The sequence below is a fragment of the Haliotis rufescens genome, unplaced genomic scaffold (genome assembly GCF_023055435.1).
Source record: "Haliotis rufescens isolate VD_foot unplaced genomic scaffold, xgHalRufe1.0.p SCAF_19, whole genome shotgun sequence".
NCBI lineage: Eukaryota > Metazoa > Mollusca > Gastropoda > Lepetellida > Haliotidae > Haliotis > Haliotis rufescens.
Window position 1 is genome coordinate 20,504,841 of NW_025963879.1, and position 60,948 is coordinate 20,565,788.

Consider the following 60,948-nt stretch of genomic DNA (forward strand, 5'->3'; position numbering starts at 1 on the left):
GTAATGTATTGTTAAACAATGATTGTAACTGTATTAAATTGTTTCTGATCAGAGTCAGTAGAAGCTCATTGCATTGCATTTGGGGCCCGTGAAGAACCGAGGTAGAAAAGGTCTTCAGCAACCCATGCTTGCCGTAAAAGGCGACTATGCTTGTCGGAAGAGGCGACTAACGGGATCGGGTGGTCAGGCCATCGATCCCAATTTCGTGGATCAATGCTCATGTTGTCAATCACTGGATTCTCTGGCCCAGACTCTATTATTTACAGACCGCGTTCATATAGCTGGAATATTGCTGAGTGCGGCGTTAAACAACAAACCAACCAACCAAACCAATTATTATATGTAAGCAATGGTGAAGACGTTTCTATAGTTGCTAGTGTGATGTGTAAACTGCCGGAACCACGTGGGCTGATATGGATTGTAAGAGAATATTCTGGAAGGTTTTCGGTCTATATAAGTGGAGCGGGCGTGTCCCTATGTTGTCTCACATTTCATCTCACATTACATCAACATCAACTTTTGTGTGAAGATCACTTCCCTGCCTAAGCTTATCTCGGAAGCTTGACCCCTGTTGTGGTGAGGATATTATTATTCTTATCATTGTCACTTCGAATGCTCTCACATTTTATACTGCCATTGAATATTGTACTGCAATTGTAATTCCTGTGCAATAATTTTTATTGATTTTAGACCGTGGCACTAATACGCTTCCATAGATTTGTAAATCTAGTTAAATTTGTAATACAATTGTTGATTGTACACCATTTGTTGTTTGTTTGGATTTATAAAAAAAGACAAGATCAGGTTTGTTGGCCTGGATAGGAATGTGGCTGCATACGGGCCTATTCCAAAGAAGTTTTTATTAGTATTATTATTATCTTCTACATCCTCAATTTATGTTTTCACACGTACATAATATTCTTACCTGCCATCGAGATGTCAGAATAGGCAGTTACTTTAATGCAGATTGGAAGTCCAGCTCGTGATACCATGCACTCTGCAGATGCATCACAAGTGGTACCGGAACAGGCGCCAAGGATAGACTAAACACAAAATAGAAAGATTCAGAGCATACACACATTGCCTTCTTCTGGATTTAAGTCAACTAACTTAACTGAAGAGTACATCATCAAATACATATAAACATCCTTTTATTATGCATCTAATGCTGATTACTGATCGATTGATAGTTTACATAAACATTCTATGACTTGAATCAAACCTGCAACGTCACATATCATGCTTAGTATTTTAACCCACTGTTTTTCCACTGAGCCTCCAGGGCAGATGATAAAAGAGTATTCAATCACACCAATGACCAGCCTAAATGACAGGACCAAACCATCCTACTACGTGCACAATTCTAAAAGGGCACAGTTAAATTTGTGTCAAATATAAATTTAAACATTTGAACAGTATTTAATAAAAAATATATTCAAATATTATTGAAATAAATATAAAAAGAACTATGCAATACTATTTTAAATATACGTTTGAACTAGCTGTACAGAACCATCAACAAAATCAACACTGACATTGTGATTATGTGCCACATCCTTGGTTCGTTTAAGAAAACTGTGGAATACCTTGTTTTCATCAATCGCAAGTCTTGACATGCTTCACAAGAGGATCATCAAACAAATAAATGTGTGCAAAAGTGCACAATACAATTTTATCATGAACAGCCTCCACGTTAATCAAACCACGCCCTCCAATTATGGTTGGTAAATATATGCGATTGAGGGAAGTGTGGGGGTGCTGGGATCTATTTATTCTTTGATATGATTCTGTTTGTTTTTTGTTTCGTCCAATCAACAACACCAAAAGAATGTGAAAGGACGGGTACCGCATAAGTATTTGTGGCTTTTACTTTATTGCGAGCGTTCATCTCTGAACTCCAGATTTTCTTGAGTCTACATTTGTACATTTGTGCCTGAAGTTTATTCTTGATATGGGCATTCTAGGGGTTTGTCCCTAACCTGCATCCCTAAGTACGTATAGGCCTGACCTTCCAAGAGATGGTCAAAAATTTCTCCTACAAGTATACTGACCAAAAGACAAGCCGATGTCGTAAGAAAATGACTTGACAAGAATAATCTCTGGGTTTTTTTGTGTGGATCCTCCAAATTGCAATAAGTTCAGGTCATCCATGTAAAGGAGGTTAGTAAGGGGTGTTAGGGATATGTGCTGAGGAGGTCCCGGATGATACCCTTCCTCTTTGCTGAGCAAAAAGCTTTAAGGATTTAGTTACAAACAGAAAAGCAAAGGGATAAAACAATCGCCCTGAAATATTCCTCTTCTAATAGAAATGCGTTCCGAAGTCACCACCTGCCCCTGCCGATAAATCTCAAGTTGAGTTGACAAGCAATTCATTAAAGAAAAGACTTGAGTAAAACAGGTAGTCGTTCAGGGACAATACATTCCAGTGACCTGAAAATCCATTCGTGAGGTACAGGAGACTTGACGTGTGTCGAGAGCATGGTTATCGAATTGAGGCACAACATCGCCGTCCTGGTACCTCTGTCCATTCAGTGTTCCGGGAACTGTGATGAGGTCAAGTTTACAATCGTAGGAACAACACCCCCACACCATGACGGATCCACCCCCAAATGGAACATCAGCTTGAATGCTGTGCCCCTCTGCCTCCATACTCGTGCCCTCCCGTCTGTATGATGCAGCAAAAATCTGCTTTCATCGGACCAGTGGATCCTTCTCCATGTCATCAGGTTCCAGCGAGCACATGATTGGCATCAGGCTAAACGGGCATGGCGGTGCTAATTTGTGAGGAGTGGACGTCTGATAGGTGCCTGCGGAGTTGAGGCGTCGTCTGATGGTGCTGATGGGCACTATGTTGTATGGATGCCATCCATGTCGCAGCTGTGTACAAGTAGACTTTGGGCTTCGTCTGGCTTGGCGTACGAGAGCACGATTTTCTGTCATTGATTTTTCTTGGACGTCCAGACCTCGGTGCATCCTTCACTTCACCGGAAGCAGTATACTTACGAATTAGCTGATGACAGTGTGATAAATGTTCAGTTGTGCTCCAATAGCGCGACATGACATACCAGTCTGGTGCATACCAATAATTTGCCATCTTGTGCCTAAAACCAAATTTTAGCTTTGTCTGCTAACATAACATACGCCAAAAGAGGCTATGTGCATACTGCATTCTTACGAACCGACCCCCGGTACAAGCATGCTCAACGCAAGCATGCACGTGCAGCTCGGAACAGGGTGTGTTTGTGATATTATGTTCACAGATTGTGTAGTATATGAATTACGTACTTGTAGTTTAAAAAACCGAAAATTTTACTGAACCAAATTAAAAACTTTACAATCCTAAAATTTTAACATTTTGACCAGTTATCATTGTGGGCCCTTATTGTGTATTTAAACAGTAATGGCCACGTCTTGTCTTCAGATAACACCCGTTTTTGTGCAGGTGAATCGATCAATATCATGTGCACAGCACTATAGTGGCAAAAGTGTTTTTTCACGTGCAACTGGTCACGTGGCCATAATACCGCACGTGTTTTCATTCATACTTGTTAGCAGTCATTAACAAAAAAAGAAAAACACAAGAAAACAAAAGTCTTTACGGCCATTTGTCATGCCATGCCTTTCAAATGTGCAACGTGAACGTGCCATCGGCATGTTGCAGACGGGAACGTCCGTAGCTGAAGTCGCAAGGACGATGGGTTCACAGCAAAAAAAATGCAGTTTCCGGTATCCGGATACCTGCCGGATACCACCGGACACTTACCCAAAACGCGTCCGGGTATCCGGTGGCAGATACCTTGCCGGATACCAGATCTGTGGTATCCGGCATGGACACCTCACCGGAAAGTATGTCACCTGGAATCCGGTTATCCGGCACCGAATACCTCACCGGATACCTCAATCTGGGTTTATGATTTACAGACGCGTCTACAGCAAACGGGTACCACCGCTGATCGCCCTTGGCCAGGTCGACCACGTGTGACGTCACATGCAGAGGATCGTCAGATTGTCTTACGCCACCTCCGTAACAGATTTTTGACGGCTACATCAACCAGAAATGAACTGTTTAGGGGTAGACTGAGTGCGCAAACTGTTCGAAACCGTCTGAGAACTGCTCACCTTCAAGCATGACGGCCATACTGCGGGCCGATTCTGACTCAATTACACAGACGTCAACGTCAATTGTGGGCACAGCGACACTTACGATGGACTCAGAGGAATTGGAATCAAGTCGTCTTCAGTGATGAATCCCGATTTAATCTTCGATTTGCTGATTGTAGGGCGAGGGTGTGGAGGCGCCGTTATGAACGTTACGCCCAGTGTTGTGTACAGGAAGTTGACAGATTTCGAGGCGGAAGTGTCATGGTGTGGGGTGCTTTCTCTGGCAATGCACGTTCCAGGCTTCTTGTCATCCGTGGCAACCTCAACGCTGCTGCTTACCGCGACCAGGTACTGGCACCAGAACTTCTGCCTTTTATGGCAGCACATGGACCCGGTTTGTTCTTCCAACACGACAATGCCAGACCCCACACAGCAATTTTGACAAGGAATTTCCTTCAGAATGCGGGAGTCAACGTCATGGACTGGCCGTCAAGGTCTCCCGACCTCAATCCAATCGAACACGTCTGGGATGCTCTTGGTAGAAGTCTGCGCACTCTCCAGAACCAACCACAGAATTTGCAAGATCTTGGCACCATTTTGCAGCAACAATGGCGTCGTCTTACTCATCATTTGTTCACAAGCATCACAAGGTCCATGCGTAGGCGTTGTGTGGCAGTTGTCAACGCACATGGTGGCCATACACGTTACTGAACTTGTGTGCCATCAGATTCTCGTGCTTGGGACTTATGATTTAAACTGTTGATGTTATTACCGAATACCGTAGGTGCTTGGAACAAATTATGGTTACCGCCGTTAATTAAAATCCTTCTTTGGACATTAATGATTAAAAATTACCTTCTCTGATAAATTTGTCCGTTGTATATCATATATGGGATTATGTGAAGTTTTTAATTTGACTCAGTATATATTTTCTACTTTTACTTTAAAATGTGTGGTGCGATATTTATGACGAGGTGTATATATCATTGATATTTAGAATGACCAAGACCAATTTCATTTTTTCAAATACCATTTTTCCGTGCAACACTTACTATGCACAGGGCATGACATTACCAGCCGTCTGGGCAAAGTTAGGGTCAAAGTGGTGTGTTGGACAAAGGAACACTATTGTCGGCTCTGGTTCCCTAAACCACCAGACTCCCTTCCACTGCCGACACATAGACGCAACCCCTGGCAAACAGATTGGCCAATTGTGTGGCCTTTCACGACTAGCAATGGGGTGCTCGGGACACATTCTACCCTGGGTCGCCACTGGGTTATAGTTTGAAAAAGCCAGTACATTCACATTTTGAGCAGACTGTGCAAATATTCTTTGTAATCGATAGACGTGTTCACTTAATCCGTTTTGGATGTAGTGTGGGCTCCTTCAACAATATCTGCCTCACCTGTTATTAGTGAGTAAGTTTGGTTTTACTCTGCTTTTAGCAATATTCCAGCAATATCACGGCGGGGTACACCAGAAATTGGCTTAAGAGGTAATACGTCGAGATGTGTGCATCTGTTCAAAGAGCCTAAGACAAATATTGTGTGAAGAAAATAATCCGTTGTCATGACAAACAACATGACACCAATGACCACACATCAATATAAAGGTATCTGACCAACACTGAAACGTAAAAAAAACACGAAAAATTCATTGTAAAAAACAACAACTCCTAACTATATGATCAACGTGATGCCATGGCAGCCTTGCGCCATGGTCGCTTGCTCCCAATACTTCTCTTCCATAAGAGGATTGTCGAGTTCCCGTAGAGTAGCGCCGTGAGAAGGTCATCTGCTGCATGTTCCATATGTGTTCCAGTGGGGTGAGGTCTGTTTACAGCCTGAGGGCTGGTCACTACTTGAGAACAATGGTCTCCTGCCTCAAAGTAGGCATAAACGGCACTGGGACGATGAGGTCGTGAGTTATCGTCCATGACAATAAAGTCAGGTCCAGTTGCACAAGCATACAGTCTCACATACACATCCGGAATGTCATCCCTGTTGCGCACACAAATCCTGTCATTGTGCCCAGCTGTAGGGCATGGAGATCGGTTCTTCTATCTCCATTGATCCCACCCCAAATCATGATTAAGCCCCCTCCATAGCGGTCATGTTCGACGACGGAATCATAATCTGTGAAGTCTAGACAGTAACTTGATTCATACTAAATCCTGGTCTATCCAATTGACGAGATCTTCAGCCCAATCAAAACGTGTCTGCCTGTGATGTCGGGTCAGTGGGATACAAATGCATGCCCTCAATGACCTAGGCCAGCCTCATTGAGACGATTATGCGCGGTCTCAGCAGAAACGTTAACGCCACTGGCGTTCTGCAGGTCATTTCTGGGTGCGGCATCAGTCACGACGTGATGACGACTTGCTGCAATCAGGAGAAACCTGTTATCCGCTGTGTGATGGAATGCTGGCAACCACCTGCATGTCGCTTGGTAGACAAACGACGTCTTTGACGCTGAGGGGACATTAGTGCATTTAGTTGGTGCAAGCCTCAGTTGCAAATGTCATTGTGCTCTCTGATAATAATGTGCAACGATTCTGTCATGATACATCCAAACACAGGTTTTCAAGCAGCTCTTGCACATTGTGCCAATGACTGCCTCTGTCCCTGCCCGTTCACCATGAAATTAAGGTCCTTTGGGGCTAATCCAATCATTGTGTACCGGGATATTTCAATCTATATTTGTTAGATTTTTATATATCATCAAACCTTAATCCTTAGCTATACTTTGAGTAGAATGATGCCACCATCATTTTCAGTACTTCTTAACAGATTGTGCAATCAACTATTGATCTGTTGGATCAAATCGATCTGTTTAATGTTTGTTTATGTATGATAACAAATAAAAAAATAATTAATACAGTACTAATTAAAACGTAAAAGAAGAGGCAGAGCTTTTATGGTTTAGAAACAAATATTAAACAATCGGGTATAAATGTGACACATCCATGTATATGTATTTAAGCCCAATAGGTTTGGGAAGGACGTGAGAAATAGAGAAACACATTCGAAAAAATATATAAAATTGCGAAGCCTGAAATGAACTGATAGTGATATTAAATTTACAATACTGGTAAAATTTATATTGACTTAAAGTGGTACCCATAGAAGGACGCTTTGCATGTGCACACAGTCATTTTAAAAGCCTCGTCTGATCGGATGTTGCGCGTTAAGCCAATGTTTGTCAACATTGCTTATGAGTTACTTTCGTTAACTCAAAACGATTGATAACAAATATTTTGAGATTTTTATGACATGACGAATGCACTTTATTAGCTTTCCAAACATAAGTTTACTATATTATATGTTATCCCTGTTATTTTCTGTCACCCTGAAATGAAGACATTCATGATCAGAAAAGGTTTGATGGGCAGACAATATGCGGTATGTGTGTGTAAGGAGGGGGAGGGGGTTGTGTCTCTCCCTCCACCCTCTCCCCTCCCCCATTAAATGATCAGTCCCTAATTTGTCTCAGTGGTGTCAGCGTACAAGTTGTTGAATAAAGGGACAATAGATCTGGAAACATGTACAGTCCCATCAACCATCAAAAGTCTTTTCCTCCAATGACACAGTTGTGCATCCAACAACCACATTTTATACTATGTCGCGTTGTACGCTGAGCATGGTACTGAGATACCAGTTCTATAATGTATTTGTTGAAATAACGGTGACGGTTAGAGGTGGCACCGAGGAAACAGTGCACATACATACATGAGATCTATCTTTTGTGGCTCTCCACACACCGTACAGTTAAACCAAACACTCATTCCATGTGTACTCACCTCTGGCCACATGTTAACATCACTATGTACCCAGCCGGGCACGGCGACGAGGCTATCAGGGGCGAGGCTACTGTTTTGCGTGTGACGATGACACTCCAGGGTTTCTGGTTCGAACCCAACTGACAGACATCGAGAGTGAGCGAAGCATCTTGCAACACAGTCCATTAGGGAGGAGCTGACGCTGCTGTCGTACACATCGTGGGTGAGATATGTGTCGTCGATGTGTCGGGTCTCAGAACACTGAGTGAGGTCTTCAGTGGCATATGTCAAAATTATGACAGATGGAACAATTAACATACAAAAAATATTAAGACAAACCATCATGATGTAGGACTTCACGTCCACTGGCTGTGATCTTCCACTGCCAGAGCTAAGTGCTGCCACACGATATTGTTTATAAATGTATTCAAAATATTTTATTTATAAGGGACCGACCATTTGATATTCCAGGAAGGCGTGTGTGTTTCTATGTAGTCAAGGTAACGTCAATAACGGTTCACGTGTGTTACTCATTAAATATTTTTATTTGTAGAATAAAGGAAATATAGGGAATCATGCAATATTAATGTTATGATAGGTCGACAGACCAGATGTGAGAAAATGACTCCCAGAGAAGGTTACCTTCATCTTGTCCATGGATGTGTCATTTGGCAGTGCTACCGAGACAACATGTCAACGCGCCAAATGTAACATACTACACCCAGCAGCAAAATATCCCCAGAATGTAACGGCCAGCTATTGGTCCTGACCTTTCCCCCGTGGAGCACGTCTGGGACATGATCAGGAGAAGTGTGTGCCGACGTCAAAAGCCACTCGCTAGGCTATCCGACTAGGCCAGGTGTTGCCAGAGGAGTGGACAAGACTCTTTCATATTGTCACTGGGGCTCGATACAGGTATAAATTTCAAGTTCGACAACATAAAGTAGATACATTATGCAAATCTCTAGGTAAGCTTGAACATTTTGGAAAGAGAGTCGAAATATTAACTCAAAGACACATACCATTTGCAAAATTAATCCCACCGAAAGGTTGACTCCTTTCAAAGATGTCTTCCATACTGCTGATATGTTTGAGAACTTAACAGTTCTGATACAGACACAGATATATGATATCATGAGCATTTTACTGGTATTGATCGATGTATTCTTGGTGCCAATATCACTGTTGAGGAAATTATGGATGCAATGTATTCTCTGAAGAATGGAAAGTCCCCTGGACTAGATTATATAGAGATGTGAGTTTTCAGAGTCTATAATTGCGGCGTTTATCAGAAAAAGGCTAGTGTATCATTCTGCCTGTGCCGAGATAAATGTTGCAATCAAAGATTCATGAATTGAAATAAATATGAGTTCTCCTGATTGAACTCTCCAATAGACGTTTGGTATTTTTAAGATAAGACTAATACAGATAATATTAATACACATAAACCACAGGCAACCAGAGTTTCTATCTATATATCTGCATATATACTACTCACCAATTGATAGTGGTACTGCAATTTCTTAACCAAAATATTATTGAACTTTTGTACTTTTGTCATTTAAATTGAAATGAAGCCAACTATTATTTAGTTCCACTGCAATATCAGATACTGTTTGTATGTCAACACTGCCCCAAAATCGGCCTCGTTCAGCCCACAACTGGACACTTATAATATCCTTCACAAACGTTGAGTGGTATATATTAGCATATGGAAATGTATAACATCAAACAAACCTACAAAAGTCTTTAGCCATACAATGTTTGACTGAAGGAAACCCTTTGCAGACACATAATACGCCACTGGATGATCATATAACATATATTAGTCTACAGGTTAACCCAGAGATGATTGGTCACGTGTCAAGTTAGCAGGTTTTGATTAGTTCAATAGACAATATTTCAGTGGTATTTGATTGGTAAAATACTTTGACAGCATCATTTTATACAGTATATCATCAAATTATCACTTCAAGCCTTCAGCAATCAGTCTTAGCTAAATATACCCTGAGAAATAGCCAGGAAAGCGTTGGGATTAATTTTAAAAAGTAAGTATTTGCAACAAGTTCATGCATCTCAACCATGTCAAATGGTAAAAATATGGATTAAATACAATTGGTCTCCCGACTTATTTGAATATATTTATGATTACTTTTTCAAAAATTATTCAACGGTTTTGGAGTTCTGCTTCGGAAACGAGCATTAAGTCGAAATTTTCATGAAAACGTAAAAAAAAAAAATACAACAAATAATCCCAAATCATCCAAAGGCACCAGTTCACCACTAGACTGATCTGTATAGCAAGTTTCATCAAGAAATATTCAATGGTTTTGTTGTTCTGCCCCCAAACGGAAATAGGTGTCATGTTTATGTCGACATATTAAGGGGGCGTCTCAAAAGTTAAAAAAACGCTTACTTTACACACTTTAGTCATCTTCAGACAACCTGTCCGCAATATCAGTATTTTCAGTGTCATCATTCGAAGCGAGGCTGATTACAACTGGGTTGACGCGTGTTCTCTGCAGACCATCTTCAGCCCATTACTCCTTTTCTACTTTAACAACATTATAAAAAACAAAACAAAAACAAAAAATTATCTACGCAACTCTGCCACAGTTCGGTGTAATTGTTGATCTTCTATTTACACCTATCAGTTTGAATGAAACAAATTACCATGACCATGGCTCTTCAAAATTGTATCTATTAAGTACACTGTGGGTTGTTTGTTTGCGGCCTTTTCTGGGTACACTAAACCTTGACAGCCAAGAGATCTTGTATCATTTTCTTAATCTGACGTTGATGGGTTTTTTTATATGAGTCTGTATCAGTGTTATATGGTGCATTGTTCACCACAACTGACTTCTTGTCTGGGAGAGCAGGAAGAAGCTGTTCTATTACATATTCTGTAAATACTGAGAAGTTCATTTCAGTGTGGTCGTCGGGTCCGTCACAAGATGGTAGGAAATCCACGAGAGACCCTACTTATTCAATAAAAGTCTCTCTCCTCCCCTGGTGGTATCTTACGACTTTGACTTGTGCCAGAATGCTGCCACTCATATGATGGCGTATGATTTGTATTTGTCCACGTTTCATCGAGATAAATAATTTTGTAGCCCTCTTCTCGTTTCTATGAAATGGTGCGTAAATAGTTTGCTCTCATATCTACCCAGACAGTTCTTTCACACAGTGATAGTTTTGTGCCGGACACACGTTTAAACCGAAGCTAAACTTCACTAATAACCTACATATTGTATATCTTGAAAGGGAAATATTGTGTTCCTTACGTAGGATCATCTTAACGAATGCTCGTTTTTGTCTGGTGAAATCTTCAAGTAACGTCTCTCACTACTCTACAAATGAAACGGTCTAACTTTGCTACACATCTTAATTTTGAGACGGACCCCATGTCAAAGATATTTGAAGACTTGTCAATGGCCTGATCAGGGGAGATAATCCGGTATAGATCCGGTAGAACGTTGTATTTACAATGCTCTTAAAGTTCGATCTGAAACCTGGAAAGCGATACGATTGTAATACCTCTCTAGGCTTCCTATTTGAAGAACAAGTACACACTTCTGAATCCTGTGATAGGATGACTTTCTTGATCAATGTATGTTAACCGTCATATCGTTTCCGTTCTCCAATCATGCATATTCATTATTACATTTGTAAGGATGACCTCAGGTCATGCACGAGAATCACTTGCTTACATGAACTGTTAAAGATTCCATCAGGTGCTACCACACCCTGAATATTGTCATCAAAACAAAAGCGATTTTTTTTTTATGATACATATATGGGTTACCGTTTTCACAATTGTTGAAGAAAGTTATAAAGGCAAACATTTCGATGTGTATAAATATGATTATATGAATTTGAATTAATTTGAAGATAATTGATTAAAACGGTGTCAAAAAGTTAGCTTGACGGACTATATACCCATATACTAATTATAAGACTCTGGAGATCACATCGCTGTACATGTTTGGTTGTTTGTTTTTTTAAACTAACATCATTTCATGTAAATGTGTAACTGAAAGTACAGGATATTTCGTTCAACTATGTCCGTATATTTCACTTTAGGCTGACTTAAATCTAAATTATTTCACTTCAGTAAGAAAAAGTTGTATGACAATATTCCCGAGGTCCTACTTTGGATGCAAGTGTAAATTAGTTCGCGAACGACAGTAACAACCTATCGCAGTCCACTATGTGTACCTGCAGACAAACAGGTTCTGGTGACAACCACCTCATAATGTCAATGATTTCCCCCACAATAACAACCAAACCTATGGCCCACTTCTTCTAACCTGGACGATTCATTAGAATTAGAATTAACATGTTATTAATAATGTCATTTTACTCACTAATCACTATATCCAAACTAGTTGTATAACAGTAGGACCAGATCCTATTGTGGCTGCCCGTGAAAGACACTGTGTGACCCCGAGAAATTGTTGTAAATACAAGTGTTTATTACAATGTGTTTCGTTCCTCGACAGCTTACGAGAAATGTTTTTAAATGATTGCTTGGATTTGTCAAAAAGTGATTACTATGCTAAGATTTGTTTATTCCTGTTGAGTATGATGGAGTATTTGGACTGTCATGATGTTCACTTTACTTTTGTTGCTTTTGGAATCTGAACATTATTATTTACACATACGTCTGACAAAACCTATGAAAATATTTGAATTTAACTTTGCTGCAGTCCCAACTCTTGTACACATGTTATATAACCCACATGACGGGACGAATGAACTTGAACAGATGTTAAGAATTTTTAAGCAAAAGCCATTTGCAATCTACTGTTCACGGGACGTTCATTTCACTAGGGAGCTTCATAGAATGAAAACCGATGAATAAGGAAACATGATCAATTCCATCTTATCAGATTTACAATATGGGAAAGGTTTTTGGAAATTTCATACCTCCCTTTTGAGGAGCACGAACGATGTGGAACTGATTAAAAGTGTGACTTCTAATACCAAAGGTGTTGGTGATAAAGTATTAATGGCAACGCTGATTTTACAAAACACAGTGAAACATGACACAGAAACCGAATACTACAGATAAAATGAGAGAATTAAAAGATTGTAATAAAATCAAAACACAGGGTCTCATTACACGACCCAAAGCAACATTGATAGAAAAAGTGGAAAAATCAATTCTTTCTTGAATTAAATCAAGAAACATAAATAGAAAAATATCTTACCAGAATAACCGATATCAATGGTACAATATTTGATTCACAGTAAAGTATACAAACAGAAGTTTTCAAATAAAAAAACTGTATGCAAAACGTGAAATAACAGACACTAACATAATTATCAGGTTCCAAAACTGAGCGATGATATATGGAGTCGATGGGGAAATGAATTAGAATATGAAGTTTTTGTTGCACTAAAATGCTTGAAAAATGACAAGTGTCTCAGCCCTAATTGTATCACTACTGAATTACGCACATTGCTTTCGATAGATATTGGAACATATTTAATTAAATCTCTTAACCTTCGACTTTTCAATAGTCATCTTTCCCTTCATGTCGAGCAATATTCCGGCAGCTCCAGCCTTTGGTGTTTACTTCTCACAACTTTTGAGATACAGTCGAGCATTTCCTACCAAGATTTCAAAAAGCATCATACGACTCTTGCTCAGAAGTTGTTTGATCAAGGTTACATCATTCAAGGCCTAAGTAAAGCTTTCAAAAACAGTTTGATGGTAGACACGTGGAGGATATTTCCAAATTTGACGCATCAGTGGCAAAAATTATGTACGATGCCATTCCCTATTTTGACTTGTACTATATGTTCCCTGTTTTTTTTCAGGTGAACATTTGACTTGCCTTTGTATGTGTTTGTGACGAGCGCCACCAAGGAGGAAGGATGTTAGTGATACATAAAAACATGCTCAAGATAAAGTCGGAATAATACAATCGAAACTTCTTTCGACAGAGATTTCTATTGAATATGAATATATGGTTCGAAAGGATAGTACAAACGAGATTTAGCAGCATCTTTGATTAACAGATGTATGGTACTAGGGCGTAGTTACAACAGGGTTTGGCAGCATCTATTATCGACAGATGTATGGTATGAGGGGTAGTAACAACAGGGTTTGGCAGCATCTATAATCGACAGATGCGTGGTATGAGGGGTAGTTACAACAGGATTTGGCTGCATCTGTAATTGACAGATGCGTGGTACGAGGGGTAGTTACAACAGGATTTGGCTGTATCTTTGATTGACAGATATATGGTACGAAGGGGTAGTTACAACAGGGTTTGGCTGCATCTTTGATTGACAGATGCGTGGTATGAGGGGGTAGTAACAACAGGGTTTGGCAGCATCTGTAATTGACAGATGCGTGGTACGAGGGGTAGTTACAACGGGGTTCGGCTGCATCTTTGATTGACAGATGTATAGTATGAGGGGGTAGTAACAACAGGGTTTGGCAGCATCTGTAATTGACAGATGCGTGGTACGAGGGGTATTTACAACAGGGTTTGGCTGTATCTTTGATTGACAGATGCGTGGTACGAGGTGTAGTAACAACAGGGTTTGGTTGCATCTTTGATTGACAGATGTATGGTACGAAGGGGTAGTTACAACAGGGTTTGGCTGCATCTTTGATTGACAGATGCGTGGTACGAGGGGGTAGTTACAACATGGTTTGGTTGCTTCTTCGATTGACAGATGCGTGGTACGAGGGGGTAGTTACAACAGGGTTTGGTTGCTTCTTCGATTGACAGATGTATGGTACGAGGGGGTAGTTACAACAGGGTTTGGTTGCTTCTTCGATTGACAGATGTATGGTACGAGGGGGTAGTTACAACAGGGTTTCAAAGCGCTCTTGTCGTCTTGGTGGAATGAAGTTTAACCTGTTCTGTTTTGAAATGTGGTAGTCCAACTGTAGATTAGATACTTTTTCTTTATACACAAAGCGCTCGGTTCGAGGTTAAAGTGAGTGAGTGTTATGGTTTTACGCCGCTTTTAGCAATATTCCAGCAATATCACGGCGGGGGACACCAGAAATGGGCTTCACACATTGTACCCATGTCGGGAATCGAACCCGGGTCTTCGGCGTGACGAGCGAACGCTTTAACCACTGGGCTACCAGACCGCCCCTCGAGGTTAAAAAGCACAGTAGGTTTATCTTCTAAATAACCACTGTGCTGAGAACACGATACAACATAAAATTCTACAAGGCAAAACACACGCTGAAAGTAAAAATACAAGGAGTTGGCTGCTTGCTCAGTGGTAAGAGTCCCGTCCAACTGTTGTTTATTTTTTTTACTGAGTGTGGTGATACCATGTTTTATGAAAAGGTGAGATTATGTTGCCCACCTGGTGGCACCATCACAAACACATGCAATGGCAAGTCAACTGTACACTTTACCATGTTCTTAGAAATCACTAGATCTTCGTTTGTGGTATACTTTCTCACTGAACAGTGAAAGCTACACACATCTGTCCAGTAATTTATTGTGCGAAGAATATTTATATTTACATTTTCCCCTGTTCAAATAATGAACAGTATTAATTGATGGAAGATCAGGGGTCATGACATGTATCTTTACAGCTACATTCCTATAGCATCAGGGATGTGACATGGATCATTGCGACCCCGGTGAACCCGGATAACACCTTGAGGTCATCTTGGCATGATCCGGATGAGGGCCGTGGCGGTAGTCCTTTGGATCCGGAGCCACTCCCCTTGAAAAGCCTACCTCCTCCGTGGTCTAGATGTAGAACGACCTGGAGAGCGGAAGGTCAGGGGTTCGAAATCCCGGCCGCGTCATGCCAAAAGACGTTGAAAGATGGTACTTGTTATTACCCTGCCTGGCGCTCAGCAGTAAGGGGCTAAAACAATGACCAGTCGGTTTGCAGTCTGTGCTATAATGTGTCCGAGTGGGGTATTCATGTTAAACTGCGGCATGGTATCTAAGTGGTCCAGCACTATAAAATCGGCGTTAGTCGGGACTAGTACAATCAATCACACACACACACACACACACACACACACACACACACACACACACACACACACACACACACACACACACACACACACACACACACACACGCGTATATAAGTGCAATGATCTTAAGCCCAATTCACCTCACCTCACCTCACCTCTTGAAGAGTCAATGAAGCTTATATATATTAATATATATGCAAGTCCATTTTAAAGATCCCCACCAATGTTGCTGTTTGACGCCCCACTCATCAATATTGCAGCTATAGGAGTATTGACCAGACAATCCAGTAACTGACATCAAAAGCATAAATTTGGGATACGATAACATGCACGAAGCAAGTCAGCCAGCCTTACCACCCGATCCCGTTAGTCACAACATGGGTTGCTGAAGACCAATTCTAAACCCGGAACGCGGGTGTTGAAAAAATAATTTTATTTAATAAGTGTGGCAGTAAGTGTAAAGTATGTGGCATGTGATACGGACAGTAAAATTATGTTACCCTGCTCTGATCATATGATATACTGCAGCCACGATGCAGTAAGTGTAAAGTATGTGGCATGTGATACGGACAGTATATTTATGTTACCCTGCTATGATCATATGATATACTGCAGCCACGATGCAGTAAGTGTAAAGTATGTGGCATGTGATACGGACAGTATATTTATGTTACCCTGCTATGATCATATGATATACTGCAGCCACGATGCAGTAAGTGTAAAGTATGTGGCATGTGATACGGACAGTATAATTATGTTACCCTGCTCTGATCATATCATATATTGCAGCCAGGATGCAGTAAGTGTAAAGTATGTGGCATGTGATACGGACAGTATAATTATGTTACCCTGCAATGATCATATAACATATTGCAGCCAGGATGCAGTAAGTGTAAAGTATGTGGCATGTGATACGGACAGTATAATTATGTTACCCTGCAATGATCATATAACATATTGCAGCCAGGATGCAGTAAGTGTAAAGTATGTGGCATGTGATACGGACAGTACATGTTACCCTGCAATGATCATATCATATATTGCAGCCAGGATGCAGTAAGGGTAAAGTATGTGGCATGTGATACGGACAGTACATGTTACCCTGCAATGATCATATAACATATTGCAGCCAGGATGCAGTAAGGGTAAAGTATGTGGCATGTGATACGGACAGTACATGTTACCCTGCAATGATCATATCATATATTGCAGCCAGGATGCAGTAAGTATAAAGTATGTGACATGTGATACGGACAGTACACGTAACCCTGCAATGATCATATCATATATTGCAGCCAGGATGCAGTAAGTGGCCACCATTCGTACGAAAGCTTATGACCTGCTGAATGTCCTGAAAAATCGTGTGCTGTGAGTCCAATAAAATGCTTTAGCTCCTCCGTATCAGATAAAGCATTCTGTCTGAAAAAAATGAAGTATTCCCATTCTTCTTCCGCAGATTTAGATTTAAATTTCCAAAAAAATTGTAAAAACTTTACAAGATTCATGGCTACAAACATGTTTTTCACCACAATAACATATAACAAGAACATAAAGAACATAAAGAACTTACAGCATTTTGGTTCCATAACAGTTGATCTTTTGGAAGCAAGTATCAAGCATGTACTAAATAAAATGCTTTATAAATTAATGTACATCCGCTTACGAAATCTAATGGGTTGAAAAGACTCGTTAACGTCGATGCCGTGAAATTGGTGTCCCCCGCCGTGATATTGCTGGAATATTGCTGAAAACGGCGTAAAACCATACTCACTCACTCACTCCTGGACTACGCACGAGTAGGAATTCCTCGATGAACATTCATGAACCATTCTATATATTTTGCAACAAGACATCAATATTGTTTCAGTTATATACCCAGTCACATAACAATTTGCATGGAGACATTTTCTTCTTCTATATAAAGTAAAGTAGTCGGTTGGTTGGTTTGTTATTTAACGCCGCACTCAGCTATATTACAGCTATATGACGGCGGTCTGTAAATAATCGAGTCTGGACCAGACAAATCAGTGATTGATATCATGAGCATCGATCCACGCAATTGGGATCAATGAAATGCATCAACCAAGTCAGCGAGTCTGACCACCCGATCCTGTTAGTCGCCGCTTACGACAGGCATAGTCGCCTTTTACGGCAAGCATGGGTTGCCGAAGACCCATTCTACCCCGGATCTTCACGGGTCAAGTGAAGTAGTGAAGCAGATTACCAGAATGACAATACCATAAGGAATCTTCAGTTTATTGAGACACTGTCCATGCTCGCGCCTAAACGTCTCCCCTATTTGGTAAACAAGGTATAGTGAGTGTGTGAGTTGGGTTTACCGCCGCTTTTAACACTATTCCAGTTATATCACGGCGTGTCAGCTTAATGTGGGAGGAAAGCCCGAAGTGATGCAGGTCTCAGACGTTTACCACTTCGGTAAAACCCACGAGCACGGGTATGGTGCTGACAAACCTAGAAACATAATCAGGGCGAACCGGAAATGGAACCCACAATCTTAGGTTTCTGACGTGCCCAAGGGACGCAACTCTACACAGCGAATCGCGGCGCCTAAGACGACTGGGCCACCCGTGCCCCCAAACAAGATATACATAGACAGTGGAGTCATTGTTTGCTAAGTATGCAAGAATGAAACTGCTTAAGAGTTGACTTCAATGCGTTTTTGCGTTTATGGACGTATAGGTGAAAAACGGGATGCATGCAGCATACATACACGTAGCGGATTTACGAAAAGTGAATGAGTGAGTGAGTGAGTGAGTTGGGTTTAAACACAGCTTTTAACAGTATTCCAGTTATATCACGGCATGTCAGCTTAATATTGGAGTAAAGCCAGAAGTGATGCAGGTCTCAGATGTTTACCACTTCGGCGAAACCCACGTGCATGGGTATGGTGCTGACAAACCTAGACACATAATCGGGGCGAACCGGGATTCGAACCCGCAATCATAGGTTTCTGGCGTGCCCAATGGACGCAAGTCTACACAGCAAATCGCGACGCCTTAGACGACTGGGCCACCCGTGCCCCCGACGGAAATATGTGGACATTAAGTACAGTAAAAGGTACCCCAACGTAGTGTGATTCTACGTTTATTACTCAGTAAACGTCTATTCTATATAAAAATATATGTCAACAAAATAGCTTTACAGATTGCTTATTTCATCATTAACACAAAAAGTACACAACAATACGAACTCATCGACATCGTTAAGCGCAATCATGCACCACAACACCCTCAACCAATCAAGAAATAGTCGCCGTTAGTGAGCGCGGAGAATGATCTCTGTGTCAGGTAAAAAAAGAACCAACACCCATTACCAATACATGCAGTATGACAGTGGAAATAAATAATGTTTTGAAAGTTTAAACATGTATTTCTTTTAATAACTGCTTTTGGGTTGATCATATACATGGGCAAACTTGGACCATGCGAATCTGACAATTGCAATTTATGTACTTTGCAGTAGTAAATTATGTTGAATGGTGAGTTGAGTTTAACGCCGCTTTTAATAGTATTCCATTTATATCACGGCGTGTCAGATTAATGTGGGAGGAAAGCCCGATCGAAGTGATGCAGGTTTCAGACGTTTACCACTTCGGTGAAACCCACGAGCACAAGTATCGTGCTGACAAACCTATAAATATAATCGGGGCGAACCGGGATTCGAACCCACAATCATAGGTTTCTGGCGTGCCCAATGGATGCAACTCTGCACTGCAATCGCAGCGCCTTAGACGACTGGGCCACCCGTGCCCCCTAAAATATGTTGACATTAGGTACAGTAAAAGATACCCCAAGCTGAAAACACGTCTCCACATATGCGTCTTAAGTATTGATTTCATCTTAACCGTCTCAAATAAAGGCATTAAAAACTGATATATTATATATATGTCCCTAGAATATGCATAAAGGTGATAAACGGAACTTGAGATGACACAGTGGTTCACAAACATGAAAGGTAACAGGACACAAAATGAATATTAAAGTGTCAGAATTCTACACCAGTTGATTGGCTTCAGAGGTGACAAAGACAATAAGTTTAGACCCTTGCTTCTGAAGAAAACTCCACTGGAACACTAGCACATCCGCAATATCCGCGTTCTTGAGAAGTTTCTCCGACATAAAACTGGAATATTGCTGAGTGTGCCGGAAAAACAACAATACGCACTCATGAGAGGTTACATAAGGCAGGCTACATCATACAACAATAATATGAACAGACTCTAATGTCTACTACAGCACTTCAAACAACAAGAAACCCCATCTCAATAAATCTCATTACCAATCAACATCGTGAGATTACTGATGCGAAATGCCTACAACTTTAGGGACAATTAAACAATGTATGATCTGCAGCAACAAATACTACACAACCTACTTAAATACAAAAGCTCTTATACTTTCCAATTTTGATTGACAAAGTGCATGAGCAATGAATAATTAATTGAGCAAATTAGATGCTCAGTATAATCCATGACTCATTGTAGTAATGTGACACATCAGCGATGTTTGCTACACTGAAATATCGGCGAAATGTCTTCTGAAATGTATAGCGTCAGATGTCAGCTTGTGAAAGATGTTGGACACAATAAGTGGACTCCACTACAACGCTCTGAGATGTAACATGAAGAGAGTATAAAGTATACTTGTACCGAATAAAAACACAATAATACCTTTCCATGCTATATTTTGTTGTAGGTGGCACCCACGTATAGTGGGGTAGGCCTCAAATGACATGATTTACCATCACCATAACAAAAAAGCTGACTCCTTAAAACACACTAACCTAATAGTGTAATTAAACTTACTTTGTTCTATTTATTACTATTTAAGTTTGTTAACTACAAACAAGTCTGGTGAAAAAAGGACCAAAAATAGAAACAATCGAAGGAAAACAGCAACATATTTAATGTTGCTTGGGTATCAAAGGAGCAAGTACTCATGTAAATTGTTATTTAGAAGACCAAAACCCACTACAGAGTCACCATTTTCACGAATAACGTACAATATGCACCAAGCAACACAAATTAAGAAAAAAATATGTAGGTCTCCACGCAAAATTTTGAGTATTTGCATGCCCAAAGAAAGCTATTGGTGTCAAACCTGATATCTGAAAAGGGAGATAACTCATTATCTACATATAATCAAGCACATGTTATGCTTGTCATTGAGTATTGTTGAGATATAACATGTTTGATGTTCTACAATGCTTTTCTGTTTATCCCTTAATAGCAATTAATTAATCACAAATGACTATGCTTCTCGTACAAAAAACCCCAGAAAGAACTAATATTTTGGAAATTCAGGGAGGAGAATAAAATGTGCCGAGTTAATACAGTAGGGTGTAGGAACCCTACGTACTGTTTTCCCACTGAATCTGAAAGTGCAGAGATGCATTGGAAAAGTTATTTTTTATTACTTATCGGCTCATGTTTGGGGAAGATAGCAAAGGTACACGTTGCAGGTTTCCACAATCATAAACGGACATCTCGTTGCTTCTACCACCAATTATGTAGAAGACAGGGTGCGTCAAGGGAGGTAATTCGTCACAGTAAACTCGCGTCAACTGAGGTGCGCACGAACTGTTGTATCCAACGTCTTTAACTGACGATAAAATCTGACAAATGAGGCTCGTCAACTGTACATCTCAATATCGGCGTAGTGTGTTTTCTAAATTGTAACATTAATTTCACTATTCAGAGTTGACCTTCCGTTCAAATTTGAATACTTTCACATATCTGCCAGAGGTGACATATAGCAAGCCATCTTCATCCAGACAGACACCACACACATTCTCAATACCATCCTGTTCTGTGACAACGTCTCTCAGAAACTGTCCTGACTCTGTGAGCTGAATCACTTTGTGTTCTTCTGCAAGTAGAATATCTCCTGTGCTGGTCGCTGTGATACCCATAGGACTCCTGAAAGCTCTCTCACCTGCTTGAGTGCACTCGAAAACAACTTCTCCGTTCCTGGTTACTGAAACAACGGTATGAACGTTTTCTCCAGTGACTATGAAGTTCTCCATATTAGTTACATGGATATGCTTTGGGTTGCATATCGAACCCGTGTTGATATACTCCAGTGTGTACCCTGTCCGGTCCAGTATTTCAATAGAATGTGACTCTCCATGTGTACCTGCCACCAGAAAGGAAGGACTCAGCGATGCTAGTGTTGAGTATGGTTTGTTTGTTTTGACAGTTGACATTTTACAAAGGCATGGATAAACCTTCACAATAACTATTTCATGGTCCCATGGAATATTTACAGCAATCTGTCCCTGGCTTAACTTTGCTATACCTTGAGGTAAAGAAGTAAACTGTAAATATTCATGGTAGAGTTTTGCTTCTGAAACGTACCATGTTTTGAGTCTGTTGTGTACAACATCTGTTACCACGATTACTTTCAAACTATCAACAGACAACACAGTGATGTCAATGAGAGACGGGTTATCCTCATCATCATCTTCCTTAAAGTTAATAGTCTGGTGTACAACAGGGGAACACTGTGGGTCACTCACATCGTCAACAACAATGACTTCCCCTAAAAAAGTTCCAATATTTCTCATATCTATCTTGTCCATGTTGTGTGTGAATATCACTCTTCCAGGCAGTGGTCTCTTTGTCTTGGGCACATCTGTGCATATTTTGTCTGTCGATACAACGTCCATAGACTCATAGATGGCTTACATATCGACGTTACAGTTGGACGACACAGCACTGGCCGCGAAAGCATGCTCCTGCATATGAACCTGCAGCTGAATCTCCTGAGATTTTAGATCTGCTTGTAAATATTGTATTTGTTCATTAGATGATTTATCAACCTGTTCGGTGAGCTGTTTTACTCCCTTCGTAATCGTCTCAATAGCTCCTTTCCCTGCCTTTGCTATTTTATCTTTCACGTCATCTGCATTTGTTCTTATGTCATGAAGTTGTGATTTGCTCCTGGTGATTTCATTGTTTGTTGCTGTTATGTGTTTTCTCAGCTCAGTGTTTCGGCGTGTAAGTTTCTCTTTAACAAGAGGTGTCATATTGTCTAAGTTAACAATATTATCACACTGCCTGTGTTCAATACTGGAGCACATCTGACAAATGGCCGCTTTACAATCTTTGCAAAACATCTCTATCTGTTTGTCCTTGTGCCTCTTACACATGAGGCGGCGTTTGCCTTTTATTTTGATCGGATTGGACAATTCAACTAATTCATGATCACTTAGCTTTGGCATCATGTTGTGAATCGCGATGCAATTATCACAAAAGACAGCATCACAGATGGAACACCACTGTGTGGCAATTGTTTCCTGTTCTTGTTTGTTGCAAAGGTAGCAGACCTTTACCATGGTACCTGCAAGTCACATTAATGTTTCAATGCATTTCATGTAATAAGCTGGATAATAACACACATTAGCTTAATGTCATTTAAAGTGTTGTTCACTATAACGTGATAGGGCAAATCAAACAACTGGTACCAATATGAAATGAGATTACATTTAAATAATTATAAGTTTGTGACTGGACATGGTGTTCCCATACATACTATTGAATGTTCAACTAAAACCTATTATCTATGTTTATATTCGTCAAAAATGGATTTCATTGTTTTCTGTCATGGCATTTTGCAATTATGAAACTGTTTATACTCAATAAAGTCAAAATGAAGTTACCATGTGTCCCCGGTCCGAAGTCGTCCATCAGTCCTTGTATGACATGGCTTGGCTTCAGCTGACAGATCCACTCCTCTACTGGACTGTCAGGGGTGGCCAGCTTCGTAACTTGTCTGCAGCAGGGACATGTGATGGACTTGGCTTGAATTGCTTCAGTCTGTGTTTTGTTGTATGTTAGCAGACAGGACTTACAGAATGTGTGGTTACACCGAAGTGTGGCAGGGTCCGTGAACACTTCTGTACAGATGGCACAGGTCAGGTGGTGATCTGTCAGCTTCTTAGGAGTTAGCCTCTGAAACAAATGAAACAAAAATTAGTTTCAAGAGGTACACCCGCCCTGTTAAAACTTTTGTCCAGAACATATGGGAAAGGTGATTGCCGGTCTGCTTCTAAAGTGTTAAGATATATTCTATTAGTTATAAGGTTAATTCTGATAAAATATTATTACAAGTACAGTTTATCAGATGAACCAACCATGTAAAACTGGGGTAGGTTAGCATAACAATAACATATCAAAAGAAACTGAACAGTAAAAAATTGATGTGCCTTTGAAGGAATCTTTTTTCTTTAAAACATATATCCTATAAAACAACAAATGGCATATCGATAGAAAAGGTATTGTTTTTGAATGATTTGTCCTTGAAAAATCACTTAGAAGTGTAGAATAAATCGCTGTAGTTCCTCCATGAAGACCCGGATTAGAATTAGTCTCCACTCTTCACCAACCCATACTTTTATACCAATTGATCGATGGTCATGATGTCAATTACAGAATTATCTGGTCCAGACTCAATTATATACAGACCACCGTCATATAGCTGGAATATTGCTGTGTGTGGCGTTAAACAACAAACAAAGCACACAAAGATGTGTAGCTCTGGTTATTATATGCTAGGTATTGATTGCAACTTCCGTCTCTCTACATCCAATATCGACAAGCAAAAGAATCTATGCAAGTAGGACGGGACAGCAAATAGCAAACACACCACCCGGTGATACAAAGTAACATAATGGCTTAAGGAAAGTAACGTTAGACAGTAGTTTATTTATATCACAGCATGATAGGGTTAAATGTTGGAGAAAAGGTCTACAGTGACAATTATCTTTGGACAAGAAAAAGCATTTAACTTATCATGGAACTAAAATGAAACACCTCTGCATGGTAAGTTGTTGCACTTTAATTCGCTTGACTATCTGTGCCTCTAAAAGGAGAGACATCGTGTATACTGGAAACAAGGATCATTGGACAATCAAGAAATAATATGGGGTGGTTAACCTGCGTTGAAAGCATGTTTGGGGACATTTGCAAAAACAATCCTTTCAATAACATTAATTTCCTTAAGTTTCTCATCGTTATCTACCAAAATTTGTATTTTGAAATTTACCGTTTCCAAGTGGCTTTCTATTTCCTCTGCACCTAGAAATAGAAAAAAATATATTTTATCCGTCGGTGTAGGCTTTGCACACCAAACTAATTATGAAACGTCAACGCAAAAGAATAGTTAGTTATCTGCCGAAACAGATTCAACTGGGCGTAAAAGGCAAAATGGCGGTGAAAATTATATGAAAATCAGTGAGGATACCAGATGTTCGTAAAAAGGGTAATACAATGCTTAACATCTGCTGAGAGTATTTTTGGGTTGTTTGTTTTAACTGGTGACGACATGAAACGATCTTCAACAGGTGTCACCTTCGTTTTGAGGTTAACAATACATTTTCCATTTTGTTTATGTTAAAGAACAGACACTATTTTGAAAATACCAAACAGAATATTAAATAAAAAAAGGTGCTACTGACCTATATGTTGTTTCACAGGAGGCAAAGACAGAACTGCGGTTTGTAATTCCTGAAAAAAACCATACGATAGCTCTGATGAAAACAGATCAATGATTTCCTTTACTCCGAAATACATATGTGTGTGTTTGAACATGTGACAAATGTCAGATAGCATTTTACATTTACTGATTGGTTGTTCAGGGGTCACAGAAATGTAGTTTCATTTTGTATTCGTAACTTTCAAGTGATGTAAACCACCAATCTCAAATACCTCTGGTGAATATAAATGATGAACATGTAGCCTGAGCGTCCTAATCTAGTTTGTAAAGGAAACGTTTTGCTGTTGCTTTTTGTATGCAGTAATTTGATTCCTTATGGTAGAAAGGTGGGCGTTTATTATCTGACGACAAACCACAGGAGTCCATACGTTGAAGGACCTGTTGAGTGCTCCAACCTGTCAATATGCCAAGGATGCAGAAATAAAAAATTGATGTAACTACAAAAAAAGGATCTTGCTGATACACTTCGTAGAGCTCACCTGAAGATGAGTCTATCAGCATGGTTGAGTATTTGGCTAGCTTGGGCAAGGACATTTTCCACGTACACAAACTGAGGCCCTACTCAAGCCCTACTTTACCACAAATACCTTAGTCGCCTTGCACAGGTTGGTTGGGACATATTCTAACCTAGAATCCACGCAGGAGTATTTGCAAAAGAGAACGTCAAGAAGTAGATAGTCTAATTACCAACGCAGAACCAGGATTATGTGTAACGACCAGATGAAGGAGGAAAGTTAGTGCTAGGGAATAATAACAATTTGAATTCAATTGAAGTGAGTTGTGATGTTGAAGGAAAATCTTAAATTCAACATTTTGAAATTGCATTTTGACATAGTCGAACGACTACCCCATCTACCGTACTATGCAATGATTACGCATGACTTGTATGATTGCGCGACTGCATGAACGAAGCATAACCTGTGTAATTCTCGATACCGTCTTGTCGTGCATTTTCCTTGGACGCACAAGAAGGCAAGCAACGTAACCGTCAATCAGAGGTCTTAGATAATGGCAATATATCTCCATCGAAATCAGATTTCATGATGGTCGCTGTGTCGGGAATAATGCGAATCATGGTCATACTAGAGATGAGTGAGTGAATGAGTTGGGTTTAACGCTGCTTTTAACAGTATTTCAATTATATCGCGTCGTGTCAGCTTAATGTGGGAGGAAAGCCCGAAGTGATGCAGGTTTTCAGACGTTTCGGTAAAACCCATGAGCACGGGTATGGTGCTGACAAACCTAGAAACATAATCCGGGCGAACTGGGAGTCGAACTCACAATCATAGGTTTCTGAAGGGACGCAACTCTGCACAGCGAATCCAGCCATCCGTACCCACTATACTAGAGATGAAGCACAGGTAAAGGGGCAACTCACATCAAAATTGATGTCTACATCACAATCATAAAATCATATAGTATGCACGGTGACACTTAGTCTCAAAGAGCCGACATAATAATGATGAATACCCAACATACATTTGATCGCTATTCAGAGCTAAGAAGTCAATAAAGGATGAGTATCATGAAAGGTCATACAAAAGAAACGATACCTTTCATAAAAAATAATTCAGATGCTAGAAAGGTCGTGCACTACATGCATATCCTTTTTCGTAGCAGGACCTCGGAGCAGGACATTTCAATGAGCGTCATTAATCTAACGACCTTGACCACTGAAGTTATGACATTTGAGAGAAACAGAGTATTCGTTTCATCCAAACAATGATACCACTACTATCTTGGTTTTGTGGTTTTTGAAGGGAATTGAAAATATTCTAAATAATTTTAAAACTAAATTATTCATTTTATAACACTCGTTATGGAAATGTAGCAGGACGTGGAGTCATCCCACCGATGACATCCTTACCTTGTCAGCTTGCTGACGGGGTTAACCTCTTTGGTCATGTGGACAAGGCGTGCGTCCTCTGATCAGAAGGTCCGTGGTTCGAATCCCATCACGGGACTCGGAAATTTTATGGCCGCTACATTGGCGCCCAACGTGGGGCTGAGCACGTTCATATTAAATTTGAGCAAAATAAGCCTCAGTACCCTACTATGCGGCCCGGGACGTGCCTTCTGTTGACGGGGAAGTATGTAGCAGGACTAGGAGTCATCCGACCAATGACATCCTTACCTTGTCAGCTTGCTGACGGGGTTAACCTCTTTGGTCATGTGGACAAGGCGTGCGTCCTCTGATCAGAAGGTCCGTGGTTCGAATCCCATCACGGGACTCGGAAATTTTATGGCCGCTACAGAAACATGGAGTTATGTCGAGTTTTAGCAAATCTAAGAAAAAGAAGGTGAGGGGAAACGGGGCTTAACGTCGCGTCCAAGTTTATTGCATGCACGTTGGTGTGTGTGTGGCTGCTTGTTCTAGTCTGGACTAATGTCGAGTTTATAGTGCTGGCCCACTGAGATAACATGCCGCAGTTTAACATGAATACCCCACTCAGACACAGTATACTGACTCCGAGCCGACCAGTCCTTATTTTATCCCCTTAATGCCGAGCGCCAGGCTGGGTAATAACAAGTACCATCTTTTAACGTCTTTTGGTATGACGCGGTCGGGGATCGAGCCCTGGACCTTCTGCTTTCCGGACGGACGCTTTACCACTAGACCACGGAGGTGGTCAAGAAAAAGAAGAACGAAGTTGGATGTTTTTCATGAAGCATAGAACAAACCGTGTTCACGCAATATTTCAGATTTTTGTTCAAGTTTACTCTTTAATATTTTTAAAAATACAAACAAATACCAAAATCACAATGGTTTGAACAAAATAAGATGTGATGATAAGAAATCTTAGCTTCATTAAAGCTTCGGAGGTTTCAGATGAGAAGATATTCACACAGCCAGAAATTTATTTTGAGATCATTTGAAAAGTATGGTCAAAGTACACAGGTTTATATTGTAAATATCACTGAAAAACCCAAAGTCAGTCATCTGAACTAAAAGCTGTTCAAACTATATCAGAATGGAGATAGAAGTGCCATGTATTCAATAAAAACATATTTTACCATCAGTTTTGATTGACCTTTCATCTGAAATAGACCTACATTTAAAACCCAGTACATTTATCATATATGATTTATACGTTACGAGTTTTAAATGCATTTCGGTTACCTCCGTTCTTGCTGCCCCAAACATTACACACAATGTATCTGTGATGGACTTGTATTTCCCGAAAGTCATGCGAAGGGATTGAGCAAAGGATTCTTCCCTGGCCATGTATTCAAATTCTTTTGTCTTCGTCATAAACAGCTCTTCATTCTTCCAAGCATCTTCGTCTATCACACCATGTATTACACTGACAGACAGTCCGGCGTTTTCTTCAATGTGATACATGATTCTTCTGGCCAGCTGTGCACTGTATTGTAAAGAACGCCCGTGTTTGTCTTCTCCCACCGTGAATGTCAGAACTCGCATTGGCTGGGAGTCCGTGACAATACATGCATCACACAGGCGTGTTGCCGTTTGCATCTGCCACCCCTCTGCATCTAGAAACGGCATTAATGAAGGCGCCATGTACACCCACCCATTGAGTCCATCCACAAATGCAATTATTCGTTTCTTCAGTGCCTCCTCCATAACATTTTTTGTGATGATGTAAACGTCTGAAATATCAAGGTTTGGTTGGTTGGTTGGTTGGTTTGTTGTTTAACGTCGCACTCAGCAATATTACAGCTATATGACGACGGTCTGTAAATATTCGAGTCCGGACCAGTGACCCAGTGATTAATATCATGAGCATCGATCCACGCAATTGGGATCGATGACATGCATCAACCAAGTCAGGAAGCCTGACCACCTGATCCCGTTTGTCGCCTCTTACGACAAGCATAGTCGCCTTTCACGGCAAGCTTGGGTTACTAAAGACCTATTCTACCCCGGATCTTCACGGGTCGAAATATCGGGGGAAAACTATGAGATCGGGATTATGTATTCTTGTGCCTCATATTTCGTAACTGAAAGACACTGTTATTAGTCCTATATGCTACATAAAAGAACTTAAGAACATCCAATTCTGTCATATTACTATAGTTAATCTGTCCTGTTTAACAATGTTGAAGCATTCCATATTCATTTAAAATTTAAAGAAATGAAGTTATTACAAAATTTTAAAAAAGCTTGATAACTGTGGAATAATCTTCAACCAGAAGTTGTTATCCATAAAGTTTTCTTTCAACAACCCATGCTTGCCGTAAAAGGCGACTATGTTTTTCGTAAGAGGCGACTAACGGGATCGTGTTGTCAGACTCGCTGACTTTGTTGCATGTCACCGAATCCCAATTGCGTGGATCGATGCTCATGATGTCAATCACTGGTTTGTCCAGACTCGATTATTTACAGACCGGACTATTGCAAACAAACATTACATGAAACTTTCTCCATTGTCATGGACGTTATGATCATTTGGTTTGTTAAAAATATATGAATGAATTAAAAGTGCCGTCAGCCATCAAAATTACCTGATATATGTTTTAGTCGATCAGCCAAAAGTCAGTTCTAACATATCTCTGTTTCCATTGAGATAATTATTGGTTCATATATAGGTACTATGAAATGATCCCTATGCCATGAGTCTTTTTTGTGCCTGCTTATTCCAATTAATCATCACAAAATCAAACATATCAAGTGCATTAGAACAAATAGAAAATAACAAGCATCAGATGTCCAAATAGTGTATCTAACTGTGAGTATGTAGTATGTAATATCATTAAACGTGTCAGAATGTGTACGTCTTTAGGGTGGATATTCTCTTGCACTGACAGTCTATATTTACCTGGTGAAATGTTACTCCTGTCTGCAGGTTTGCTCTTTGTCAAAATCTTGATCTGCTCATCTTGGGTTAGTTGCAAGGATTTGACTTCCCATCTGCAACCTGAAATAAGTATTTTCTCATGTGTTTGTCTTTTTCCATCCATGTCACATCTCCACATCAATCATTTTCGTTAAACACAGTACACGTAGAAGAAAAACCTTTTCTGTTTTGAATTTTGATGTGGGTTCGTTGATTAAACACCGCTAATAACATTTTGGCTATCAAAATTTAGAAACAAAACAGGTGTATCTCCATTCTACCATGACTAAAATGCGGTTTTGTTTAAACGGAATTGTACGTGTTCACTGCAGTCGTGCGGTTAGAAGTGGTTATCACTCATTAACCACTTCAAATTTAGTAATATAAAATATATATTATCTTCCTTTATGAGTGAGTGAGTGAGTTGGGTTTAACGCCGCTTTTAACAGTATTCCAGTTATATCACGGCGTTTTAGATTAATGTGGGAGGAAAGCCCGAAGTGATGCAGGTCTCAGACGTTTACCATTTTGGTGAAACCCACGAGCACAGATGTGGTGCTGACAAACCTAGAAACATCATCGGGGCGAACCGCGATTCGAATCTACAATCATAGGTTTCTGGCGGGTCCAAGGGACGCAACTCTGCACAGCGAATCACGGCGCCTTAGACGACTGGGCCACCCACGGCCCCTGTTCCTTTATGATGTTTCAAATGTAGATACTTGTTTGCAAATATTATATTATCATTGTCAGAAGGGTTTTGATACAGTACCTGAAGAGACAATATCTAAATCGTCGGAACTGTAAAATGCATCAGGTTTGGCACAAGAATTGATGATCATGGCTTCATCTGATACATAAGGACTTGAGCCTAGTGAACTTGCAATGCTATCATCAAGCTCAGTCTCATTATCAAGGCTTGATGGAACGGAATCCGTGTCACTCATTGCGAACAAATTCTTAATGTGTAGGTACCAATAGTTTATAGTGATTAGTCCTGACATACACTCATCACCATGGCCAATTCCTAGTTTCCGTTTTCTGGTTTATTTCTTAACCATCTGGTCTGCTCATGGCATCGTTCTGCTATGGCACATAATCGTGTTAGCCATTCCTGTCCACTCATTCTCTTGATTATGTTGTCTTTAATTGTGTAGGTTCTGGGTCCTTGCTTATCATGGAACACAATGCCTTCAAAGTAACGAACAGCTACTTCTAACACATATCTGTTGTCATCTTTTGGAACCTTATGGAATTGGATACATATAAGATCTGAAGGTGCCTTGCTGAAAGTACAGTCTTGGTTGAGTACACACATATCATTCTGAACTTTGAAGCGAAGCTTGTTGGTTAAAACTTCACGGTTAACTGGGTAAAAGCCTTTGCTTTGTGGCACTTTAGATTCATATTCTTCATGTTTCCCCTTGTTAAACAAATGCTTTTTTTCTTCTATTCCTAAATAATAAGATCCTCCTTCAGCAAGTTTTGACATAGACGTTATGATATCTTTGAGCTTCAAATGATTCCAAACACGGTCCACGATAGTGTTAACGTCACTCTCAGAAAGCAGTGGCATATGTGACTTTAATTCAATGGATCTATTTTCATTTAAGGTTCGTTCCTGTAGTGAACGTGTTGTGGAAGCAACTGGTTCCACTTTATGTGATAGAATAGACAGTAATTGTAGAGAAGTTGGGTTTATGTTTTCATGGTCTTTGCGGATCTTTGTATTAAAATCCACAGTGGCCACACCACATACAGAGTTTACATGTACTACGATGAACCCTGTGTAACATTGAAAGTGGTCAATTTCACACAACAGCTTTCGCTTATATGTATCGGTGTACACTTCCCCCGGTTCAAGCAAGTGCGTAAATGTATCATTTACAAGTTCATCAAAATATTCAAGGCATCTATCTTCTGTATCAGTCCCATCAACATGGAGTATCAAAACCCCTCCTCCGCCATTTCGTAAAGCTGACACTCGTTTGGAGATATCTCGGCAAAGCAGTGTCTTGTCTGATTTTTGCTTGTGTTTCTTTATCTTATCTTGTACTTGTTTGAAAAGAAGGCGATGTCCATGGATCAAGAACAACCTCTTGACAGGCTTGATTTTTTTATATTCAATATCAACTTCCTCGCACACTCGGCATAAATCTGAAACAAAACAAAGTGATTAGGGATCGAACATTCTTTTTTGTGGTGTGATGGGGGATGGGTATTTGCAGAAGATATTGCAGAAAATTTAGTTAAAATAACCAGGAACTATTTTTTTATTTTAGGCATTCACACTGGTGGTGTATAGAAAATAATTGATTTAACCAACCGTTTCATGGTATACACATTTAATTGAACTAGGGATGACAAAAAGAAGCTTAAACCTGTTGGATTTTGTTTATAACCAACTAAAGGAGTAGACAGGCGGTGGTCTCGTAGACATTCATCATTGCATTCATAAGTCCTGTGTGAATGCATTAATGAGACTACATGAAGTTTGAAATAAAGTTGCTGCAGCCAAAATATTTCTATAGCTGAAAACAAACTTTCGAGTTGTTATCATGTCTCTATGTTTATTTACATATGTACCACATTTTTTTGCCCACGCTTGATTGCTATAAGTGGTAAGACTGTTGTGCGGAAGCCAAAAATGGAACCAATTAGTAACCTGAATATACAATTACATGAGTTTATAAAGAATGTCCTATACATTTCCTTATTTTGACATTCCCTATGTTCCCGTGTTTTTAGGTGAAGAATTGACTTGTCTTTGCATGTGTATATGACGGGTTGCACCCTCACCTTTTCGCAAACACCTGGTACCGTCACTACTTGATATTGATTCATAAACACATTTCTGGTAGTCGGAATCGTACAAAGGCCTTTAGCAGAGGTTTTTTTATGATTGTGGAAAAGATTCTGTGGCGTTCCTTGTAAGTTATTCCTCTTTCTTATCACGACACCGATACAATGCTTTTAGTAAAACATTCTTTATGATTAGTGAAACGGTTTTTGTAGCTACATATGTAATGGTGATATCTTCTGTGATTCTAAACCCTCGAGTCAACGGGGTAATCATATAGCATGTCTAATGAAGCGCACGTACAATATCCATGAATGATATATCTGTGCCAAAATATAATGGAGTGCTTATACTTGCCCAGTTGGAATGAAGACATTAATACAAATCCTTACTTCTCTGCAGACCTGAGTTTCATGAATAAGATCATAATAGCTAATGACTACCCACTTTCACAGTGGAAAAGGACACCATGACATTGATTCTATAGGCTCTCTTTAGGTTTTTACCAAATATAAATATGCACAGCTGCGTATGTCTTTACAGAAGACGACTGAAAAGTGAGACATAAGGAACAAATAGGTTTTGAATCATGTTGCCATGGAATTTATATTACAATGCATGCCATGGTTTTTACAAACCTTTGGTGATAACTGGGGGCGCTCATTCTGCTTAACTGCAGTATTAGATTTATTAAAAAAATTATAAAACAATACCACCACATAACTCATGGCTACATGACCTAATACTGGGGGTCATGGTGATAAATGCCAGTAAAGATACTCTAGAATAGGGCCTTCACAACTAATTTTGGCTTGACTAAAACTGAATCTGTGGAGAACGTTTCTTTGCAAGACATGCAAATCACATGCATGTGATCCCAGTTGATGTTATTAATTTGTCGATATTGTAACACCTGTTAGTGAAATGCTCAACACAAATTGCTGAGTAGTTCTCATACATATTTATTTCAATGCGGCTGCTGGATTCGCACATCTTAACACAATTACGTGTCAATTCAGCTTAGTCTGGTGGTTTCTGAGAAGATGTTAAGAGACGCCCAGAACTCTATCTATACAGCTCACTTGGCTTTCGTTCTGGTGAGATAGAAATAGTAACTCACCGGATTCGGATTCAGCCTCTCCGGAAGTGGTCGATTCAGCCTCTCCAGGTGTAGTCGGTTCAGCCTCTCCGTGTGTAGTCGATTCAGTGTCTCTGAGTGTAGTCGGTTCACCCTCTCCGGGTGTAGTCAATTCAGCCTCTTCGGGTGTAGTCGATTCAGCCTCTTTGGGTGTAGTCGATTCAGCCTGTCTGGGTGTAGTTGGTTCAGTCTCTCCAGCTGTAGTTGATTCAGCCTCTCCAGGTACGGCCAATTCAGCCTCTCCAGATATTGTCGATTCAGCTTCTCCAGATGTGTTTGCAGCACCTTGAAGTGGTAAATTGTTAATGTTCCAGACTAGTTTATATGTTTTCTGTTACAGTCTTTAACTATGGTTATCATAGAGTTGATTGTAAGTGATCAGGATCGATTGTAACACATATTGTTTTGTGCTTTCGTTCAAGGTTAATTGAAGCAGAAACATCAGAATTTTTAATAAAAGGGAAATAAGATCATACCTACCTTGGCTGTTTGTACTCATGGCGATATATCATATTGATCTTGATCATCGACAGTAATTAGAGATTATGCTGAAAAAGAATATGACAATAAAAATTCTGTTCTTATTATAACCAAAAATAGCTTCTTTAATTAAGTGGATCTCGCCATCTTGAATCTGTTGTGATGGTCTGACATTATTCATTAATGTCCTTACAATTACCAGGGTGTTATATACTGTACTGAATATGTTTACCTTCCATCTGTTTAAATATTCCCATCACACACATATAATGGTATATATTTTGTTGTCACATAAAAACCAGATGCATTGAGTCTGATCCAAGATTGTGTGTATGACATAAAATCATGTGCAAATCAAAGCAAATGTATTTAGATCTTTTTGTCAAATAGATACAATGACCATTGTACAATTCCAACTATATCATGAGCATGTGATCATAAATCTATTAAATACCTATGATACCAGATGTTTGCGAGGATTATCCTGTACCAACATTGGCATCCATCACATTCACATGCAAAAGCAAGTCAATTGTTCATATGTGTTCTGTTACACGGGAACATTCGGTTCAAGTCAATATGACATATGAAAAAACATGGGGTAAATCACAGACTAATTTGGAAAAACCTCAACACCTTCCTATTTTTTTTATTTGACTGGGGTCTAATTAAATCCACACTAGATGTATGATAATATATATCCTACCTCCTAAGTTATATTTACATGTCATTTTAAATAATAATGGTGGGTATTTATTTAAAATACATTTCTTTTGAAGGTGTTCGTAAAAAGGGTGAACATGTCCTGACATGTCCCAGAGTGATTAAATACATTTTGGAACATTACTGTTGTTTTGTTCCCCATGGGGACCCGGGGTAGAATGTGTCCTTAGTACCCCATTGCTTGTCATAAAAGGCGACAAATTAGGCAACCCGTTTGCCGTGGGTTTGCGCCCCTGTGTCGATGGAGGAAGGTAATATGGTTGAGGGCCTTTGTTCCAGGAATTGTGATTAGGAACTTTGACCCTAACATCACCTGGACTGGTGGAAAGACGGGTTCTGTCAATCAGCTGGTCATGTCAAGCCCTGTGTTGGAAACTTGTTACTTTAATTTTCTACATGATATTGTATTTGGGCTTTGAATGTTAAGCTTTATAATAATACGTTTGCCTAGAGACCTATGCCAGAAGGCGGTGGCTCACGGGCCAACCTGTTAATGTTAATTTGGTAGACAAACATAGCTGTTCATGCCGTATTTACTGGAGTATATCGCCCCTGTATTTCTTGTGTTTGCATGTTGGGTATCAGCAGCTGTGAAACAATGTCTTTGCTGACACACCGTGGTGGGTGGGGGCAGGGGTGGCGGGGGTGCTGAAACCTACCACCTACACCTCTTGTTCTGTTATTAGAAATGACAAAAAGAAACATATAGCTGATGAAACTATTCCTCAGTCTTCTGTGAGCCCACACATCCATAAACTATGGTTTTAATGATGACTGTATACAAGCTAGGAAGTGTAGGAAGAAAGCAGAGAAATACTTTTGACATCATCCTTCTGTTCATAATTCAAATAATATAAAAATCAATAAAGCCAAGGCTCGGCGAACTTTAAAACACTATAAAGGTCAGAGTTGGAAAAACTATGTTTCCAAAATAAACTCACGCACGCCTATGTCAATGGATCAATAAAATCAAAGGCAAAGGTTCCAAATCTAGTATTCATCATCTCATAGAAGACAATTATTTATTGACTGCAAAATCTGATATTGCAAATAAATCTGGTGAAACTTTAACAAAACACTCTTCTTCATCTAATTATATTCCAAAATTTCAGAAATACCTAAAACAACAGGAGAGGTAAAAAGTGAAGTTTAATTCTGACAATGGCAAAGATTATAATGAAGCATTTTCACTACATGAGCTACACACTGCCTCAGCTCAAGCTCATGATACTGCAACAGGAGCTGATGATATCCATTATCAGCTCTTAAAACACTTGCCTGAATCTTGTATTGAAATGCTACTGATTATTTTTGATGATGAAAGGGGACATTTCCTCCTTCATTGAGAAATGCCATCATTGTTCCTATACCAAGGTCGTTAACTAGATTGGTTCGTAAAACCATAGAGTTCATGGTTACTAATCGTTTGGAAACCAACAATCTAATCAGTGATATCCAATTCAGTTTCCGAAAAAATCAAAGTAAAATTGACCATTTCTTTCGTTTAGAATCATTCATTAAAAATTCTATGGTCCACAAACAATATGATGTAGCTATATCTGGAAAAATCTCATGATACTACTTGGAAGCATGGAATTTTAAAAGATTTGCATGATTTTTTGTCGCTGTTTTTAACACTCGGGCAATTTCAGGTTTGTGTTGGATCAACCCTGTCTGATCTTATAATCAGGATCAGGGGGTTCCACAGGGCAGTATTTTGTCTGTCACATTGTTCAGTTTAAAATAAAAAGTCTATCAAAAGTATTAAATGACTCAATTGATGGTCCATTGTTTATGGTTGATTATAATATTTCATGCTGTTGTTAATATATGCTTATGAGAGAATAAATTGTCTCTCAAGAATGGCTTTAAGTTTTCACAGACCAAGACCAATTGTATACATTTCTGTGGAAAATATAATCCCCATAAAGATCCTGAGGTATTTTTTAGATGGCACTCCAATTAAGACTGTAAAAGAAGCCAAGTTTCTGGGATTAATTTTCGACCACCATTTGACGTTTTTACGCCATATTTAATATCTAAAGACAAAATGCCTAACGGCGCTAGATTTGTTGAGAGTTGGGGCAGGGATTGGACAACTCTCCTTCACTCGATAATTACTAGATAATAGATAATTAATCCACTCTAAATTGGACTATGACACCATTGTGTATGCTGGATCTTACACAAGATTCAATACACTTAGATTCAATCAACCATCAAGGATTAAGACTATGTCTTGGTGCTTTTCGAATTTCTCCTGTTGACAGCCTCTATGTCGAAGCTGATGAATCTTCTTTGAAACAACGCCGTACTAAATTGTCTCTTCAATACATCGCTAAATTGCATTCTAATCCTTCCAATCCTGCTTATGACTCCGTTTTTCATCCTCTGAAGAACTGTTTCAGAGGAAACAAAAGTTGGTTCCACCACTTAGAATTAACATCAAATACCATATTATTTGTGCTTATCTAGATCTAGATATTATCTATCCATATCGGCTTTTGTCTACTCCTACCTGGCAGTTAGTGAGGCCAGAAATAGACATTTCCCATGTCACGAAACTGCAGTTTTATGGGGTTGTAAATACGCAGTACACTGCATACATACTGTCACGTGAGCTTTCTATGTGAGACTATGGGTCGTATCATGTACATTGTAAGAGTCTATCTCGTAGCCCTTGCCAAAGTGCATATTCTATAATTGGCCACATCTACAGGCCAGTATGTCATGGTTCTGATTATGTTGTGTAATCATTCCATATCACCAGGCACTAACGTGGCAATGCAATAATCGGAATGAATTAAATATCTAAACCATTTGAATGTGTGTAGTGGTGTGCACCTACGCATTCAACTCTATTAACATTTTCTGTCATGTACAGTGTTAGCGCAATAACGAGCGTGGTCCGTGGAGGCGACAGTGTGGGGATTGAATAATCGCCTAACAACACTTAATGTAACGGCTATACAATCTATATGTGTAGCCAGAGAGAGGGTAGTGTTGTTCCGTGTGAAGCTGAAATTCAAATAACTGGAAATGCAACATGAGGCAGACAAAAAATACTATTCTAGGTAGAGCAAGCATTAATAGGCTATATAATACGTTGAACTCAATATCCTGCAAAGCAACCACTGGGGTTCTCGGGTGGGAATACAACGCCTCCCTACCCCCATATGTACACAGATGTCACGTGCTATATTGTGGGGGTAAAATAAAGTAACGTGTTTAAACAACTCTGTTGAAATTTTTTATTTAAGTTTTGTAATCAGTACATTTTGTGAATAACATATCTATGAATAACAGTGACAACCCCCTTTTAACTTTCAGTGTGATCAGGGTATGGCCTGAGTGAGATAACGTTATAAGAGTGAGTGAGTGAGTGAGTGAGAGAGTTTGGTTGTACGCCGCTTTTAGCAATATTCCAGCAATATCACGGTGGGGGACACCAGAAATGGGCTTCACACATCGTACCCATGTCGGGAATTGAACCCGGGTCTTCGGCGTGACGAGCGAACGCTTTAACCACTAGGCTACCCGACCGCCCCTAAGGTTATAAGAGGGAACTGATACTGCTTGTTAGTGTGTATAGTATCTGCTCTTTGTAGAATGTGCATTCGGCAGTTGTGTGAGTTTAATGCCCCTGTGAACAGTATATTCCAGTATTGTAGATTGCAGTTTCTGTAGTAAAGAGCGGTCGGGTACCATGTGGTTAAAGCGTTCGCTCGTCACGCTGAACACCCGGGTTCGATTCCCGACATTGGTACAATGTGTGAAGCTCATTTCTGGTGTCCCCCGCCGTGATATTGCTGGTACATTTGTAAAAGCGGCGTAAATCTAAATTCACTCACTCATTCTGCAGTAAAAAGAAACCTCGGAATAGCATGTCTTTCAACCGGTCTCTACTAGTCACAATTTTGACACCATATGGTCACACAGTTTGTATGGGCACTCATCGTCCTTCTTGTCTACATAGTTCGATCCCCGGCCGCGTCATACCAAAAAGAGGGTACTTATTGTTACCTTGCCTGGCGCTCGGCATTAGGGGGATAAAACAAGGACTGGTCGGCTCGGAGAATAATGTGTGTAGTATTCATGTTTAGACTACGGCAAGGTATCTCAGTGGGCTAGCACTATAAAACCGGCATTAGTCCAGAATTTTACAAACAGCACCCACGACCCTAATGGGATATAACGTCGCGTTCAAGAATGGCACTTATATAGTGACGTGCATGCAAGTGTGTGTGTGCATGCTCGTGTGTGTGTGTGCATGCTCGTGTGTGTGTGTGTGTGTGTGCGTGTGCGTGTGCGTGTGCGTGCGTGCGTGCGTGCGTGGTTACTGATGCGTCAAATTTGGAATGTCCTAAACATGTCTTACATAAAACGTTTTGACAGATTTACTAAAGCCTTGAATGTTGTAAACCTGATCAAACGACTTTTCAGCGTCGTATGACACTCTCTATAAAATCTTCATGGAAAAAGCATGCTTGATTTTACCTCAACAGATGTGAAATATCGATCACAAAAGCTGGAGCTGCGGGAATATTGTTCGACATAATGTGAATGTTTACTTTTTGAAAGTTAAAGTCATCCCTCTTGTCATACAGTGTTCTGGATAGTTTTTGTCTCTCTAAATTTGTATGCATAAACATAAATATAAAACAGATGAGGCTGCTTCTCTGGTCTCTTTTATTATCATTTGCAGATTATCGGATCGTGATACCATGTTTATAGGATGGGTTTGTTGCATTAATAACACCATCAAGTACATGAAAATATGTCAACTATATCTCATATAGCATTGAACAATCAAACAAACAAAGTACAACAAAACGTTTTTAAAAATAAACATTTTCACGAAGTATATCGTGCATTCGGAACAAACCAGGGAAGATGGAAAAAGATATATCTTGGATTGTATATATTATTTATATTGACAGGAATTCCAGCCTATCTATTTATATTCTCTATGCTATGTCATAATATACGGGTAATGAAGGGTCTGTCGAGTACACAGGAGGAACTTTTCTTGGGCAGCTCGATTCTCAACACTGGTACACTCTCTGAAGACCCCTGAAGACCCGGGGTAGGCTAGGTCTTCAGGAACCCATGCTTGCCGTAAAAGGCGACTATGCTTGTCGTAAGAGGCGACTAACGGGATCAGGTGGTCAGGCTCGCTGACTTGGTTGATGCATGTCATCGATCCCAATTGCGTGGATTGATGCTTATGATGTCAATCACTGGATTGTCTGGTGCAGACTCCGCCATACAGCTGGAATATTGCTGAGTGCGGTGTTTCACATTTATGGATGTCAACTTCATTATTATGAGGAAAAACAGCGTTTCGGAGTATATGCTTACTCCTTCATCAGGTGAATAAAGGCTATAAGGCAGAGAGTATATATATGTACATGTAAGGACAACAAAAGTAATAAGATAACAAAAGGTGGAAACTAACAAGGGAGGCCATATTATTGCCGCTGATAGGTGATTAGTAAAAGACAATGGAAGCCAACACTTCACAGTATTTAGCGCTGATGGTTATGGACAACTGGAAGCCAGCCCTTAAATTATCATTGATTGGTGATGGGCAATGGACAAAAGGCAAACGGGAGGCCGGGGGTAATTATCACTGATAGGTAAAAGAATGGAAATAGCATTAAGGGCAATAGGAAGCCAGCTAGATCATTAACACCGTGACCAGGGCACCTATCTGCCCAGTGCTTGGGACTTTTTGCTTTGATCTTTGTCGATGTTAAAATTATTTTTTTTGCTGATCTAATATGACACCGTATTCGGCAACTAAACACACCAAAACGAGGTTATTATGCCGAAAAGTTTACACTATTTGGTATCTTTATCGCACATGTCATGTCAAAATGAAAACTTACAACCGGTATAACTGACAGGATCAGTATATGTTTTCTATAGAAGGCTTAATGTAAACACAAACGTTAACAAAGGAATACATAATGAACTGAATGTGAACGATTAAACAAGTATTCTAGCTAAAATGAATAGAATTATTACAAAATTGCCCGCATGTTATCAGAAATCTGGGGGTCACTGTAGTGAGTGAGTATGGTTTTACACCGCTTTAAGCAATATTCCAGTAACATCACGGCTTGGGGCACCAGAAATTGGCTTCACACATTGTACCCATGCGGGGAATTGAACCCAGGTCTTCGGCGTGACGAGCAAATGCTTTAACCACTTGGCTACCCGACCGCCCCAGAGGCTTTTTGTATCTTGATAACAGTCCGCTTTCCCCTAACAACGGGCTGCATCTTTTCTATTGCTATTTGACGTACGTACGTCACTGGCGTCACGTTGCTTGTTTGTGACGTCATCCTATATTTTGTTCTTTGACGTTGCTATTTATAAGTTAGTGACCTCCGTTGTGATCCTTTTTCCTCTATAGTTTTAATGAATAAAGTCATGAACGTGGATTCTTAAAAATTGCCTTTTCAAATAACAATTAATGATATGAAAAAAACAGTTGTCGAATAACGGATTTCTGTACCAGACGTTTCCTGTAAATATGTCAGGTGGGTGTTGGAAAATCCAAAATGGCTGTTACTGACGGTATACGGTCTCATATTAGGTCAGTAACAACCATCTTGGATTTTTACTGACGGTATATGATGACAGCAGTTCTGCTCTCTGATGGGTCAATCACATTTTGAGGCATAATAAACGGATATATGTGTCAATGTGGCATGCAATAAGCTTCCTTTACAATAAATAACGTCAGTTTTAGAAACATCACACCGCACGCTAATGACAATGCCATCAAATTAAAAACAGCTCTGACACCACATATTCCAACACATAACATGGCATTCAAATAAATACTCATACTCAAGACCTGTGATGTGTATGGCAATCTCGTTACACAGAATGTATCATAACAGTTCAGCACTACAGTTCAGGAGAATATGTTTTGTTCCTTACATCAGAATAAATAAGTCATGCTGTATTGCACAGTTTCATATTGTTCTCTCTTTTGGTAGAGCTAGATATCTTTTACTCATGTACATCCCAACAACAGTCACTTATTCACTCATTAGAAGGTCAAAGCTGTAGGTATAGTTCTAAACATAATGTTGGCTGTGGGGTAGCCTAGAGGTTAAAGCGTTCACTCGTTAAGCTGAAGACCCGGGTTCGATCCAACATGGGCATAATGTGTGAATCCCATTTCTGGTGACCCCCGCCGTGTTATTGCTTGAATACTGATATAAACGGCGTACCCACTCACTCACTTAAAACATAATGGAAACGAATTTTATTGAAACGTATCCCGGTGAATTTGGAGTGCTGACATGAAGTGATCGCAATACATGTCAGGCTTGCATGTCACTGATTGTCAGTGACCCATTCATATAATTTCGACCACTTTTTTGCCTTTCGAGTTAATCGAGACTGATTATTCTCTGGCATTGACGTGTTATATTTAAGAGTAGGCCTCAGCCGTCTTGAAATTAACATGCCATCAGCCTACACTACTGTACAGCGTTGGCTGTATAATGTGCTGTGTTCTCTTTCTCCTTGGCCTCTTTAAACAGTCAAATCTTTGAATGTGAATACATTAACACATGGCCCAAGCGTAACATACATCAGGCCATCATTGTCCAGACAGAGGCATCGGGGATGTTCCAGCCCTTCTGTGAGCACATCTCTGACAAACTGTCCGGACTCTGTCAGTTGAATCACCTTCTTGCAATCCCGGTCCACAAGGAGAACATCTCCTGTGCTGGTTGTTGCGAAACCTCGAGGACAGCTCAGAACATTTTCTCTGGTTGAGGGGTAATAAAAAAGAACTTCTCCATCACTGGTCACCGACACAAAAGAATTCACATCTCCTTGGCCAACGAGAATATTCTTCTGATCGGTAATTTGGATATAATCTGGACTCACGATTGAACCTGTGTTAATGGATTTCAGCACGTGTCCCTCCATGTCAAGGAGATCAACAGAGTTGGAAGTTTTAAATGTTCCAGCCAGTAGCTGTGATGGGGCGGGACACGCTAAGGCGAAGTATTCCTTCTTTGTCCTGATGGTTGAGAGTAAGACGGGATTGGGTGTGAGCTGCACGGTAACTATTTCCTTACTATCTGGAACACTGACTGCTATATGTTTTTTATGTAACTTTGCTATTTGCCAGGGTCTGTCAGAAAGCTTCAGACATCTTTTATGAAGATTTGACTTTGATGTGTAAATGGATTTCAGACTTCTGTTGATGAAATCTGCTACAATCATGATCGTATTTGGCTCACCACTCGAGCTCACCACAGTGACGTCAATCAAATCAGGACACCACTTGTCCTCCTTTGTGTGACAGTCAATGGTGTGATGGAGGACAGCAGACGACTTCCGGTCACTAACATCGTGGACAACTTCAATCTGGTGAGAATAGTCACCATTTTCGTTTACACATTGCGTGAAGACAATCCTCTTTGGAACTGGCCTGTATTCCAAGAGGGGGATCATATTTTGTATAGATTCAACATCACACACATCATGCTTTGTACTGCAACATTTATCACAAAGTGCAATATTGCAACCTTTGCAGTAACGTTGGACCTGGCTGTCTCTGTGCTCTCTACACATTAGATTCTGCAATGGATCGACAGTTGAAACAGACAAGTCTGTGTTGCCCCGATCGTGTGAAAGCGGGGATGTGCTGTGTGGCCCAATACTTCCAAAACAGCTTTCTGGTGGGGGGACTGGAGCTGGCAACTCGTCATGTCCTGATATATTTCCAAAAGAACCTAAAATGTCGAATAAAAAGTACCAGGTTAATAAAAAGAGAGATACAAATAGATATTCTGTATTATAAAATAGTCCTAGCACCTATGCAGGTCGTAAGAGGCGACTAAACTGACATGGTGGTCCGACTTGTGGCATTGATATAGTGTTAATGTATAACGCGTGGGACGTTGCTCATAATATTAACCACTGGTTTGGTTGACCGAGACTCAATTATTTGCAGGCCTCTGTCATATATATGGTATGATGTGGCTTTAAACTACAAAACCATTCAATATAAATAAGCGTTTGTGTGAACATTTTACTCATGTAGTACACGTTTTAGATCTACAAGAACCTTTTTCAAAATCTAGCATGTCTTCTTTTCCTAAAGCTCAGGGATACTCAAGACGATCACCTGATGTACAGTCGTTTACCAGTTCCTGGTTGGAAAGGTTTGGCTTCAGCTGGCTGACCCGCTCCTCTACCGGTCTGTCCCGAGTGGTACCCTTCGTCAGTTGTCGACAGGTAGGACATAAGATTGCATTGCGTGTAGCGTTTACTTCTTCAGGCTGTGTGGTGGTGTATTTCTGTAGACAGGGCTTGCAGAACGTGTGATTACACTGAAGTGTGGCACGATCAGTGGTCACCTCAGCGCAGATCGCGCATCTCATGCTTCTGTATTCTAAAAGGTCTACCATCTAGAAATGACATTCAAATTCAAATTAACAATAAAGATATTAGATCGAGACACGATATCTTTCGGACTCTGCTTCAAGACATTCACAACGATTGCGGCGCCTTAAGCTACCCCAAGGGTCATAATCTGGGTTAATCTGTGATTCGAGCCAAGAGGTCCTCGATCAAATAATGAATGCATCCCTACACAACAAGATGTTCCGCTGTAGTGAATCATTGGCTTTCCCTACACCCAAACAGAGTGAGTGAATTTTGTTTATGCCCGATCTCATTAAAATCAGATTTAAGTTATCGCTGCCGCTAAACAAATATCTGAGGACATCCCATTACGGGTCTTGTCAGAACGACCTTTCGCGAACTTTGACCGACCACTGAAATGACTGACAAGAAGTCGACATCAGCCAATTAGAAAGCAGCTTTCTCGAGCTTTATGGCACTTTCATTTCAGACTACGCTTGAAATATTTGTTGACACAGTTCTCGATTAAAATTTTGAAAACTGAACAAACGGATATTCGGGAATGTCTAATATATGGTTGAGATTGTATGGCAATGCTTACCACGTACTGTGAAACGCCCCCTCCGTTCTAATGTTTACACCTCGGAAGCGAGAGATAGACGATAATTTTGACGGAATCAGTCGTAGGGGCCGTAACTGTCGTTCGGAATACACCGAGTTAACATTTTCGAGGTTGCATGATTAGAAAACGCATTCCGACTGTCATTTTCATGATCTGGTAAGCGACGCTTTGATTGGTCGGGTGAAAGGTCGTTCTGACGTTACCCGTAATGGGATGTCCTCAAATTTGTTTAGCGATAGCGCGAAAAATGATCTGATTTTAATGAGATTGGTTTACGCCGTTTAGAACAGTATACCCGTTATATTCCGGAGCGCCCGCTTGATGTAGGAGGTTAGCCCCAGGTGATGCAGGTGTTAGCAGTTTACCACTTTGGTGAAACCCACGAACAGGGTAATGGTGCTGACAAACCTCGAAACATAATCAGGTAGAACCAGGACTTGAACCCACGATCATAGGTCTCTGGCTCGAAAAGACAAATAACTCTTGACTGCGAATTTTGGCTCCTTAGGCGACCGGGCCAATCGTGACCCCTACCTAATACGTATAGGATAGGTATAGAATAGAGAATGCATCGTAATGACAAGACCTTGAACACAGTGTCTCTCTGCCCTACTTTCGAAACCACTGTGACGCCCCTGTAAAGAATGTATTTGATATGTGCAGTGTCGGTAGTACAATGGAGTACGCATATATCACATGAGACGGTGATTTAGTTCACAGTTCCACAAGGCTCCAGACACATTCTACAATGGTGTTTTAAAATGGAAGTCTTGCAAATTTTGAAAAGTATATGTAATTATTGCACTTACCATAAAAATGGCTCAAGACAGAAATATGTTGTGCCAACACCCCTTGTTGCAATCCGTATCGTACTCTGATAAACGTGTCACCTTCGACGTTTTGCCAAATCCATAACGATGACCTAGCAAGAAATGAAATTAAAATTTATGTTCGTTTTCTCCTGCAGATGTGTTAGCGCAAACCTCGTTTCATCGCCTATGTGGTCATACTTTGGGGAGACTGGGTTTTCACGTGGAGTCAATAGATGTGATGTGACGTAAATAAAGATAACGCTGTCAACACTTGTAGTGTTTACTTTGTAAACTCAATACAACCTGAAGACGTTGCATTATTTCGTTGCATCTCTTATAGGCCCCCCGTAGGCACAGTGCACATGAGTATTGCATACTGTAATTAATCATTTGATATTTCACTGACTTCTTCTTTGATAGGCATTTAGAAGTTGGAGTACTAAGTAAGGATAAGAATTTATGGATGAACAGCTTCTTTATTACAATTAAGTGCGACGTTTTGGTGTAGGTTCTAACACCCTTACCAACAAGTGATATACAGAGTGTGGTTGACAAGTATACATACAAGTAGGAGGCAATGTTTATACAGTAGTGTAGATATTGTTATACTGGAGTAGAGTATACACATGAGTAGTGATGACAATCACGGTGAAGTCATTGACATAAACAAAGGATGAAGCCAGTAATATATACAACGGGGTTATGGCTGATTGGGGTCTTAGATGAGTTGATGGTACGCCGGGGGTATGTAATAGCCTTGGTCACGGTTGATTGACGACTGGAGTCTTTTGATGTTGGTGGCTTCTCGTAGTTTCCTGATATTGAAGTCTTTGAGGTTTCACTGGTCAGTTATGACGAAATTGGTGGGTCCCGGAGCATCCATGTATGTTGTCAACCCTTTTCAATCCTCATCCATATTCAAATTCTTAAATCCTTCAGTGTTTGAACTTAATTGTTTTCAGATTTTAAAATCAAATATTGCAACAAAGCAATAGCATGCAACCAAGAACAAAACATGAGGTACATATGATAAAAAAACTTGATGTAAACTTTCAATAGTTTCTGTGAAGAACCTTACAAGATATAATCTTTAAAGTAAATTCTCTGCGGAAACAATGATCAAAATCAAAATCAAATATGGCCGCAACTAATAACTATCCCATAAAGGATATCAATGTTTGATGTGTTATCACCTGGATTCAGGGTCGTATGCTTTTGAAGACCTGTGTACCCAAAACCCTGAATCCAATATGGCTGCCAAACCACATGGCCAATGTCCACAGTTAAAGAACAAAAGATGTCAAGCACCTAAAGCAGGAGGCACATGTAGAGTGTGAAAGTAATCGGAGTCGCGGTTTCAGAGCAGCTGGGCAAAATACATCTCATGCCAATAAGTCATTTAGTTCCAGTCAACTTGAATCCACTTTATAAATTCAGTGCACATGAGTATGCTATAGTGTAATTTATTACTTGATATGTCATTAGTCCGTTTTGACAAAATTGGCGGGAGCCAGAACATTCTTGGGTCTTCTGAACCCATTCCAGTCATTGTTCATATTCGAATCCTCAAATGGTTTCTTTGTACCAATGCCGTCAAAAGTAAGACGCAGCTACGTAATTGGCGTGTGCAGGGGTGTCCCAGGGCATAGGGCCCTAATAATAAAACGAACGATTACAATAGAACAATATGATTACAATCATAATCTAGATCCCACTCTTCATACACACACGAAATTTGGTCGAAATCGGACCAGTAGTTTCCGAGATACAAGTGTTCAGAGGTCTGCTGTACGGCAGTTTGTTGCAGGGGTCAAATTTTCCGGAAGAGAAAAGAGCGTAGCTCCCTTGTCCATTGAGCTACAGTCAAACGGATTAGCGTTCTGACGCAAGGGACCCTGGATTTCTGTCGCATTGCTTAGATAAAGTGCTGAACCTGTTTCCGATCCATGTTCGAATCCCCAAATGGTTTGGTTGTACCAATTCCGTCAAAAGTAAGGAAACGCTTGCAAGACATCGCCTCTACGACACTGACGTGTCCCAGAACGTCACGGGATGTTCTGAACCAATTTCACACGCCGTCCATATTCGAATCTGCATATGGTTTGCTTGTTCTGGGGTGTCGGGGGGCCATTGAAACTGAGTTCTTAATGACACTAATCTTGGCTGTTTTGCCCCCTGGATCGGGGAGCAGGACTAAAAACATTTTCAAAAGTTCAAGGTCACTAAGGTCACAGGGTCAAGGTCATTTAGGAAGTCCGTTAAACGACAATGTACTTTTTTTGGCGAGCTGAGTCGCAACTGTAATTGCATGTATGGTAGAAGCGATTGGTTTTTATGGTTTACCCCGACCTGTTGTATCATATGTTTAGGTCAAATTTCCGCGGATCTATCCACTAAAACCTTGTTTTGTCGATTTCCCATGAACAATGTTACGTACAAAGCTGAAACTTTGGAGGAATCTTCCAACGGTCTGTATCTAACAATGCAAGTATGGTTTCCATGACAACCTGACGAAACGTATCTTAAATCCAAGATGGCGGCCAAACGGTTGGGTGTAGCACTTTTGAGCCCAACTCCAGATCGAAATTGATCAGTATCTTATGAAGATGTCACATGCAAATTCTGAAACCTATTGGACTAATAATGGCTGAGATATATGATGTTTTATGCCGTTTTTATCACTTTAATGCATTCTGACGGTCTTCAATCAAATATGGCCCCCAAATGACGCAATATTTTTACAAAGAGCTTAGAACATGAAATGTTCAGCGTCTGATGCTGGTGCATTATTGTAATTTGTAGTACTTTCAATGAAGAACTTTAGTAGATACGTAGTTTGTAAAGTAATTTTATTAGAGGCTACCAAAATCCAATATGGCCGCCACATCACGTGATTTTTGACATAAGAGCAAGAATAGAACTTGTTCAGGAACCAAAGCAAGATACAACATTGGTTGTTCAAGTGCTTTACCTGATAAGTTTCCAGTGCCAGAGCTTGCTAAAGAAGTCCTGTCAAAAGTTTGAAGATTACTTTGGGCCGGAAGCAAGAGTCAATATAGCGGCCATGGATGACATATCTCAGCATTTTTTCTCAGAACTTAGTAGTATGGTACTTGGACATAAAGTATGTAAAGTTTGGAAGCTTTTTAGCTGGTAGTTTGAGCTGAGCACATTTTGAGAGACAAGTACTGAGAAAAATGGTAAAAAAGAGCCAAAACCTCTAATCCAATATGACGGCCAATCGAAGCCATTTAGCGACTTTGGACTCTGGGGCCAAATTATTGGGTATCTGATTCTGCAGCTGTACAAGAAATTTGGAAGTCATTAAAGCTTTAGTTTCGGAGATATTAGCTGTTGAAATTGCAATTTTTGAACTTGTTTTGAGTTACCTGCCCTTAGTCCCTAAGCCAAGAGCCTTGAGATTTTTGTGGTATCTGCTTCAGGACCATATGTATCTTTGTACAAATTTCCAAGAGCTTCCGATAACTGGTTCATGAGGTAGGATTGGAGCAAAAAACGCTGGAATAATAAATAATAGCCCTAATAAATCGAACGATTGCAATAGGGCTCTTGTCTTTTAGGCAGGGAGCCCAAATAAGAAATCGTTATTTTTGCGATTTTGACTGTTTTGACCCCTGGATCGGGTAGCAGGATTAAAAACATTTTCAAAAATTCAAGGTCACCAAGGTCACGGGGTCAAGGTCATTTAGGTAGTCCGTTAAACGAAAATGTTCTTTTTTTGGCGAGCTCAGACGCGACTGTAATTGCAAATCTGAAAATTTGCAGGAATTTTCCAACGGTCTATATCAGTGTAATGATATATTGTTCAATAAAAGTCTCTCTCCTCCCCTGGTGGTATCTTACGATTTTGCCAGAATGCTGCCACTCATATGATGGCTTATGGTTTGCATTTGTCCACGTTTCATCAAGATAAATAATTTTGTAACCCTCTTCTCGTTTCTATGAAATGGTGCGTAAATAGTTTGCTCTCATATGTACCCAAACAGTTCTTTCACACAGTGATAGTTTTGTGCCTGACACACGTTTGTACCGAAGCTAAACTTCACTAATAACCTACATATTGTATATCTTGAAAGGGAAATATTGTGTTCCTTATGTAGAATCATCTTAACGAAAGCTCGTTTTTTCTGGTGAAATCTTCAAGTAACGTCTCTCACTACTCTAAAATTGAAACGGTCTAACTTTGCTACACATCTTAATTTTGAGACGAACCCCTTGTCAAAGATATTTGAAGACTTGTCAATGGCCTGATCAGGGGAGATAATCCGGTATAGATCCGATGCTCTTAAAGTTCGATCTGAAACCTGGAAAGCGATACGATTGTAATACCTCTCTAGGCTTCCTATTTGAAGAACAAGTACACACTTCTGAATCCTGTGATAGGATGACTTTCTTGATCAATGTATGTTAACCGTCGTATCGTTTCCGTTCTCCAATCATGCATATTCATTATTACATTTGTAAGGATGACCTCAGGTCATGCACGAGAATCACTTGCTTACATGAACTGTTTAAGATTCCATCAGTTGCTACCACACCCTGAATGTTGTCATCAAAACGAAAGCGATTTTTTTATGATACATATATGGGTTTCCTTTTTCACAATTGTTGAAGAAAGTTGTAAAAGTTAGTTTCTATTAAGACACAGGCAAACATTTCGATGTGTATAAATATGATTATATGAATTTGAATTAATTTGAAGATAATTGATTAAAACGGTGTCAAAAAAGTTAGGTTGACGGACTATATACCTGTATACTAATTATTAGACTCTGGAGATCACATCGCTGCACATGTTTGGTTGTTTTGTTTTTTTAAATTTACATCATTTCATGTAAATGTGTAACTGAAAGTACAGAATATTTCGTCCAACTATATCAGCATATTTAACTTTAGGCTGACTTAAATCTAAATTATTTCACTTCAGTAAGAAATAGTTGTATGACAATATTCCCGAGGTCCTACTTTGGATGCATGTGTAAATTAGTTCGCGAACGACAGTAACATCCTATTGCGGTCTACTATGAGTACCTGCAGACAATAGTGTTCTGGTGACAACCACTTCACAATGTCAATAATTTCTCCCACAATAACAACCAAACCTATGGCACGTTTCTTCTAATCTGGACGATTCATTAGAATTAGAATTAACATGTTATAAATATTGTCATTTTACTCACTATATCCAAACAAGTTGTATAACAGTAGAACCAGGTCCTATTGTGGCTGCGCGTGAAAGGCACTGTGTGACCCCGAGAAATTGTTGTAAATACACGTGTTTATTACAATGTGTTTCGTTCCTCGACAGCTTACGAGAAATGTTTTTAAATGATTGCTTGGATTTGCCAAAAAGTGATTACTATGCTAAGATTTGTTTATTCCTGTTGAGTATGATGGAGTATTTGGACTGTCATGATGTTCACTTTACTTTTGTTGCTTTTGGAATCTGAACATTATTATTTATACATACGTCTGACAAAACCTATGACAATATTTGAATTTAACTTTGCTGCAGTCCCAACTCTTGTACACGTGTTATATAACTTACATGACGGGACGAATGAACGTGAACAGATGTTTAGAATTTTTAAGCAAAAGCCATCTGCAATCTATTGTTCACAGGACGTTCATTTCACTAGGGAGCTTCATAGAATGAAAACCGATGAATAAGGAAACATGATCAATTCCATCTTATCAGATTTACAATATTGGAAAGGTTTTTTGAAATTTCATACCTCTCTTTTGAGGAGCACGAACGATGTGGAACTGATTAAAAGTGTGGCTTCTAATACCAAAGGTGTTGGTGATAAAGTATTAATGACAACGCTGATTTTATTGGTAAGAATAGGAACGCTTTAATATTAATATTTACGAAAAAGAAATGGAAGAATGTTATCAGAAAAGATAAAACAGAAAACCTTCCAGGTGTGAAACATGACAAAGAAACCGAATACTACAGATAAAATGAGAGAATTAAAAGATTGTAATAAAATCGAAACACAGGGTCTCATTACACGACCGAAAGCAACATTGATAGAAAAAGTGGAAAAATCAATTCTTTCTTGAATTAACTCAATAAACATAAATACAAAAATATATTACCAGAATAACCGATAACAATGGTACAATATTTGATTTACAGTAACAGAGTTTACATGTACTACGATGAACCCTGTGTAACATTCAAAGTGGTCAATTTCACACAACAGCTTTCGCTTATATGTATCAATGTACACTTCCCCGGGTTCAAGCAAGTGCGCAAATGTATCATTTACAAGTTCATAAAAATATTCAAGGCATTTATCTTCAGTATCAGTCCCATCAACATGGAGTATCAAATCCCCTCCTCCGCCATTTCGTAAAGCTGACACTCGTTTGGAGATATCTTGGCAAAGCGGTTTCTAGTCTGATTTTGGCTTGTGTTTCTTTATCTTATCTTTTACTGGTTTGAAAAGAGGGCGATTTCCATGGATAAAGAACAACCTCTTGACAGGCTTAATTTTTTTACATACAATATCAACTTCCTTGCACACTCAGCATAAATCTGAAACAAAACAAATTGATAAGAGATCGAACATTCTTTTTTGAGGTGTGTTCGGGGATGGGTATTTGTGTGATGGCAATCTGAAGGAGATAATCCAGTACAGACCAAAAAGAATATTGCAGAAAATTTAGTTAAAATAACCAAGAACTAGTTTTTTTATTTTAAGGGTTTACACTGTTGATGTATGGAAAATAATTGATTTAACCAAACGTTTCATGTTATATACTAGTATATTTAATTGAACCAGGGATGACAAAAAAGAAGCTTAAACCTGTTGGATTTCGCTCATAACAAACTAAAGGAGTAGACATGCGGTGGTCTCGTAGACATTCATCATTGCATTCATAAGACCTGTGTGAATTCATTTATGAAAAACAAATTGGTCTACATGAAGTTTGAAATAAAGTTGCAGTCGCCAAAATTAACATCATCAAATTCAAAAAAAATAATTTCTATAGCTGAATAAAAAACTTTCGAGTTGTTGTCATCTCTCTATGTTTATTTACATATGTACAACATTTTTTGGCCCACGCTTGATTGCTATAAGTGGGAAGACTGTTGTGCGGAAGCCAAAAATGGAACCAATTAGTAACCTGAATATGCAATTGCATGTGTTTATAATGATGTCCTATGCATTTCCCAATTTTGACATTACCTATGTTACCGTGTTTTTAGGTGAACAATTGACTTGCCTTTGCATGTGTATATGGCGGGTTGCACTGTCACCTTCTCGCAAACACCTGGTATCATCACTATTTGATATTGATTCATAAACACGTTTCTGGTTGTTGGAAATCTTACAAAAGGCCTTTAGCAGAGGTGTTTTTATGATTGTGGAAAAGATTCATTAGCGTTTTTTGTAAGTTATTCCTATTTCTTACCACGACACCGGTACAATGCTTTAAGTAAAACATTCTTTATGATTAGTGAAACGGTTTTTGTAGCTATATATGTAATGGTGATATCTTCTGTGGTTCTAAACCCTCGAGACAAGGGGGTAATCATATAGCATGTCTAATGAAGCGCACGTACAATATCCATGAATGAGATATCTGTGCCAAAATGCAATAGAGTGCTTGTACTTGCTCAGTTGGAATGAAGACATTAATACAAATCCTTACTTCTCTGCAGACCTGCGTTTGATGAATAAGATCATAATAGCTAATGACTACCCACTTTCACAGTGGAAAAGGACCCGTGAAGATTCCGGGGTAGAATAGGTCTTCAGCAACCCAGCAACCATGGGATCGGGTGGTCAGGCTCGCTGACTTGGTTGATGCATGTTATCAATCCCAATCGCGTGGATTGATGCTCATGATATCAAACACTGGATTGTCTGGTCCAGACTCGATTATTTACAGACCGCCGTCATATAGCTGGAATATTGCTGAGTGCGGCGTTAAACAACAAACCAACCAACCAACCACAGTGGACACCATGACATTGAATCTAGGCTCTCCTTAGGTTTTGACCAAATATAAAGATACACAGCTGCTTATGTCTTCACAGAAGACGAATGAAAAGTGAGATATTAGGGACAAATGGGTTTTGAATCAGGTTGCCATGGAAAAAATATTACAAGGCATGCCATGATTTAACAAGTATTTGGTGATAACTGGGGGCACTCATTCTGCTTAACTGCGGTATTAGATTAATAAAAAAAATATTAAAAAACAATATCACCACATCACTCATTGCTACATGACCTAATACTGGTGGTCCTGGTGATAAAATGCCAGTAATGATACTCTAGAATAGGGCCTTCACAACTATTTTTGGCTTGACTAAAACTGAATCTGTGGAGAACGTTTCTTTGCAAGCCATGCAAATCACATGCATGTGATCCCAGTTGATGTTATTTAATTTGTCGATATTGTAACACCTGTTAGTGAAATGCTCAACACGAATTGCTGAGTAGTTCTCATGCATATTTTTTTCAATGTGGCTACTGGATTCGCACATCTTAACACAATTACGTGTCAATTCAGCTTAACTAGTCTGGTGGTTTCTGAGAAGACGTTAAGAGACGACCAGAACTCTATCTATACAGCTCACGTGACTTTCGCTCTGGTGAGATAAAAATAGTAACTCACCGGATTTTGATTCAGCCTCCCCGGAAGTGGTCGATTCAGCCTCTCCGTGTGTAGTTGATTCAGTGTCTCTGGGTGTAATCGATTCAGCCTCTCCGGGTGTAGTTGATTCAGTGTCTCTGGGTGTAGTCGATTCGGTGTCTCTGGGTGTAGTCGATTCAGTGTCTCTGGGTGTAGTCGATTCAGCCTCTCCGGGTGTAGTCGATTCAGCCTCTCCGGGTGTCGTCGATTCAGTGTCTCTGGGTGCAGTCGATACAGCCTCTCTGGGTGTAGTGGATTCAACCTCTCCGGACGTAGTCGATTCAGCCGCTCCAGGTATGGGCAATTCAGCCTCTCTGGATATTGTCAATTCAGCTTCTCCAGGTAAATTGTTAACGTTCCAGACTAGTTTATATGTTTTCTGTTACAGTCTTTAACTATTGTTATCATAGAGTTGATTGTTAGTGATAAGGATCCATTGTAACAGATATTGTTTTGTGCTTTCGTTCATGGTTAATTGCTTGGACGCGACGTTAAACCCCATTTCACCTCACATCACCTCATGGTTAATTGAAGCAGAAACATCAGAATTCTTAAAAGGGAAATAAGATCATACCTACCTTGGCCGTTTGTACTCATGGCGATACATCACACACATATAATGGTATATATGTTGTTGTCACAAATAAACCATATGCATTCAGTCTGACCAAAGATTGTGTGTATGACATGAAATCATGTGTAAAGCAAATGTATTTAGATCTTTTTGTCAAATAGATACAATAACCACTCTATGAATCCAACTATATCATGAGCATGTGTTCATGAATCTATTAGATACCTATGATACCAGGTGTTTGCGAGGATTATCCTGTACCAACATTGGCATCCATAACAACCACATGCAAAAGCAAGTCAATTGTTCATATGTGTTCTGTTACACGAGAACATTCGGTTCAAGTCAATATGACATATGAAAAAACATGGGGTAAATCACAGACTAATTTGAAAACACCTCAACACCTTCCTATTGTTTTTATTTGACTGGGGTCTAATTAAATCAACACTAGATGTATAATAATATATATCCTACCTCCTAAGTTATATTTACAGGTAATTTTAAATAATAATGGTGGGTATTTATTTAAAGACATTTTATATACATATTTTCCGAGTTATTTTGTGTTAAGTTTAATGTGTCTAACTGTAGCCGTGTAATTTTTATGAATACATTTCTTTTCACATCCATAAGGTACATTGAAGGTGTGAACATGTCCTGACATGTCCAAGGGTGATTAAATAGATTTTGGAACATTACCGTTGTTTTGTTCCCCATGGGGACCCGGGGCAGAATGTGTCCTCAGTATCCCATTGCTTGTCATAAAAGGCGACAAATTAGACAACCCGTGTGCCGTGGATTTGCACCCCTGTGTCGATGGAGGAAGGTAATATGGTAGTTGAGGGCATTTGTTCCAGGAATTGTGTTTAGGAAGTTTGACCCTAACGTCACCTGGACGGGTGGAAAAATGGGTTCTATCAATCAGCTGGTCATGTCAAGCCCTGTGTTGGAAACTTGTTACTTTAATTTTCTATATGATATTGTATTTGGGCTTTGAATGTTAAGTTTTATATGAATACGTTTGCCTAGAGACCTATGCCAGAAGGCGGTGGCTCATGGGCCAACTTGTTAATGTCGACCTCTGAGTTCCATATGTTTCCGATTTCTTGTTATGAGCCAAACCAGCCTAGCATTTTATTTGGTGAACAAACATAGCTGTTCATGCCGTATTTACTGGAGTATATCGCCCCTGTATTTCTTGTGTTTGCATGCTGGGTATAAGCAGCTGTGAAACAATGTATTTGCTGACACTCTGTGGTGGGTGGGAGCGGGGGTGCCGAAGGTGCCGAAACCTACCACCTACACCTCTTGTTCTGTTATTAGAAATGACAAAAAGAAACATATAGCTGATGAAACTATTCCTCAATCTTCTGTGAGCCAACACATCGATAAACCATGGTTTAATGACGACTGTAAACAAGCTAGGAAGTGTAGGAAGAAAGCAGAGAAATACTTTTGACATCATCCTACTGTTAATAATTCAAATAATGTATAAAATCAATAAAGCCAAGGCTCGATGAACTTTAAAACAATATAAACGTCAGAATTGGAAAAAACAACTATGTTTCCAAAATAAACTCACGCATGCATATGTCAATAGATCAATAAAAGCAAAGGCAAAGGTTCCAAATCTAGTATTCATCATCCCATAGAAGACAATTATTTATTGACTGCAAAATCTGATATTGCAAATAAATCTGGTGACACTTTAGCTAAACGCTCTTCTTCATCTAATTATCATCCAAAATTTCAGAAATATCTAAAACAACAAGAGAGGTAAAAAGTGAAGTTTAATTCTGACAATGGCAAAGATTATAATTAAGTATTTTCACTACATGAGCTACACACTGCCTTAGCTCAAGCTCATGATCTTGCAACAGGAGCTGATGATATCCATTATCAGCTCTTAAAACACTTGCCTGAATCTTGTATTGAAATGCTACTGACTATTTTTTATGATATTTCGACAACGGGACATTGAGAAATGCCATCGTTGTTCCTATACCAAGGTCGTTAACTAGATTGGTTCGTAAAACCATAGAGTTCATGGTTACTAATCGTTTGGAACCCAACAATCTAATCAGTGATATCCAATTCAGTTTCCGAAAAAATCAAAGTAAAATTGGTCATTTCTTTCGTTTAGAATCATTCATTAAAAATGCTATGGTCCACAAGCAATATGACGTAGCTATATCTTGAAAAAGCTCATGATACTACTTGGAAGCAAGGAATTTTAAAAGATTTGCATGATTTTCTGTCGCTGTTCTTAAAACTCAAACAAATTCAGGTTTGTGTTGGATCAACCCTGTCTCATCTTATAATCAGGATCAGGGGGTTCCACAGGGCAGTATTCTGTCACATTGTTCAGTTTCAAAATAAATAGTCTATCAATAGTATTAAATGACTCAATTGATGATCCATTGTTTGTGGTGGATTATAATATTTCTTGCTGTGGTTAAAATATGCTTATTGAGAGATTAAATTGTCTCTCAAGAATGGCTTTAAGTTTTCACAGACCAAGACCAATTGTATACATTTCTGTGGAAAATATAATCCCCATAAAGATCCTGAGGTATTTTTAGATGGCACTCCAATTAAGACTGTAAAAGAAGCCAAGTTTCTGGGATTAATTTTCGACCACAATTTGACGTTTTTACGCCATATTAATATCTAAAGACAAAATGCCTGAAGGGGCGAGATTTGTTGAGAGTCATCTCAAATTCTAATTAGGGCAGGGATCAGACAACTCTCCTTCACACGATAATTACTAGATAATAGATATTTAATCCGCTCTAAATTGGACTATGACACCATTGTGTATGCTGGATCTTACACAAGATTCAATACACTTAGATTCAATCAACCATCAAGGATTAAGACTATGTCTTGGTGCTTTTCGAATTTCTCCTGTTGACAGCCTCGAGCTCTATGTCGAGGCTGATGAATCTTCTTTGAAACAACGCCGTACTAAATTGTCTCTTCAATACATCACTAAATAGCATTCTAATCCTTCCAATCCTGCTTATGACTCCGTTTTTCATCCCCTAAATGAAGAACTGTTTCAGAGGAAACAAAAGTTGGGTCCACCCCAATTAATTAATATCAAATCCCATATTTTTGGTGCTTATCTACATCTAGATATTTTCGTTCCAAATTGGCTTTTGTCTGCTCCTACCTGGCAGTTAGTGAGGCCAGAAATAGACTTTTCCCTGACATGTTTTATAAACTCAGACACAAATCAGCTGGTATATCAACAGAAATATTTACAATTAAGAAATAAATTCAACACTCACCATTCAATCTTTACTGATGAATCCAAGGACGGTGGCAAAGTGGTAAGTGCCACTGTCGTTGGATCAAAAGTTATGTCATCTACAATACCAGAAAATAGCTCTATTTTCACTGCTGAGGCCAATGCTATTTTCACTGCTGAGGCCAATACTATCCTTACAGTCTTGGTATACATTCAACGACAGTCTGCATGTAAACAGTTTATCATCTTTTCTGATTCTCTATCATGTCTTCAGACACTGAAAAATGTCTCTTCGACTCATCCAGTTATTTTAGATATTTTAGAACTTTACAATGATCTTTCAACTGGCCAATACGACATCGTCTTTTGTTGGTGTCCCAGTCATGTGGGCATAACAGGTAACACAATAGCTGATGCTGCAGCAAAAGCAGCACTCAACAAATCTGTGACACCACTTCTTATCCCATACAGTAATAACAAACCTGTGATTAGATGTTACATCCGAAATCTCAAGCAAGAGAAGTTGGACAACCAAGTAGGCATGAATAAGTTCCATCAAATTAAACCAAATATCGGTTACACGTGCTTGGGTTGTCAGTCCAGGTTTGAAGAGGTCATTTTACGTCGATGTCCTATTGGCCACAGTAGATATACTCATAAATATTTATTGAAAGATGAGGATCCTCCATTTTGCATCCCTTGTGATAAAAAGAATCATTGTCAAGCATGTCCTGCTTGACTGTGTAAATTTTTCCATCACGAGGGATAAATATTTCAAAGTTTCATTCATAGAGGATCTGTTTAATCAGATAAGTGCTCCTTTAACTATTTTTAAGAAAGTGAAATAAATGATAATTTTGTATGTAGAATGTTATGCATTTGATTTAATATATGATTATTAACTAAGATTGTTAGTAGCTATGCCCTTGATGGGGGTTTAAATAGCATAAAATTATTGCGCGCCCCCCACCCCCCACCCCCAAAATTATTCAGAGCATACACCCTTAAACAAACTAGGTCATGTCACGTACCTGCAGCTTTATTAGGTTGTAATTGCGCAGTACGCTGCATACATACTGTCACGTGAGTTTTCTATGTGAGACTATGGGTCGTATCATGTACATTGTAAGACCTGTTTGAGCCTGTCTCGTAGGCCTTGCCCAAGTGTATAATGACTTAATTAGCCACATCTACAGGCCAATGCAACATGAGGCAGACAGAAAATACTCTTCTTGGTAGAGCAAGCATTAATAGGCTATATAATACGTTGAACTCAATATCCTGCGAAGAACCCACTGGGGATCCCGGATGAGAATACAAAGCCTCCCTAACCCTCCACCCTCCCCCCACCCTCCCCAGAAATATATGAAATCATTGACAAAATGGATTGTCTGGTCAAGCTGGTTGATTGCAATTCACTTTATCCCAAGGTCACGATGTCAATCGCTGGATTGTCTTGTCCAGAATCGATTTTTACAGACCGCCCCATATAGCTGGACTTTTGCTGAGCGGGTGATAAGCAACACGCCAAGAACAACAAAACGATAATGTAAATGATTACAGTGGTTCAGATTCAGCTGTACTTGAAATACATTGACAGAGACAATGTACAATTCATTAAACAACACTCTTCATTTGTATCGGGAAACGGTCAACCTGTTATATGATGAAATGATATGATTTCACGTACCTGCAGCTTTACTTCCGTGTTACCCTTCCCGACCATGGCTGACTTGTGACCTAGTTAACTTTACACATGTGCGCAGATGTCACGTGATGTATTGTTGGGGTAAAATAAAGTAACGTGTTTTAACAACTCTGTTGAAAGAATCTATTTAAGTTTTGTAATCAGCACCTCTTGTGTATTACATATCTATGAATAACAGTGACCACCCCCTTAACTTTCAGTGTGATCAGGGTATGGCCTGAGTGAGATAACGTTATAAGAGTGGGTGAGTGAGTGAGAGAGTTTGGTTGCACGCCGCTTTTAGCAATATTCCAGCAATATCACGGCGGGGGACACCAGAAATGGGCTTCCCTCATCGTACCCATGTCGGGAATTGAACCCTCGTCTTCGGCGTGACGAGCGAACGCTTTAACCACTAGGCTACCCGACCGCCCCTAAGGTTATAAGAGGGAACTGATACTGCTTGTTAGTGTGTATAGTATCTGCCCTTTGTAGAATGTGCATTCGGCAGTTGTGTGGGTTTACTGCCCCTGTGAACAGTATATTCCAGTATTGTAGATTGCAGTTTCTGTAGTAAAGAGCGGTCGGGTACCATGTGGTTA

General features: G+C 39.6%; 1 protein-coding gene across 7 annotated transcripts; it reads right to left on the reverse strand.

Moving 5' to 3' along the window:
* Nucleotides 1-22,554: 22,554 nt before the first annotated feature.
* LOC124112858 lies at nucleotides 22,555-60,478 on the reverse strand. 7 transcript variants are annotated; one of them, XM_046473026.2, is made up of 12 exons: nucleotides 60,350-60,478; nucleotides 54,812-55,143; nucleotides 46,151-46,263; nucleotides 34,592-34,659; nucleotides 34,094-34,396; nucleotides 30,946-32,330; nucleotides 30,156-30,254; nucleotides 28,496-28,986; nucleotides 25,337-25,385; nucleotides 24,925-24,956; nucleotides 23,540-23,831; nucleotides 22,555-23,220 (listed from the first exon to the last, which is right to left on the reverse strand). In XM_046473026.2, exons 6-12 carry the CDS (start codon nucleotides 31,175-31,177, stop codon nucleotides 22,562-22,564), a joined length of 1,854 nt encoding a protein of 617 aa, XP_046328982.2. In that variant the 5' UTR covers nucleotides 31,178-32,330; nucleotides 34,094-34,396; nucleotides 34,592-34,659; nucleotides 46,151-46,263; nucleotides 54,812-55,143; nucleotides 60,350-60,478; the 3' UTR covers nucleotides 22,555-22,561. The 7 variants fall into 7 exon arrangements, with proteins under 7 accessions (XP_046328982.2, XP_046328981.2, XP_048254935.1 ...); XM_046473025.2 differs by lacking the exon at nucleotides 54,812-55,143; XM_048398978.1 differs by lacking the exons at nucleotides 54,812-55,143; nucleotides 60,350-60,478 and adding an exon at nucleotides 58,700-59,973.
* Nucleotides 60,479-60,948: the final 470 nt, after the last annotated feature.

Excerpts from the sequence above, each read along its gene's own strand:
- LOC124112858 (XM_046473027.2), bottom strand. The coding sequence starts at position 31,177 with ATGTCAGGACTAATCACTATAAACTATTGGTACCTACACATTAAGAAT. Across the intron at positions 25,386-28,495 it reads TTGGGGCAGCAAGAACGGAG|GAATTACAAACCGCAGTTCT; the intron begins GTAACCGAAATG and ends GGTTTTTTTCAG. Across the intron at positions 23,221-23,539 it reads CTTCGGACCGGGGACACATG|GTACCATGGTAAAGGTCTGC; the intron begins GTAACTTCATTT and ends TGTGACTTGCAG.